At 36.4% G+C, this 72,089-nt stretch overlaps 1 protein-coding gene and 1 long non-coding RNA gene across 2 annotated transcripts; both read left to right on the forward strand.

The window, feature by feature from the left end:
* Positions 1-13,590: 13,590 nt before the first annotated feature.
* Positions 13,591-15,265, forward strand: LOC115928174. The gene is made up of 2 exons (XR_004065929.1): positions 13,591-13,697; positions 15,004-15,265. It is a non-coding gene; the product is annotated as an uncharacterized LOC115928174 (long non-coding RNA).
* A 12,971-nt stretch (positions 15,266-28,236) lies between these two features.
* Positions 28,237-47,695, forward strand: LOC105440180. The gene is made up of 13 exons (XM_030995027.1): positions 28,237-28,411; positions 28,745-28,865; positions 29,563-29,664; positions 30,386-30,450; positions 34,446-34,621; positions 35,084-35,145; positions 35,547-36,450; positions 43,469-43,579; positions 44,026-44,124; positions 44,483-44,678; positions 45,228-45,494; positions 45,845-45,973; positions 47,073-47,695. Exons 1-13 carry the CDS (start codon positions 28,354-28,356, stop codon positions 47,168-47,170), a joined length of 2,388 nt encoding a protein of 795 aa, XP_030850887.1. The 5' UTR covers positions 28,237-28,353; the 3' UTR covers positions 47,171-47,695.
* The last annotated feature ends 24,394 nt before the right edge of the window (positions 47,696-72,089 follow it).

Here is a 72,089-nt window from a genome sequence, read left to right on the forward strand (position 1 = left end):
GTGACCTCATATCATTTACTTGTTAATCAATCATGTCTGACGGGACTTGTAAACATCCATGAAGGGTGATGTCTTCATATGACCAATCAAAGAATAAAGGATAAAAGGGAAGGGAAATACATGTAGATATTTAAAGATTAAATGATATCAGAGATAGGAAATATATGGAACGAAGAGGCGACTGTAACGGAATAAAGTATACCGGTACAAGGAAATATTTAAATAGATGGGAAGAATCAGAAACTGGATAAGATTAAAGGATTCGTGGGAGAGGAATCTACATGGGAGGAAGAGGAGACTTGATATAAATAAAAGGGTAATAGGACGAACACCCCCGGCCAAGGCAGTTATCCCCTCCCCTCGGAAAATTACCCCCTTTGATTTTCACCCCCCCCCCCCGAAAAAATGCAAATTATCATCAGGGTGGACTTCCCCTTCATTGAACGGGGGGGGGGGGGGGGGGGGGCGTATATTTGTCCTTGAGGCATATTTGTCCTAGGGGAGCTAATTCTCCGTGGATATTCGTTCCGGGGGGGGGGGGAGTATTTGTCCACGGATGTTATAGCCCACGGGAGTTATCGTTCCTGGGGGGGGGGGGAGGGTGGTTGTCCGAAGGTTCGTATTTCCGAAATATGTAATAGGGTTCATAATCCGAAAATGAAATAGGGTCCATAATTCCGAAACTGGAAAAAGGTACCTAAAAAAAAACGAACATTAATGAATTCAGTAGGCCGAGACGGCCCACCCCCCCCCCCCCCCATAAGACTTAAGATATCCTAAATAACTGTAGAGAGAAAGACATAGACGGGAGAAATAGTACAATAGAATGCTATAAAGGACAAATAAAAAAAGGAAAGGAAGGAATGAAGAAGAGAGGAATATTAGAAAAGGAGGGATAAGAGCGCAATCGGTGATATAGAGTGAAAGGTAGAAGGGGGTATCATTATTGATTAATTAATAAGGTGATAATTGGAGGTCCGAGGCCATCTCACCGATTTCGTTTTATTTTCTGATTCATTTATTGTTTGTTCGTTTTGTTGCTATTTATTTATTTGTTATTGGCTCCCCCTCCTCCCTTTTTCTTGTATTTATGGGATTGACCGTCTCCCGTTATTATGGAAACAAAATGTACATCATATTACCCCCCCCCCCCCTCCCGCTGGATCCGCCAATGCTAGTGTTTACAATAAACTTGATTAATTTTAAAACAAACAAAACAAAACAGGTCAATATATTTCACGAGTTGTATACAAAAAATAGTTACAATAAAGGATCTCCTTCTTCCCCCTTTCTATTCTTCTTCCTCTTTTTTTTTTTCCCTTACCCTTATTCTCATTCTCTCTTTCTCTTTTATTTTGGCGGGGAGGGGGAGGGGGCCAAGCACACTCCTTCCCCTGGATCCGCGCCTGTATTTCAGGCTTTTCTTGAGCGTTTTTAAATAAACCACGTCCGCCTTCTAATGTCAGCTAGTATGCTTTGAATCTTACCTAAACATTGAAAATGGATAATTTTGTTAATATTTTCTCTTCATGTGTAGCCTGATAACCCAGGCAATACCTCATTTGCACTCAACCATTAGAAAGAGAAGACGATAGAAGTCAAGCAACATAACATATGGAAAGATAGAATTATCTGGCGGCCGCCAAATAATCTAGCTATATTTCCGTACGTTATGATGCAGATAGAAAGAGAAATAAAACAAAGAATAACATGAGAGATAGAAAGAGAAGATAGCGAGATAGAAAGAGAAGATAGAAAGATAAAAACAAAGAATAATGACAGGAAAGAACAGAAGATAGAAAGGAAAACAAAGAATTTCAAAATGAAAATAGGAAGAGGAAATGATAGAAGTATAAAAGCAAAGAGTAACATACGGAAAATAGAAAGAGAAGAAGGTGGAAGGATAAAAACAAAGAATAACATAAGAAAAGGTAGAAAGTGAAGAAGATAGAAGGAAAACAACATAATCATGATAAGGAAAGATAGAATTATCTGGCGGCCGCCAGACAATTATGACTTGGTTCGTAAGTATATGTAAATTGTATTGGAATGGGAACAATACAGTTCAGTTCATCTGAAGAGAGAGAGAGAGAACCCCTTACACATCAAAATGTGAGCTGAGCCTGAAAGAAACCGGACTTCAAGAAATCTTTTATGAACAAATTCTAAAGGTCCCCTTATTTCAAAGAGCCCGATGACGAGGGCGCTGGCCGGGAGATTAGAGAAACAATACACCTTTTATGAACCAATTCTAAAGGTCCCCTTAATGGTATTTACTATTTGGAAATTATTTAACGGATTAAATATTGATTGCATATAATGCTTGATAGAATCTTGGGGTTTGGGTACATTTTCTGATGCAAGTTTCACGTCAATTATAGGACAGGAAGCAATGTGTTTGGAGGTATCGTATGTTTATCATGACGCCGAGAAAATATCGATTTGGAAATTGAGAGAAAATTTCATGTACATCGTTAATTTATCCTTTGTGTTATGATGTAAATCCTACTAACATCGTTTGCCATTATGGATTATTTCGGATATGAGAGATTGTGAAAAGAGTAGAAGAAAGAATGAAGAAAACATTTTGCATGAAAAAGCGGGTGAAAATGGATGCAAAACAACTGAATCGTTTGTTCACTCGCCCCAAAGTAGTATTAGTCTGGAAACGCTTGTTGCATTATCGGCGGTATAACTTCAAGGAAACATACAACAGTCTTGCAATTTGGCATGTTTTTAAAAATGAACTGTGTTTGGATAACATTTCAGATGTTATATCAAATGACCTTCAACATTATAGCCCTTGATTTTATCTTATTGTGAAGATTTCAAGAGATGTGTAAGTTGAATGTATATTTCAGTTTGAATTATTTGTTGTAAAATGTATTTTATAACCGAATAAATACCTCTGAAGAGGAAATAAAAATAGAAAAAATCTCTGAGTAATAAAATCTGACCAATAGAATTAGGCCCACCGGGAGCTTCGAACATGACCTTGATATTGCATACCAGTGAGCAAGTTTTGTTTGTTTATTTATTTAAATACAGTGATTAAAAAACATGATTTCAGCTCTTCATAAACTGTTTTTCAGCATGTCCGTACATGGTACATTAAAATACATATGAATACACTTAATCATCAATATTCATGAGCGCATAGTCACGCGTGGTGTGAAGTTGGCAAGGCTCCAAGAAGTAAGGTCTTAGCGTGGGAACCATAACTTTCTCCCTGCCTGGGTGAGACCGTACATTGCGTAACATGCACTTTCTCTGTCATCAAGTCACTCAGCAATAGATTAAGATAAGAGTCAGTCGTTGAATGATATAATTATGTCAACAAGATAAGAGATACCTTAATTTGTTTCTCTTGAGACTTGGTGGAATGTGACAAGGGCCACGCGAGTGGAATAAATCAAGTTTAGGGTTGAACTATATTTGCGATATTTTCTTAGTCTTGCTTGCTATTATATTATTAAAAAATTTGGTCTTGCTATATATATTACTCAATCATACTCGACAGGATAATACGAAAATGATTATTAACTTGATGTCATTGCCGACAGAATGATACGAAAATGATTATTTACTTCGATGTCATTGCCGACAGAATGATACGAAAATGATTATTAACTTGATGTCATTGCCGACAGAATGATACGAAAATGATTATTTACTTGATGTCATTGCCGACAGAATGATACGAAAATGATTATATACTTGATGTCATTGCCGACAGGATGATACGAAAATGATTACTTAGTTGATTTCATTGCCGACAGAATGATACGAAAATGATTATTTACTTCGATGTCATTGCCGACAGAATGATACGAAAATGATTATTATATTGATGTCATTGCCGACAGAATGATACGAAAATGATTATTTACTTGATGTCATTGCCGACAGAATAATAAAAAAAACTAGACTTTAATTCGTCACTTAGACGAATTAGGTGATACGTATGATAATGGTTTACATAACGAATAATGCATTACACGATATATTATTTTGCTTCTCCCATTCATATGCTTCTCCCATTATGATCTATTCATATGTCAAGATTAAATTGTGTCTCCTTGATCATCATGGATCTAGGGAAGATAGATTGAAACAATATATGACCTTTGACCCTGTGCAGTAACCAGTTACACATTTGACTCTAATTTACATCATGAAGAACACCTTTTGACGATTTTATCTTATTCAAAGAAATGAAAATGTAATTGATAAATGATTAGCATCATTATGATAATGATGATCGTGATGATCATGATCATGATCATGAGCACGATCATGACATCTTATTGAAAAAATGAGGGTTGATTTAGATAGCATATAGTCTCAGCTACAACATACTCAAAAATCAACAAAATCCAAGCCGAAATAACGGCGATATTGCTCGCCAAAGACAGGAATGTAGACTCCAGATTTGAGAAAAAGTCATTTCCCATAGGGATTACACGCAAAAAGTAATGGATTAAGTGAAAATAGGGTAATAATAAAGTAAAAAGGGTTATTTATGACATTATTTGCGAATCTACGTGTTTAAATAATCAAAGGAGATGGTACAGTGAAGGTCAAAAGGAAAAAAAAGTGAAAAAAAAGTGTTGGAGACACCCGGACTCGAACCAGGGATCTCGAGGTTGGAAGTCAAGTGCGTTACCGATATACCAAAACATCTCCCATAGCGATTACACGTAAACGGGAAATGGAATTCAGAAATCCCACTTTGCAAGTGAAATATGAGCATGATCCCGGCATCTAATCGAAAAATAAAGGGCACACTTTTGATAGCTCATTGTCTCAGCTACAACATATCCGAAGCTCAGCGAAGACGAAGCTAAAACAACGGAGATTTTGATCGCGAAAGACAGGAGTGTAGAATCCAGTTTTGAGAAAAAGTCATGTCCCATAGAGAATACACGCAAAATGCGAACAATTGACATGCCTCCTTTAATTGCAAAAATACACCATGATACTTTTGTCAAAAATAAAAATTGTGAATATTACATTTGTAGAAAATTGTCTCAGCTAGAACTTATCAAAATTAAAAAAAGAAAATTAATCCATATTTACAGAAATACAATCAATTTTCCAAAAATATGCTGACGTCATAATATGCAAATTAAAAATTTGAGTTTGGAGGCCATTATGATGACGTCATGAGTTAATTGAGGATCAAATGAGACATGAAATCATATCTCCGACTCATAATCTATCCAAATATGAAAAAATATTAGGAGTTTCTATCTTTTCCAAAGAGTTACAATGACTTTTATATAGGCATGTTTTTGCCCATGTATTGTAGATAAAGATAACGCAAATCCACGCGTGCTGTCAACTTTGACGGACGCTCATTGCGTTAATAAAAGGTGAACAAGTTATCAAAATGCTTGGAAAAATGTACCAAATATAATGACAGAAAAAATTCGGCGATTCTATATTGCAAAATGCCAGTACGCGCGAAAACGCGCGCGCATGCGCGTGTGCGTAATTTTTTTATCAAATGCTCCATTTGGCCTGAAACGGATGTAAAAAAAAATTGGGATGATTTGGAGCATTTTAATTTTTTTCGCGCGCGTAAACGCGCGGACATAAGCGTACGCGCATTTTTGCGCGCATTTATTGACTTGAAATTGACCGGACGGATATTGAGTTTAATCATGATAAATATGAATGAAAAATGGCTTTCCTTTATGAAGATATGATCATAAGTTGATTTTCACAAAATGGCGCCTGGATGACGTCACGATGACCTTGACTGTCTGAAAAGTCACACAGTTCTAAGTTAGACTAAGATCTATCATCATTGAAAGTTTCATGATAATGGCTTTATTCAGTCTTGAGATATCCTGCGAACAAATTCGAGGAAGAATAATAAAAATAAATAATAATAATAATAATAATAATAAAGAAAAATCTTGACGAAATCAAAAGGTGATACGTTGACTTCGTTACGTATCACCTAATGATTATTAACTTGATGTCATTGCCGACAGAATGATACGAAAATGATTATTTACTTCGATGTCATTGCCGACAGGATGATACGAAAATGATTATTTACTTCGATGTCATTGCCGACAGGATGATACGAAAATGATTATTAACTTGATGTTATTGCCGACAGAATGATACGAAAATGATTATTTACTTCGATGTCATTGCCGACAGAATGATACGAAAATGATTATTAACTTGATGTCATTGCCGACAGAATGATACGAAAATGATTATTTACTTGATGTCATTGCCGATAGGATGATACGAAAATGATTATTAACTTCGATGTCATTGCCGACAGGATGATACGAAAATGATTATTTACTTGATGTCATTGCCGACAGAATGATACGAAAATGATTATTTACTTGATGTCATTGCCGACAGAATGATACGAAATTGATTATTTACTTGATGTCATTGCCGACAGAATGATACGAAATTGATTATTTACTTGATGTCATTGCCGACAGAATGATACGAAAATGATTATTTACTTCGATGTCATTGCCGACAGAATGATACGAAAATGATTATTTACTTCGATGTCATTGCCGACAGAATGATACGAAAATGATTATTTACTTCGATGTCATTGCCGACAGGATGATACGAAAATGATTATGTACTTCGATGTCATTGCCGACAGGATGATACGAAAATGATTATTTACTTGATGTCATTGCCGACAGAATGATACGAAAATGATTATTTACTTGATGTCATTGCCGACAGAATGATACGAAATTGATTATTTACTTGATGTCATTGCCGACAGCATGATACGAAAATGATTATTTACTTGATTTCATTGCCGACAGAATGATACGAAAATGATTATTTACTTGATGTCATTGCCGACAGAATGATACAAAAATGATTATTTACTCGATTTATTTCTTTATACATTAGCAAACGTGATTCCTAGATCTGCATGAGGCTTTATAAAATCTGTCATTGTTACGTCACAATACAGCTTTCAATGCGTGCGCGATCTTAGCTCACCACGTGCGCGCTTTTAGCTAACCGCGATTTCTCACCGTTCAGAGAAATCCGCGCGTGCGCGCTCTCTTGCTAACCGGTTGCTCACCGTATGCTCACCGTTTGCTCACCGTTTGCTCACCGTTTGCTAACCGAGACTTTGCGATGAACAACAAAATCATGGAGATTAACCTCGGAGGCTAACCGAAGGACATTGCGCACCAAACCGTTACCGAACCGATGTGCCAAAACCTTTGAGCGGTAGTGTATGTATGTGTAGGTGCTCCGACATACCAGTATGCTCCTTCAACAATTGCTCCGGGCTTTATCAAATTGAAGGTTTAGGGTTCAGGTTAGGGTTAGGTATAGTGTTTTGGTCCAAGAATGAAGTCAAAAATTCAGTTAGGGTAGGACATTGTATACCATAGAGCATTTCTGGCAGGAGGATGTGTCTTTCAACCATTCATATCTGCTACCTAACCAAAATAGCCACAATTTTAGCTGCTACTGATTTTGCAGGGGTGTGCTACCAAGGGAACAAGATAGATGTATGAATTTACGCCCACATAATGTGGTATTAACATGATTACAAACAACTTGCAAGAAACCCACTTTAGGGCGATTCCAGTACCCTATTGTATTGTCCACAGAAGTCAACTTCAGATCATGTACACTGTAATATGTCAATGTACACTGTAATGTTCAAACAGTGGTGGAAAAGGCCACTGCGATTACCTAGGGTTGATTTCTAGAAAGTCTTCGCGATCATGATCATCATGCTTTCAGCAATTTTACAGTGATTCTGTGGCTTTTTACCCTCCAGAGATCTATGAAAAACATTATTATCTAACCCACATGTTTAACTAGCATACATGTGTGAAAGGTATGAAAATAGGAGTATCATTTATGGCTTTTGCAGTTAAGAAGGCAAAGCATATCTTAAAATCTGAGACTCTGCCCTTGGCCGTAATGCATATTCCATCCTGAGTAACCACAAAGCAGTGCGAGGCGGTACGTGCAAATCACAGCGAATAATATATTACCGCTGGTGCTAGTATGAATGGGAGCACGCAAGGGATGAATATTATGGTAATGTTGCGGTATTGCCTCCAAAATATGAATGAATAGAAACCCAAGAAAATTGCTAATCAATGCATAATGGCATTATTGCAGTATTTGGAGATACATGTATGAACATGGCTAAGCAGATATGAACAGGGCCATACAGAATGACAGGCTTGTATCAGCTCATCTCTTTGGGCATTTCCAATTATTTATGTGTAAGCTTGTAAGACTAATGTAGCGTAATTCACATTTCATTGAACATTCCCTCATTCTGATGACCTTACTTCAATATACTGTATGGTGATGTTTCGTTCATTACTAAAATGCCCAGAGTATCTTTATATCAAGTATTTTATTTCTAATAAGTGCATTGTCTCTCCTTCTTTAACATTATTGATGCGAACTGCTACAAAATGTAAATTTGGCAATAAACCATTATTTGGGATGAGGGTAGACAATGCAAAGTTAAAATCATGATCAACTAAATAGCATCCACTGACAACCAGAATGGCATTAAATCTGTGATCATGGATATGAATAAACACCCTTCTTATTCTCAGCAGATAATGTACAGGGTAAAAGACCTAAATAGTATTTTGTATTAATATCTCCTAATAACAGATGTACTTTATATCAGTAGCATCACTGCATTGATACCTCAGAACAAGACAGCCAACTATCCCCAATCGTTAATAACATATCAGCTGTTTAGAGCCAAAAGACAATTAACTCTGTATAAAACAGGGAAATACCTGTAAGTTAAAGACCTTCTGTCTCTCAACTGACAATATGCACTTCCAGACATACTCAGAGATGCAAGTACCTGCACTCCACATGGCTAGATAAATCATGAACCACTCCAAACATGTGACAACTGCTGCCACTACAAACTATCATTCATGTCATGATGGGCAGGCAGTAAAAATAAGCATCATCTTTAAATAGCTGGAAATCAAAAGGGCTTCAGAGTACCTTCTTGGAGAGTACATGTATATGAATGAATGAAGCCTTGTTGAAGCTGAAGTCTTTCATTGATATCAAGATAATATAGATTCCTTGCAGCAATCGAGCTGATGGACCATTGCTTCTCAACCTTTCGAGGACAAATTTTTTTAAGGATTAAATTAAAGAAATTAAATTTCTCTAAAAATTGGCAACAATCATATAATTCTTATAATGCTACATTGTTCTAATAAAATGTAATGTCTCAGAAATATATATATATATATATATTGGGGAATAACTTTGCAGCAAAGTTGAGCAACAGACAGTTTTTAATTTTAAAAAAACCCCAGTCATTTTGAACCTCTCCATGTGTTGCCAATTTAAAGCTTATTTTCCTTTGAAAGATTTCTGGCATCAAACAAGGAATAGAATCTTAGTTGTGGCATTATCAAATGTATCATGCATTATTCAAATGTATTTGATTTTTACAAGAAGGATACCTTTAAATGTTTCTAAATATGAATCTACTAAATCTGTTCTAATCCGTATGTGCGGCATCACTCTTCTCAACAAGTTCATATCTCGACTAGATCAAGACTTTATAACAATCTTTATTCTTTTCCACCACCAAGAAATACGAGCATATTCCACACTTGAATTTTATTCTTCTGTGAGTAACATTACTGTAATATTCATTGTTTACCAATGCACATCTCGGCTGTAGCGATTGGAATATAATGGGATTCAACAGACAGTATTATGGATGAGGTACACTGCATACCTGCCTCGCTTAAGGCCTGTGTGTTAAAAGTCTTTTACAGTTTAAAGATACTGAGTAATTTTTCATTTCTGTATTCTAAGACATTATTGAGCGGTTCATTTCTATACAATAATAAGAAAAAATACTACTAAACTTTTCATTTCTAGATTTCAAAGAATATTATTGAATGTTCATTTCTATGCTTGTAGCCTACTGGACTTGAAGTTGATAATGATTACATTGAAAAGTAAAAACTGAAGTCACAAGGGATAAAAGTTATGAAGTAAACAAGAATATTATCATAGTCATTGATGCATTTCTAAAGCTCATCTGCTCTAGGGATATAAGCCCTATGAATGTACAGATGCAATCGTGGGGAAAGGCATAAAATCAATCATTGCTATTTGCCTGCGCTCACTCACATCCCAATCTATAGCCATGGCATAGATCAGTAAACTTCTCTTTGATGACTGGTGACCTTATCTTCGGGTTTCATCAGCCATTATGACCAGCATGAGGTTGGGGCCAAGAAAGGAACAGGTACCATGTCTTCTACAAGTATGATAAAACATTGCAGAGAACAGACTGTTTGTATATCATTATAGTTGCCTTCGATGCACAAGACTTTGTTTCATTTCGTTGATAAAGGATATTCCAAGGCACGTCGGTTTTGAAATCTATATACATTTAGGGCCACCATCTTCTCACAACATGATACCTAAACTTTTAATGCAAAATTTTTCTTGAGTTTTTATAGTTAAAGGCCTTCAAATACATTTCCCAGGCACCAAAGAAGATATTGAAACATCTACAGTGTAGTAAATCCTAATGTTACCTGAAAGCAAATTTTTAAAATTTCTAATGATTGTTTTTTGGTCAACATAGCCATTTTTTTTTTTCCTTCTCTCTCTCTCTCTGAACAAACTGCTTTGTTAAAAAATCTGAGAATTCTTAATACAAAATAATTTTATGAAGGGACGTACAACCTACATTTTAAAAGTACTCCTTTCATACAGCGTACCTCTACCGTGTACATGTATGCATTCAACTGAATGATAAATCAAGTTCCTACTTTACAAAACTGGAAAGTGGATGTACAGGTATGACCTTTTACATCTAAAAGTTGTCTTCTGAGAGCAAGCAGGTTGATATCTCTATGTAATAAGATATGTCTCAATGCCCTTCTACACTGTAGCTCACCGTAGATGATTATGTAGCCAATAGGAGGAAGTGCGGGAAGCTTAGAATAATGTATGTCTTGGATTGCAGTGTTATGGAAGCAGATTAGCCTACACTGCCCAGGCCACTCCAGCAATGTGACGATGTACAAGTCAATTAAAGATGCGCATTACATCTCACTCTCCTACTACAGTCCCATTCATACATATACATGTAAACCACAAGTACTGGTTCGGATGCATTTGATTCTCTTCGGATCGATGTTGCTAATTAGATTGAGTTACAGGTCTTCAGGAGATAATGATGCAATAATACATTGTAAGTGTAGTACTTCATGTCATCATGATGCTTAATTTGATTAAATACATAGAAAATAATCATGCTGCTGAAATCAGTCCATGATGACGAGACAAGAATACAGCTCCCCTTATCATGATATTCTATACCATCTGTTTCCTTACAGTGCATTTCAATCAATTTCAATATTTGTTGGAATCTTGATCTCGACTGCATCTGAACAGGGAAAAAAATATTTTAAAAATTTTGGGGGCTACTTTGCAACCTTGCTTGCATGACAGTAACTCTCTTTAATTTGCACATTTTGGGGGCTCTTTTTGGCATTTCGGGGGCTTATTTGCCCCAAGCCCCTGTGGTTTTTTTTTTACTGCTGCATCACATTACTTTAGTCATTCTTATCAGATCTACCTACATGAAGTATTATAATATTATAGGAACTCTTACTTCTACTGTAAGGGTACCTATTTAAAAATAGCCCTTCTCCTTGGATGAAGTGCTTATACATAGCAGAATAGATTTAATCACTGCCCTGCCAGATAGATCGGCACACCATATGAACTTTCACATTTCAGTAGGAGATGCTTCAACAGATTGACCTTAGCCCAAGTCAAGCATCAGTGTATTCTGGGATTCAGTTAAGTGATTCTTATCATTATCTACAGGTACATCTACAATAATACCTCAATAACAATTTTCTATAATTTGGCATTTTCTTTCTCCATATCATTAACTTAAGTTACTCAAACTATGAACCTAAATATGAGTAGATCGGACACTACATTGCCTCATTGCTAAAAGGGCAGTGCAGTCAATGACAGTACATGATGTAGCCAAGTTGGTGTCCTTTTTGCAGAGGGTAGACAATTTGCTCCAGAGACAATTGATCAAAAGTAAACGATTAAATTGCTTTAAAAAAAAACTGTTTTCCCTTCTTTTCTTTTCTGAAAATAATCTGGCATTTCTTTCTATGTTCCATTTATAAGAACAGTACTGCATTTTTTCCTCATCTTCTAAGTCTTCATCTAGAAATCAGGTATATGTAGCTTCAAAATGACAGATTGAATACAAATTTATTCTCTAAATGAATTATGACATTTAAACTATACAGCAGAGAAGCCCAACACAATAACAGGTCTTCAATTCTTCGATGTCCTCAATTAATCCGTAATCAAACATTTCAAATCTAATAAATATGAAGACAGAGGCAAAGTACAGATATCGAGAAATTAGAATACAATGTACGTATGCCAGAGTTCACCAAGAAAGTAAAGTTCAGTTTGATTTGCAACTCTCTTATCAGCATGTACTGTAATGAATGTTGGTATTAAAAAGAAAAACACATTAAGGCAACATTTTCTTCTAACATGCGCAGTAGAGAAGGAAAATTGCTAATACAAGTCATGTACATGTACAGTCATATTAGCAATCTGTCTTAATGATGTACGTGTACGTGTAGACATCTGCAGAATGCTGATGTAAATGTTCGGTGAATGAAAATATAATCCCTTCAAAATGTAAGAATGACTGCAATAACAAGAGTCTGAGGAATTTTCTTTCAATGGGTCTTTAAAGGAATTTGCATTCACCTAAAACTGTGATTTACTCTACAAAAAACCTAATTGAATTCATATTTGTGAGTGGGGAAAGTCTCTTAACCAAGAGTTTCTGGATCGTCATGTAATGACAAAGAGTGGGATAGGGAGAGAAAGAGAATGAAAGAGAGAGAGAGAGAGAGAGAGAGAGAATGAGAGAGATGACCTTAGGAATATAGAAAGAGTTGTAGGAAAGCCTCGATTTTGAATTTCTTTCTGACATTTTCGCTAAGATTCATGCAAAGTCAATTTACAGAATGTAAAACTATCTGAGAAACATACATTTGTACACCTTGTGATATGAGACTATATCAATATGGTAACTGTATTCCTCCCCCCCCCCCCAAAAAAAGAGAATCATTCAAACTACCTTTCTGCTACAAGAAATCCAAGTTTCCTTTAAAATTCTCCCCATCTACACTGTAAAAATTTGCTGTAACTCATGCAGTAAAATACTGTGATTTACAACAGTAATATGTTGTAATAACGATTTTACGATAATTAACTGTATAAGTACGTTGCTGTACAGTATATTGCTGTAAACATCAGTGTCGTAGAGCATGGGAACAAATATCTACAGTAAGCTAGTGTAAAGGAGCGTGCAAAAAGCATTGTGGGATACAGCGCACATGCGCATTAGGCGGATCGGCTGCATATGCGCGTATGCGTTGCACGTGATTGGCTCCCGCGCTAGCCCGCCACGCCGCGCCGCCATTTTTAATTTTCTGCAACTAGATTTGAGCTGAGATATATAGCTGAGCTGGCCGGCCTGATCCTGAGCTGAGCAACGAATCTGAATCTGTTCTGTTCCTGGTCCTGATCCTCGAGCTGGGATATTGATGACCAATAAGTCAATTCCAAGGGGATCCGAGGTAAGTTACAGATTGCCAATTATCAGAGTCATGATTTGATTTGTATCCCGCTGAAGTGAAGAATTGTCAGACTGTGGAAAGTATAGGGATTGTGTTTGTAATTGTTCCGTCTACGGTATATGTGTACTGTACGTGCTGTGCTGTGGTGTGTGGGACAGAGTCGGTAGTGTTAGTGCAGCACATGACACTGTACTGCAGTACCAGCGTACAGTGTCACTGTCAATGCGATGCCATTGCACATGGATATGCATGCTCACGTTAAATTGGAAATGTCTAACGTCAAGACCATCAAGACTTATAACTTATAGGACACCGCACACACTACGATCGACTACAGCATCAGTCCATCATGAGCACACTGCGTGATCAGTTGAATACGCACAAGTCTAAGCTCATGTAGTGTAGTCTACAGCACGTTACTGAAGAAATTACAGCAAAGTACTGGCAATCCTGCTGCATAGTGTAATTTTACTTAAAAGTTAAAATATGAAATAAAATTACAGTAAGTTACTGTAAAATTACTTAGTATTTTACTGTTACTTAGTAATTTACAGTAAGTTACTTTAAAATTACTGTAATTTACTGTAAAATTACTGTAATTTACTTTTTTGAAGGTCGCAGCGTTGTCATAGCAACCAAATAGGCCATTCCGTAACTGGCAGTAAGTTACTGTAAAATTACTGAGTAATTACTGTAAAATTACTGTAATTTACAGTAACTTACTGCTAGTTTACAGTAAATTACAGTAATTTTATTTCATATTAATTTTGAGTACTTGTCTACTGTAATTCACTGTAATTTTAATTTACAGTAACTGTAGGTTATATCTACAGTAAGTTACCATCAATTTTTACTCAAAGTATCTGCCTGTAAACTTTCCTACAGTAAATCACTGCATTTCTTAGAGTAAATTGCTGTTACCGTAGGTTCTTCAAATACTAACAGTAAATTACAGTAATTTTTGTCTTTAAGGATTGTAAATTTGTTTTACAGAAATCTATTGTAGTTTCATTTACCGCAAATGAATGTTAATTTCACTTATGTAGTAACATTCATAGCCGTGAAATCAAATGTTTTTTTGCTGAAGGTTTCGCATACAGTCATCATCAGGAGGCTCGTGACAACTGGTTATATTTGATGAATTTATGTTTTTCTTTCGATTTTCTTTTGTATTTTTTGTCCTTTATCTTTTTTTTAATTATTCATTTATCATTTAAATAACTTTTAATCTGTCAATGCTGTACATAAAAAGTTATGTGTACGTATGCATATTAAAGGTATTGTTTTCCGCTCTTCTTTCTTGCAGTATGCCATGGATTACTGCTGAAGTCACACAGTGTGCATGCTGAAACACTAATCAGACGGATGCTCTACATGGACATCATATACCCATGTACGTTTGTAAGCTATGTAATCATTCTTCTGGATCATTGAAGCGGTTTTCTGAACACTTTTCAGTCCATAGAAATGTGGTGAATTTCGATTTCCCGTGTGGTGTTCCTGGCTGCAATCGAACATTCAGAAATTATTCATCCTTCAAAACCCATGTGCATAGGGATCATCAACCATTTTCAAGAAAAAAAGATGCCCAGTTTTTCTGCGTTTCTACCTGGAATTGTCCACTCTGTGCTGTAAAATGTGAGGAAATCCATGACATACTTTCTCATCTTAGAGTTCATATCAAACACGGAGTTGAAATACGCTGTCCTTATGCCAATTGCAAAAAACGTTTTTCAGTGAGGTCGTCAAGTGAAATTTGAAATTTGAAATCAAATATTTTGTTAGTGAGGGAGGTTAAAAAAGTCACGTGACTTCGTGGTATTAAGGAAGCCGTGTGTTTAGCCTTGATGCAAAGAGACCAACTACAGGGAGCCCAAACTTTTTTAATAAATTGTGTCTAGCGGTCATTGAACTTCCTAGACAAAGCATTAGCACATGTATTCTGTGAGCCTGGCATGTGTGCAGCCTTGTCATCATAAGCATTGCTTGATTGTTTACTTACTGTTTTCCAAAATATGTTTTACATTACTTGCAATTTAGCATTATTTTACCTTAGTGAATTTTCATATATTTTAGTCTGTACATGCAATACACCTTTATTTTAATAAATTTAATAAGTCATGAAATAAATGAATTTGCCAAATATTAGGCCTATATTTAAGTAACCTATATTTTATTTCGACATATTTCAAGTTATATAATAATATATTTTTTTTTAAGTAACTTATATTTTATTACGATATATGTTACGTTATATGGTAATATGTTTTTTTATCATATTTAATACGTAGCAATATTGTAGCTAAACGAATTTCATAATTTTATGTTTTCATTTTACATGTACACAAATTGATCATATTTTCTATTTTCTTTGTTCATTGTGCACATTGGTAATTCTATTTCATTAATTTCTGTATATCATGTATATTTTCTTATTGTCAAGTATGTTTTACGGTTTTTGTTATTTTGCACAGCCCCTTTGTAAACCAGCCGAGTAGCTGAATAGGGCTTTTACCGTCAATAAATCAATCAATCAATCAATTGAATGACAGCTCATGAAGTTGAAACAAGTTTCTGTGCAGAATTGGCATGTAAATGAGACAAAAATACAGAAGAATATGAAACACGTATTAAAGATTACAAGTTTAATATAACAGAGCAACTCAAATTAAATGGGGTATTAGTTCAAAAGATAAATTAAACAAAAATAAAGTGAGTAATGTCTTTTGGAGAGATTCTACCAGGTATAGAGAGTTTTCCTTGATTCTGCCAGGTATATGGAGACTTTTCATTGATTGTATTCTGATAGTAGTTGTCGTTTAATAGTGGCTTTAAAGGAAGATAAAAGTGTATAAAATATGTCTTGTTTACAATTGAAGATAATTCTTTACAATAGTTTTTTACAATTCAGAATTTTAAAGTGAACATATTGTTGTCTGTTCGACAAATAATTTTTGACCCAAGAAAGTGCAGTGCCCCTAAGCCATACGTTGTGATTTAGCATATCAATGCCTTAAAGCCGCTATGTCTGCACAATTGCATGTGTTATTCTGTCGTATAATTAAATTAATGCTAGGTCGGGTGAATGATTTTTTTTTAAAGCCATATTGGTTGGGATTAAGCAAGTTATGTGTATTTCAGAATTGGTATAATCTAAACAATTTTTTCAAGAATTTTTGAGATACTGGAAGGATGACTATGGGTCTGTAGATTCTTGAGTACTTGAACTTTTGCAGTTTTTAGTGGTTTTACTTGTTTTAATGTTTTACTTGATAGTTTCTTTGCAAGCATTTTCATAATGTTACACTATTTGAGAAACTTGTTTTATGGAGCGTTGATTACCCAATAAAGACTTTAATAATGATTTTTGTGTTCAGAAAGCTTGTTTTTTCCTCAAATTAACAGGATGATGCTGCTAATGTCAAGTTAGAATACTGTACTTATTACATTAACTTAATGTAAATGAGAGAAATAGATTTAAAAAAATAACAGGATGATACTGCTAATGTCACAGTAGAATACTGTACTTAATACATTAACTTAATGTAAATGAGAGAAATAGATAACAAAATAACAGGATGATACTGCTAATGTCACAGTAGAATACTGTACTTATTACATTAACTTAATGTAAATGAGAGAAATAGATACAAAATTAACAGGATGATACTGCTAAAGTCACAGTAGAAAAGCTGTACTTATAACATTAACTTAATGTAAATGAGAGAAATAGATACAAAATTAACAGGATGATACTGCTAAAGTCACAGTAGAAAAGCTGTACTTATTACATTAACTTAATGTAAATGAGAGAAATAACATTAATTTACTGTAGAGAAAAACTTACAGTACATAACTGTAAATACATTTAAATTACTGTGAATAAAATTACATTAATTAACTGTAAGAAGAACTTACAATAAATACTGTAACCTTATACATGAAAATTTCTTTACAGTAAGCTTACAGTATTTTAATGTCTTACAGCAAGTTACTGTTGAAAAACTTACAGGAAGTTACTGTAATCTCAAAGTTACAGTAATTTACTGTGCAACAAAGTTGCCAGTAATTTACTGTAATTTCTACAGTGAAATTTTTAACAGTGTAGCCTCAGCTATAGTACAGTACCCATTTACATATATCTTTTCTCTCTTTCTCTCTCCCTCATTCTCTATTCCATTTTCTCTCTCTCTCTCTCTATGTCTGTCGCGCCATCAATCTGCAGGCTACATAGCATCTCATATCAATTCATAGCATATCTACTGCTTTCTGACAGAACCGTTCTCTACTCTTCATCATTATGACCAAAGCAACAAGACTGTTCACAGACCTTACACTGCACTTTTTGCATTTCTTGTGTGGTCATCTTCTCTTTTTGTGTTCTCTCAACCCCCCTCCCCTTGACCCTTCCCCCACTCTTCTCTCATTGTTTTCGTTTTCTCTTTCTCTTTCCCTCACTCGTTTCTTGATCCTTTCTAGCAGAAAGATTGCTTTCTTCCTTGGCCATGAAAACTGGGTTATAAATTGTTTTGTTTGATATAAGGAAACCATCCTGTTGTGGAACAGTAACACTGATTTCATCGACGTGAACATTTTACATATTATTAGCCATGACTGTGAGCTTGTCTCGAGAAATCCTTTAGAAATGCATGTACATACATGTACAATAACTTGTTGGCAGCAGAGAGGTTAAAGAATGAAAGACTGCTCATTCTCTTCCTCACAATCAATTTCTACCGGGTGTAATCTTGAGTTATTTCAAGTAAAAGGACATCTCATTCCATCAATTGAGCTTTTTCTACGATGATAATTTGAGCAGATCCTCTCAGTTTCATCTTCACTCCCCCATCCCTTTCCCTGCACCTGTTGTACGCATCATCTCTACTTAGCCATGTCAACATCGAATACAAGCTATTACGCAGCGCATCAAATACGAAATTGAATTTCCAAATCCACAAATCTATCTCTGTCGTACCACACTGAGCAGCAAACCTGCTTGCCATTTACAGATAATTTCTAGGACTGCATCGGTTACTACTGTACATGTGTAGAAAAGTACACTGCAGCTAATATGATAATATACGCTGTGAAGAGAGTTGTAAGTCACACTACATGTAGAAGTTAAAAATTATACTAGTAGTTTTTGTAAACAAAAGCAAACAAACAAACAAACAAAAAACAAATTCAGGTGAATAAATCTGCCTTCAGTACATGTAGTTTGAGTGGAGGGTGTTAAAAATGAAGGTAATGTTTAAGTGTTTGCGAAATCCATGCCATACAGTAAGATCTCAAAACTTAAGTAATACTCAGAAATCCCAAGACTATCTGAAGGACATAACACAAATGTAAGTTTGATAAATGTTATGTTTAATACGTGTACACTGTATGTTCATCAGGATCTACATGTACATGCACATGTAACCAATGTATCCAAAAGGCCAAAGTACTAACAAATTTAGTGCTGTAACATCACGGATATCTCCAATTCCGTTTAACCGCCAGTCAAAACCGGACGGTTTTCGGTTAAACGATTTAAAAAAAAAAAAAAAAAAAAAAAATCTTTTTTTTTTTTTTTTTTTTTTTTTTTTTAACCGACTCTGTCGGCAACTTTCATTTAACTGCGAGGTGCATTTAAAGGGGCCGATTTGTGCTTGTGAACTTGTCACAAATAATAGTAACAATGTTGTTTTTAGAAGAATGTGTAAGATCATTAATGTAAATTAAAAACAGTAGAGGACCTAGGACAGAACCTTGTGTAAAAGTTGGATGAATTATTATTATAAACTACATATTGAGATGATGAGATCTATTACAAAGATTACTTTCAAACCAAGATGACAGACAAATTGGAGTGTTGTTCTAGTTTTGGAGTGGTGAGTCAACACACAGATTACTGAGCTGGGAGACATTGCCAGGCATAGTGCCAGGTGGAGGGGCATAAATCGAAACTTTAAAAAAAAAAAAAAAAAAAAAAAATTATAAAAAAAAAAAAAAAAAAAAAAATCGGGAAAACGAAACCGTCCAATTGAAAACGGAATCCGCCATGGGCGGTCGGCTACCGGACGGTTAAACGTTTGACTACAGCACTAAACAAATTATTGCGCTCTGTAATATATACATGTAATAGATACACACACACATAATGCATCATTTGATGAGACCCAGATGGGCCCAGGCAATAATATTACTTGGAAACAAACCCGTTGCATACAGGAACCTAGTTGCCCCTGTACTAAGCCTATGGGATTAAGTGAATTCAGAAGTCAAGGGGTTAAGTACTTTCTGGTTCTCAACATATGATCTACAGTAGATGTGAAAGCATTGTTTTTATGTTTCAATTATTTCCACCTTTTAAAAAAATTCCATTCTTTCCCATCTCTTTTCCTCTGAATTCATGTTAAATCCCTTACTGTTCGAGTTTCTTAATTGGTTTAAAAGTTGCCAGTTGTATTTACATGAACAATGCATACTGACATAGCATTTATTCAGACTTATTTTGTTATACACTCATCTGCCGGGAGGAAAATGCAACCAATTTCATTTTAAAGAAAGAGGAAAATGATGAATGATTATTAAAGTATATAAATAAGATACAAACAATATTCAGTAATACACAACACACATGTACAGTACATGTAATTAAAATGGCAATCTATTTTTTTCATAACTTATTGGCAAGTATTTCTTTCTCTGCTATGATTAGTTACCTAATTATAAATAAGCCAACATACTGTACAAAGAAAAATTGTACACAGTCAACATGTCAAATCAATGTGCAGTCAAGCATGTCCTTTCATCACCTGAGCCTAATTAGAAACCCTGATCACTGATTAATATCAGTATGGTAACACTCCCTGGGGGTATGTACGGTAATCTCCTTGACGAGTGATGGGCGTAATTGATTCATATCATGATTTACATGCTGTTTATCAGCCTGCATAAGTGATCTCATCAATGTTTATCGGTTGTCTGCGTGTCTGCAGCCCTGCTTAATAGAATGCTAATTTTGATGACGATATGATCAGCTCATTCCTGAGTATTTAAGATTCAAGTTTTACTGTCCATATCATCTCTTGAGAGCAAGAAGGACTTGAATTCTTTGTAAAAGAAATAGGTTTAATGCCATTCTTGCTCGAAACAGACAATGCAAAATACAGAAATGAGACTCCAATTGGTGTTACATTTGTACATGTAACCTACAGTACATTGTAGTTCTATAAAATAATAATAATGTGAGCTACATGTATATGTACAAATGTATGTAGTCGCCATCTTAATGTTTTTCAACACAAGTGTTAAGCATGTTGAAAATAGAGCTACTGTACATGTACATGTATTATCATAGTGACTAGTGACTGAGTCTACAGACAATTTGACCTGTATCTGATCATTCAGCCAGTTCAAGTACAGGTACTGCACCTGAAATGAGATCTATTGATCACTTGTTGATTATTCATTGGCTTGATCCCTTGAATAATCCAACACTCATCAATTCTGACAGTTCTTGCTGAATTTCAATTTAAATGAGATTTATCTCCATAATAATGATAATAATATACCACTATTGTAAAGCGCATATCACATTATGACATAACGTCTCTATGCACTTCCAAGGACTGAATATTATTACCCCAGCTTTAGCTCTGGTGACTGTAATGCTCAATGCATTCAAGGAATGAATTCTACCAGGTACCCACTTACACTACACTTCGATTGAGTGATGCATTCACTGTATGTAGATTAATGTCTTGCCAAAGATATTAGGTAGTGCCTCGGCAGGTTTCGAACCCTGTACCTACCATGTACATGTATGGGTTCAAACAGCCTGGAGACTTATCCACTACACCACAACACCTCTACATAAAGCTATGCACATACATTGTAAAGCTACATGTATGCATTGCTCGATGCAACATGTACAATGTACACTAATTAAATTTAAAGGGCACTGGCTATCAGGAGAAAAAGACAATATATTCATTGTTATATTTTTAGATTCTTGTTATTATCATACATGTATGTCACGGTGTACATTTACTTTTAAATTGCTCTACTTTGCATTGTTATTTCAATGTCTTAAAGAGATGTTAAACAAACTGAATCGAATTGAATTCAATTATTGAGTAAATTCTGGGCAAAACTCCCAATGATCGACGCAAAATCAAGGATTGCATTCATTTACTTTAGAGGGCATTTTATGACAGCTCTTAAATTGGCTGAAGACAATTTATGCAGCCGTCAAGACTGACTAAAATTTATGTGTTATTTCCTGTCACTGTTACGACTCACAACAAATCAACTTCAGATCTTTTTCTCCTACGAGACTAGATTTCCAACAGCCACGAAAATGCCTACTCTACTGTAATTCCCAAGACATACATGTACATGTACAGTATGTATGTTCCCCTTCGGCATTTGTTCTGTCTCCTTTTCTCTCTCTTTCATTCTTGTGTTTCTTATCTCTCACCCCCTCTCCTTCTCAAATTCTAATTCTCTCCCCATCTCAACATCAAAATTCTACCCTCAATCCCACATCCGTGCATTGTGCATCATTAAGAATCTTCAGCTGAATGAATATATCTGTAGGGGCTCGCAGACGTGGAATAGCTGAATGTTTTTGTAGTTGTATTTGAAAGGTTAAAAACAAATTACAATCTAATGAATTGTGTAAACTTCTCATTTCGCCTGTAGGGATTGCAAATAACAGCACATCAACCGCAGATATACATGTAATTTAAAGATTCTCTTGATTGTGAAAGAAGTCCAACTGTTTGTAACCAATTTGAGTTAGAACTTAGAAGTCATGAAAAAAATATATACCTGGAATTCTATGATTCATGTTTTGTAAAGGAAAAATTAAGGTTCCCTTTCAAGAATGAAAACAAGAATTTAAAATCATGTATCATTTCATGATTTTTTTCTTCTTACATATAGTCTTAACAGATGAAGGTCCATTTACAGTCAACACTTTAATCACAATGTTGCAAACATTTTGATAAATTTTTGTGCAAAATAAATGCATGAGTAATAACAAATCAAGTTTTTTTGTCATTACCATCAACATGATTATCATTATATTCTTTAAAAAAATCTAAAGAAATACCTGTACATAATATCAACATTACTTTTCAATTTGTCAGCAAGTTTGCTTACACTGACTTACATTGACCCCCCCCCCCCCCCCAACCGTTCAAAAAATCTGGCTCCACTGTAGGTGACATGTACAAAATAAATCAGCGGCGCATTAAATCCTGAACAAACAACCTCTACTTCATCTAAGTGCCTTTCAATTTCCAGGTAAGCTGTTAATGACATCTTGCTAAACAAGCATTACTTCAAATGGACGTCCCTGGAGTGAACTAATTTACTGCATTAACGACTGAGATAAATCCTGTCCCATCTGCCATTGCTAAGCTCACATGGCTCTACAAATTTCAGTGTATTTCATTAAGTTCACATGTATTGGTATCTTTAAGCTCTCCCAAGTTGTTCGCTTGGTAAGACTGTAGAGTCATGCAGCTAAATCTAAATGAATGAATACATAAATATTTCAAAATTACAAATGAAAGAATCAATCAATAAATAAGAAAATAAATACGCACAAACAATAAATTAAAAAATAAATGACTTAACCGGTTATAAAGAGTTAATATTAATTGCAACTTATTTGAGACTGATATCAATCGCAACTACAATGTACATGTATGAAGATAGGAGACTGCAAACTTTCAATTGATTGGAGAACTTGCAAATGATTTGGATCAATGGCATAAGACGGGGCCCATTATGCTGATAGTTACATTACATGTAGTTCACACATGCCTCTTCTATGTTTAAATATTCCAATTTTACACAAAACTCACTTTCTAAAAAAAATGATGGAAAATGAGCACAATGAAGTGATTCAGTTTGATGAGAGCTAGAGGGGCATTAGCTCTGTTTAGAAAGTACTTTTAACCCAAGAAATAACTTTAATTATTCTGAGAGATCTGTTTTATTCTTGCCCATCAATCTCTAAGATTCCCCAACGAAGTGTACGTGTATGAAGCAAGATATTCTCTGGCTAGTAGCCAATGATATTTTAGCATGCTGGTCTGTCAACAAACATAACCTCTCTACTTTCTTATTTTATTTCTTAGAGGGCAAGTGAACTTGTAGCATTTTGCATGGTACAGCAATACAGCATACATGTACATAAATGTACATGCATGCATCGTCTCTTTGGAGCGAGAGGGGTGTTAACTCATATACTTTAACACAGAGTAAATGCTCTGCTGGCCCTGAACTGATGATGTCATGATGAATATCATTTCTGAACAGATATTCCCAAAAATGGCAATAAGCTCATTTATACTCTAGTTGTCAGAAACTTCTGCACAATGAAATTTACATGACAGTAATGAGTTGTCTCTCTAGAGCTGTATTCCAATGGTGGAACCTTAATTGACTGGGGCAGACAGTTGGCTATGAGGCTGCTGGCTTAATTAGGAATCAAGCCAGGATTATAGATTAGGACGAATGGTCCAGTGGACAAGGGAGAGCGAGGGTGGGGGAAAGGTTGAAAGTGTTGGCAGAGGGTGTATTAGCGCTGTGACGTAAGTATCTGGTGGTATGTCAGCTATCTTATGAAGACAGCAATTAGTATTGGAGACCAAGGATGCGCTTCTATGTGCTGTATACTAACAGGAGGAAAGGTGTATATGGAGTACAAAACACTACTCTCACTGGTCATTTATTTGTTCTATGTACATGTACATGAAGATTGATGGGTGGGTGGACAATCTTTAAGAAATTAAAAACAAAGTTTATGCTTGCAGAAATGCCAAAAAGAGCCCCAGAAAGTCATAAAAGAGCCCCCCAAAATTTGCATAGAGTATTAGAGTTCAATGCAAAACAATTTAAAGAGTGTTATTTTCATGCAAGCAAGGTTGAAAAGTAGCCCCCAAAATTGTTTCCCTGTACCATAGAATTTTCTGTAAGTTAGTATGAGTTGTTGTGGACTCATCTTTCGGCACTATGTACACGAAACAGTTTACCATAAAAATAGACGTGCATGTACATGTAAATATTTTTAAAAACATAACATAAGCTATGGCTCCAAAGTTAGTTTACAGAAACCCCAAATCACTCGACCCCCCCCCCCCCCCCAAAAAAAGGGCATCTTCAGGATACTGAAAATAAATAAATAGATTAATTGATAAATAAATAAATAAATAACTAAATGAGAGATGCTGATCCAGTTACACAAATAGCTAAACATCTCTTGATCTCTTAAATTTTTACCAAACTTTTGGTAGCTTTATGAGAAAAAAATTAACAATATTAAAAAACTAGAGAAAATAAAACTTTAAAAGATCTATTTAAAAAAAAATTAGGTTGCATTCTCAATCGTCAGTGAAGTCCTCAAGCCTCTGTTACATGTAAGCTGTCATGTTGTGCTTTACAAAAAATAAGCATTAAATGGCAGTGACCATCATTTGTCCTTTATAATTATGATTAATATTGTCCAACTTAAGGCTTAAAAGATTTATGAAGCATTGCTTGTAAAGTGTAAACTCCTTCAAATGAATGTTTGAAATCAACTGTCTGGATAGACCTATAACCAACCTGTAGGGACACACGGCATGTACATGTATAGTTGTATACATGTACATATGTACAAAATGAAACAGGAAAAAAAGTACAAGAGCCAACAATCAACATCCCCACAGACAGACATTCTGCTATCATGCATTTTGGGGGATGAAATAATGTGAAATATAGGCCGTTTACACTGCAAATAAATTACATGCTTCACACAGCCTACAACTTTATGTAACACTAACAATAACAGTAACACCAACACTTGACTTAACAATAACACTAACACTGAACAATAACAGTGTCGATTGAATATGTCATTGTGATAAAAACTGGTCTATTTATTTGTCCAAGCAAATGCGCCCAAAAAAATCCCTGAACCTCATTTAAACCCCTCCCGTTGTTCGAAAATTCTGCAATTTCACTTGTCTACTAAAAGTCTAAATGATCCTCTCACTCAGTCTCACTCTTACAATAAATAAGGCTAAGGATTGCACGACATTACTCATTTTGCACAAGGATATAGACTATCTCCATATTTTAAAAAGGTACGCTTTCTTGACTTTTCTTTCTCGAGTTAATCTGATTAATTATTGGTTCTTACCCATCAGGTAAAATACTCTTCGAGTCCTTTCTCTGCAGAGGTTCGTTTCCAGCAGCCGCTCCAGCTGCAGCAGCCATGATGATTTGAATAATCCGCTATGAATATTATCAGACTTTTTTTCTCAGATGAGATATGATTCTCCGAAAATGGACTTGTGTTTTGACACTGCTAACCTGCTAACTGCTGTGCTAATTGTGACAAATTCAAAGTCACACCTGTCCTGCACACTGACCGAGTCAGTGGTCGCTCTCAGTCTCAGACTCAGGAGCGCTTCCCAGCATCCAGGATAAACTATTCAATGCAGACGACGACTGTCGCGGTCAGTCGACGTCGAATCGTGAGCTTTGCGGCCTTTGCTACGACATCAACATGCCATGGATGTCAGCTGAGTTCACAGTCGAGTTGCAGAATGAGCTTATTCGAGCTCCGAGTATTACGCAGCGAGCTACTGGCTTTATTTACGGTGTTACCGAAGTAGCGCACGGGGGCGGTGCGGCCGAGTTGATGTTTGTATTAGGCGTATGGAAATTTCACCTCAACTACGTGGAACCTAGACGTTCAACAACATCACTGCTACTCAATTTATGGAGTCTTCAAAACGTCCGATACAAGAGAAAAAGTACTTGTATGATATGAGAGGGCGGAGTGCCCATAATAATAATTTACAATTTTCAAGTTTCAAGTTTTAAATTTATTTGTCTTTTTTCGAACATGAATGTAATAAAATTTGACAATTTTATAACATGTAGAGTATATAAAAGGAACACTTCTAAGGAACAAGTTTATATTATGCATTTGAGAAAGAAAGACGAGGAGAGTTTAGTTAAAAAAAGCTTTTGAAACTGAAGTTGAACATTTGTTATGCTGGTATGGGATGAAACAGGAATAGGCGGCACACCCTAAAATACTGAAAGATCTATACAAAGAAAAGTCACTATAATTATGAGAGTATGAATCGTTTTAATCTGCCAGATATTTGATAATCTGAAAACTGTATTTTTCATATTTAAAAAAAAAAAAAAAAAAAAATCTATTTTAGTCCATGCACCCCATCCCCCGCCCAAACATATATAAAAAAAAAGCAGAAACACGAAGTTGCAAACCATCCAGAGACTCCTAATGAATTTCGTTACTGACTAATTAATTATATCATTACAAATCTTTATTCTCAGTTTTTTTTTATGTACAACTAATTTTCTTATAAAACTGATATATGGCGTATATATTCAATACTAAATGGAAGCCATTAAACTATTACCAACAACAACAACAACCCAAACATAAAGATCACTACTATCGATGCGAAATTTCCATCAAAGGATCTCTTTATTGGTAAAAGGCAAAGGATATTAGATTTTTTTTGTTTTAACTAATAGAATTTTTATAATATATGAACATTTTGCACTGTTCATTTTTTTAATTCTTTATAACGAGCCCTGCAAGAATAATGTTGTATAGAGTTCATTGCTCTCATCTCCACCCGCCTGGTTCCCATAGTTAAACACTCTCTCTCTCTCTCTCTCTCTCTTTCTCTCTCTCTCTCTCTCTCTCTCTCTCTCTCTCTCTCTCTATTCCGTTATGGGGACATTTCTTGTTCTAATGAAAATTCATTCGTCCGAAGTTCCAGCAATAGTGGTGCACTTCAAAATAAAACATATATATATAGTTCAGGTTGAACAGTGTTGAATATTAGGCAAAAGCTTACTAGGGCTGTTACAAGTGTTCAAGACAGCCTATTACGGTGAAAGACGGTGATCAATCAGAAATTATATCAAAAAATGCATTGATTTTTAAAGCTGATGTCATCATGTAAGAATAAAAGTATATAGTGGCATATAAATAAATTACATGCGCTTGTTTTTTATTGTATATTTACTAATTGAATTTATATCTACCATAAAAGTACCGTAGTAATAATGATTAGAAAATGGTCATCTATTAAAGCAAATGTACTTCAGTCAGTATTAAGTGAAAAGCTTTTGTATAACAATATTTCAATATTTCATTAAAATAAATCGAGGTATAAAGTATGAATTTTAATTCATTTTGAATATTTGAGAAAACTGTTTTCTTTTTTTATAGTTTAAAATACTAGGACCTGGAACACAAAGCTTAGCAATTGTTTGTACAATGATTTTTTGTAATTGAATGCACATGGTGATCAATGCAATCAATCGCAAAAGTCAACCGTGGTATACTGGTATTGGGTCGCCAGCCTGACTGGTCATCTTTGACGGGACGGTGAAAAGTTGAAAATTCATTATGTGGTAGTGGAATCCACTGATCTCTTTTCCGTAGAGATCAGTGGTGGAATCCCATATTATTCTCTGAGAGATACCGTACCATTGTTTTTCAGAATTGATCTGCTAAAATTAATTCAAGGTGGTCAGCTTGAGTCAGCAAACGTCACTTTTGTGTTGATAAATACGCATATTTTACCTTTTTATTTCTCAGCAAAAGTATAATTGGACAATGGATGTAGAATTCAAGATTGCTTATGGAGTTGCTGGAAGAAATATATTGCATTATGGTGAGAAATACATGTATAAACCTGACCATATACAAAGGTGTAGTCCCACATGTTATAAAATTTGTCATTTAATTTGTTGCAAATCTATCTTATCATGAAAATGGTTGTCATAAAAATGTCATTGACATTTTTTTGTTTTGCTTTTGCTTTGTATTAAGTTTAAGTCCCCTGTATAAATGTTGCAATAGCCTATAGTTTAAATTATGTGACATATTTTTTTGTTTTCATTGTCAGTAAGGGAAAGAGTTAATGAATAATGTGGAGAGATGTGTGAATTTTGCAAAGATGACATTTGAATGTTTATTGCAAAGTTCCAAACTTGTTTTCTTTCAGCTGTGCATTCTGACCTTGGGTTTGTATGGACTGATGGAGAATGTGTTTATCTGAGTGCAATAACCGACAGTGGTCATACGATACCATCAATGCATAACACAAAGACACTTGGAAAATTCAGGTATTTTCAGGAATTTAAACCTACTGTAGTCAACCAATAAATCACAACTTAACTCAACTGATATCCAAATATAACAAAGGAAGAAGAACAACAAGAAATACAATTAAACGTGAATAGAGAGGAGTGCAAAAGTTTGTTTCTCCTGTAGTTCAAAATTATTGATGTGTTCATCTGAAATTAATAGCAGTATTGTGAACTTGTAACTTTTATATCAGACAAATGAATTATTGGTGTGTTCTCATTATTCTAATGATGTTTGTTATCTTATTCAGAGCTCACATATTTGGTTATACAGTTAGCTTGATATTACACTTTTACCAGTTTGAAGCATACATGTAGTTCATGCATATTTGAGAACAAGTATTAAAGCAGTAATAGTGTGATAAGGGATTTGCTTAAAGGCAATCCAACATTGTAATAAGTTCATTTGTATGAAAGCAGAAAAAACAAGATAAACAGAATGGCGAAAGTTTGAACTAAATCAGACCAATACTAAAGAAAGTTATGAATGTTTGAAATATGAGATCGCCAAGTCTATGTGAATCTCAAATTGGCAGTTTTACTTTCAAGGTTGGATTTCCCTTTATTGCATGATTAAAAACAAGTAACTATGTGATCATTCAGAGCGATGCTTTGGTTTAAGTCATTTAGAGAGATGAGTTTTAGTGACCTTTGCACTTTTGTGTGAAAATTCTAGTGAGGTGACAGGATGTTCTTGGAGTCAGTGTCAGACGTTAGGAACACACTACCTAGCTGTGCAGCACAAGACTTGTGTTGTTATCTGGACAGTAGAAACAAGGTATGCTTGTACAAGATAAAGTTGAGTTCTGGTCATGCGATTGCATTGTGAAAGAAAAAGTGTGGAAGTGATCAGAAAATTTGATCATGTAGCATGTAAGTATTGGTGTGTACTGCAAGGTTCTGGAGTCATCAAAATCATAATAGATTTGGCCCAGTCTTGGTAAAGTAACAAGCACTGTACGGTGTCGGGCCTACTTACCTTGATTACCTTATCTTTCAATGCTCATTACTCAGCCAGTATACATTTTCTACCAAAGTTTTTCGGCAAATGACATTTATTTGTAATCTTGAACATTCAGTGTAAGTTTTGTTTGATTCTGTGATAATTAATTTTCTTTTTTTTACCAGAACTCAAGTTTATCTTTAATATCTTCAGTTAGTGAATTAAGAGAAGGTTTTATGACAACCATACAAGAGGATTGAGTGGCTGGGTTGATTGTGGGGAAGAAAGCTAAATTATTTGACAATAAAATGCAGTACCTTATGTAACCATACCATTGCTAAAAGACAATCTATCCTCACCAATATCCTGAGAGGGAGAAACAGTGCTAATATCAGGATCTCGTACTGCCCTGTTTTGCATTTTAAAGCATGTAAAAAATAATTGACGAACAAAATCTTTCTCATTCATGAAATTCTCTGTGAAGTTAATATGGAACAGTATTGCAGCCAGTGAATGCATTATGGTTGATGGCTTCTTTTATTTCACCTTTGAATAGGAACTCTGCCAGTAATCGTGAGTTCAAGAAATTCTATACAGTAGAGCACAGAGAGCAAGGAAGAGGTAAGTGTAGCTCCTTTATTTCCAATATTAAGGTGGTTTAAAAAATGAAGTGACCCATGAAGAATTGCTATGAAAGAAAAGTCATAATTGTTAAAAATCATTGTTTGATGCGTAGATTAGAAGTAGGTCCATTCATTAAGATCTAGAGCAAGTATGTACTCCTACTATCCTGATTAGGCTATATTATAGTAAAAGTATAATTCAGCTCAGGTATGAGAAACCGATAGATTACAACTACTTATGTCGGGTGATGTCAGTCCCAATCCTGGACCCGTTACATCTGAGGAGTATAGACAAACACTCCCAGCTGGAAGAACTTTAGTTCATAATGTAAATGATAAATCTTACACTAGACTTGATCTTTTGCAATTAAATGCTTTGCCCATTAACCAACAATGGCATTTCCTTCATCCTGATGTTATGAGAAAAATCATTAGCCTAGGAATAAGTCGTAACCCCAAACTCAGAAAGAGAGCCAATAGGTGTAAACGGGGAGGCCGAAGAAAACAACATAAAATCCATGTGCTTGTTTCTCAGTTTGGTCTAAACGACAAAACTTCTGTTAGAGGAATCAATCACGATAACTTAATTGTTATTAATACCAATACCGAAAAGATATATGGGTCTTGTTTAAAGATGTGTTTGTGGAATGCTCACTCTATATGTAATAAGACCTTCCTACTCCATGATTACATTTCTGAACATGATATTGATATAATGTTTATAACTGAGACGTGGCTTAGAGCAGAAGATCCAGTCGTCATAGCCGAATGCTCTCCACCTGGGTACACGTTTATGAATGTTCCAAGGCCGACCGATCCTCATGGAGGCATTGCAGTCATTTTCAAGTCTCCACTTCAACTACATCTGAAGGTTTGTGAATCTGTGACTTTCTCCACTTTTGAACTCGCACACGTTGTTAGTAATACAGGTTCGATTCATTTCCTGGTAGTTTATCGACCCCCACCTTCTTCACGAAATCGGTTTCGTACTGCAGACTTTCTTCAAGAACTTGATGATCTTACCGCTGAGATATCACGGCTATCTGGACGAGTTCTTCTCCTAGGAGACTTTAACATCCATGTCGATATGCCTTCAAAGTCTGAGGTAGCCCAGTTCCTTTCCATCATAGAATCAGCAAACCTGTCTCAACACGTCCATGATGCTACCCATAACATAGGTCACACTTTGGACCTTGTCATGACCAGGAATGAGGATAATCTACAGGGACAATCCTCTACAGATATTAATTCTATCCATGACTGCGTCATAGAGGACATTGTCATACACCGCAACCTTATGTCTGATCATCACTGTATACGCTTTGTACTGAAGTGTCCCAAGCCAGTGATGTGCAAAGTAAAGCAGATTTTTCGGAACTTCAAAGAGATGGACGTCGAAGGCTTCAAAGAAGCACTGGTTGTTAGAGTCAACAACCCGCTTTCTATGACTGGAGATGTAAATTCACTTCTTGCTGCCTATACCACAGCCGTGGCAACCTGTGTCGACGAGTTTGCCCCACAGAAATCAATTCTTCGCTCCACTAGGGTTCGTAATCCTTGGTTCAATGAAGAGATCCTTGTTGCACGCCGTGTAAGAAGACGGGCTGAACGGAAATGGATCAAAAGCTCTTCTGAGACAGATCACACAGCTTTTAAGCTATCTAACAGGCATGTAAATGAGATCATTATTAAGACAAAGCAAAAATACATAATGGAATTACTCTGTAAAGCTAGTGCCAAAACTGTTTTTCAAACGGTTAATAATCTGCTCCACAAGAATGTTAAAGTTCTCCCTATGTATGAAAATCCTACTGACTTAGCAAACCGTTTTGCTTTGTTCTTTGTCAATAAAATAAGTGATATTCACAACAATGTCACAGGCATACCTCCACGAAGTAGTGAAGGCTGTAGGATGTGCAATACTGTTTATGAGAATGATTGGAATGAGTTTGAAACTGTGAGCGAAGATAATATCAAACGCATTATAATCCATATGTCTAATGCTACTTCTATGTTAGATGCTCAACCTACTTGGCTTTTGAAGAAACTTATCAATTGTAATGTTCCTGCCTTAACTTGTATTGTAAACAGTTCTTTAGCATCTGGTATTTTCCCAGAAGCTGCTCACGAGGCTGTAGTTGTACCTATCATCAAGAAACTCAACTTAGATAAGGATACTTTACGTAACTACAGGCCTGTTAGTAATCTTTCACATGTTGCCAAACTGATAGAAAAGGTAGTAACTATTCAACTCACAGACCACTTAAACGATAACAGCTTATATGATCCAATGCAATCAGCTTACAGGTCCAATTTCAGCACTGAAACAGCTCTTTTGAAGCTACAGAATGACGTTTTAACATTTTTTGATCAACGAAGGTCAGTTTTCTTAGTCTTATTAGACCTTAGTGCAGCTTTTGATACGGTCGATCATGTGATATTACTTAATCGTTTAGAGTCTCGTTTTCATATATCCGGTGTAGTTCTTAGTTGGATGAAGTCATACCTAACTGGATGGTCATCCAGGGTAAATATAGCTGGGGAATTATCTGACCCATGGGTATCTGATTTTGGAGTTCCTCAAGGGTCAGTTCTCGGACCGATCCTTTTTAGTTTATATATCACCCCAATATCTGATATTATTAATAAATATGGTTTACAGTATATTTGCTACGCTGATGATATTCAGTTATTTATTTCTTTTGACCCACGCTCTTTGGAAAACATTAACGAAACACTCCACCAAATCTCACTGTGCATTGCAGAGATCAGCACTTGGATGTCGTCGAACTATCTCCAACTTAATAATAACAAAACTGAATTCATGGCCTTCTGTTCTTCCGCTCACCATCTTCAATATATATCAGATGTACAGCTTAAAGTAAATAATCAATTCATTCCTCTCTCTCCTAAAATTACAGATCTTGGTGTATGCATCGATAATATGTTCAAATTGACCTCTCATGTAAACCAAGTAGTCCGTAATAGTAATTTTCATCTCCGCAATTTATGGAGGATTCGCAGATTTATTGATTTAAAGACATGTCACCATGCTGTCCGAGCTCTTATTATTTCTAGATTGGATTACTGCAATAGTCTTTATACTGTTTTATCTGCTAAAGATAGAAGGAAACTTGAAACTGTCCAGAATCGTGCCGCTAGATTAATTTTTGGCCTTGGGTCAAGAACTCATACTTCACCTTTACTTAAGGAGCTCCATTGGTTACCTCTTCACCAACGTGTTCTGTTTAAATTCTGTTTGTATGCTTTTAAAATACTCAATCATCTGGCACCTGAATATCTTAATGACACCCTCCAAATATATACACCAACTCGTAATCTTCGTTCAGCAACCGACACATGTAAACTTAACATTCCCAAATCTAGACTCTCAGTAGCTGAAAAACGCTTTGCAGTAGCTGCATCAAAGACATGGAACAGCATCCCTCTTTCCATAAGGAAAATTACCTGTCTTGCCACCTTCAAAAGATCCCTCAAAACTCACCTTTTCCCCCAATGATCTATGTGATATGCTTCCTGTACTGTACTTTCTTGTCCTCTTTACATATATTTGTATTTGTAAGCGCTATGGTACTTATTGTTTTTAGCGCTCCTAAATATTCGATATTATTATTATTATTAGACATTGAACCAACCTAACCAAAACTGGTACTATATTCTTTCTGGGGCTCTGGGCATGTTGTTAACTGCTTCTATAGGCACAGTTTACTCAGCTACTCTGATAATGATTGCTATAACTATACTTATGAGTAGAGTTAGGTATTACTATTACTTCCTTCTTAGTACATATAATAACCTTGTTAATGGAAGTAATTCACTTAAATTTTCCCCAAAAGATCATCCTTTGCCTCATTATAAGAGGAATTTACCTCTTTTGCATATATAAGAGGTTTTGGGTCAGTCAGGTTTTGAACAGCTCATCATTTGGATCCAATTCATACATCATACACGTCTTGTAAATACCTTTTGCAGGATGTGTATGGCACCCAAGAAAGCCACTCCTGGTGGTATTCACCAAGTCTCAAGTTGTCCTCTACAGCATTCAGAATGGTGAGACCAATGTCCTGGACAATGGACTGGACATTATCGCTGCATGCTGGACACAAGATGGACACCATCTAGCCTTAGCTGATGGCAACCAACTTCAAGTAAATATTATATCATGTCTAAACTCCTGTAAGAGCCTTATTGGATCATTTTTTGTATAGTTTAATGCTACTTACAGTTCCCTACTTTAAAGTGTACAAATTATCTAGAAAAATCATTAGTGTACTGCTGGAATGTACAAGACTAACCTTAAAAAACTTAAGGCAGCGTTCTATTGGCTAATGGATAGGGAATATGAAGAAGAAGAAAAAGATAACAAGATTATCCTATTAGAATTAAGTTATCCAATGTGCATTTGTGTTTATCTGTAGCTATGTTTAATTTAGCTATTATCAAGAATGAAATCTTACATACTGTATGGTGGTTTTTTAATTTTCAATGGTAGATGTAGATGTTCAAGTATTATTATATTGAACATGTTTTTTTGCTAAGCTGAAAGCAACAAAGAAATTGTTATATATTTCAATTTAATCCATTGCTTTCTTTACCACTATTACGTACAGATTTTTACAATGGATAAAGAGAATGAGACGACAACAGACATGCAGTCTACATTGATAGAAGGGTATGTGATCTTCAAATCATACAAATAGTGTATGTCGCATATGTGCTGTGGGAAAATATCTACATAGTTTAGAATAACGGGAAGTGAACTGAGAATGGCAATTCAATGAAATGATTTGAAAAATGTCTAACAGGTCAAAGGGCATTTCATTGAAGGAAGAAATGAATTAAGGAAACAAAGAATTGCCCCTGTCGTGTACTGGTAGGTCTTTCTTTACAGACAATATCAAAATACTGTGATCTGGAGAAAAGTTCCAATAAAAGATAATTTCAAATGCTTCCCTTACTGTTCCACCTGCCAAACATCCACATTTGTAATAATATTCTCCTCATCTCTATGACATTGTTCTAAGAAAATTATTACTTAGCAATCTATTTCTTTCTGTCTTATTTTTTTAATAGCAATCTTGGTTCTGTATGCTCCATGATACCCATCTCAAAACACACCATTGCTATAGCAACTGAGCTACCTCTGCAGAAGATTGTGACAGAGCTGTCAGCTGACCTGTTTTCACCAGAGACTTCAGTGAACGAGTGCAATAAGGAGGATGTACAGAACGGTTCCCATTCTGTGGTGCGTGAAAGCAGGGCCTGTGTGCCCGTCACTCATGACCATCCTGATGGCCATGCCTTGGTTTATGACTTGAACTTGGAAGCAAATTGTGACCTGGTGAAACTTCCCATCAAAAGGAATGTGGAAATTTGTTCATCATTCATCAAACAAAGTACAGAAGGGGACATTGGTTCATTGGAATCTGTCATCAATGGTCACCAGAACAACTCCTCTGCAAATGCTGACAAGTCTAATGCAAGCAGGATAGTTGAGGATGCATTGAAAGAGAGGAAAGGTCCGATAGACGTGATGGACATTTTATCTCGGACAAAAGAGCGTAAAAGGAGCGATCTTACCGAAACCAAAGTAAGCAATGATGAGAAACATAGTGGAAGCATCAATCCTACAGTTAACAGTACTAATGAAGGTGAAACAAAGGATTGTCCAAAACCCATGTATGCTCCATGCAGTGGGATGAATGGCCGGGAGGCAAGGACTTGCATGTACCAGGCTGAATCCATTGATGAAAAGCCACACTATCACCTAACCAAAGACTTGAAACTGGAAAGCAATAATGGATGTCATGAGGGCATACCTATAAGGGGAAAAGCCAGTATAGTAGGAAGCAAGCTTCAGACCAGGCATGATGGGAGAGAGAAATCATCAAGTGAAAGTGAAAACAAAATGGTGGACCTGACCTTCTTGAGATCACATGGTGCAAGGGGAGTTCCCCAGTTCAAGCAGACAAGAGAGGTAGGCCTAAGTACTTCTATGTCTTTTTCTGCAGAGTTGTAAATCTTGAATAAGAAAAATAAATTTGTGGAAGAGCTACCATTACTGCAAATAATAATAAATAATACATTATATTTCTATAGCGCTTATTACAATGTTTCTAAGTGCTTTACAAAGTTGGCAATACTTAGATAATAATACATTCAATATCATACTTACATACTTTATACTAATCAACCTACAATTAATTCAAAATACATAAGCACAGATACATCTAGTCAATACATATAAATACAATAGAATACAATTAATTTTAGGGCAAAACATTATAAATTCAAATTAAGGCAATTACATTACATCTACAGTGAATAACACATTCAAGCTACAGACTAACAGGGATTTACAGGGAGAATTAAAAAGGAATGTCTTTAGGGAGAATTTGAAAGAATCTAACAATTTTTTTAGCAGTTTAGCATTGAATATTTTGTTTCTCAAACCTCTGTCATACAGTTTTCAATTGTGGATTATTTTGTGGAGTATTTCATAACAAAATATTATTCTGAACCAGAAGGGTATTAACTCTGTGTTAAAGTATATAAAATTACACCCTTCTGGCTCCAAACTATCATATGTGAATGACTGACTATAACCTGACACCAGCTCTAGAAACAATACAGAAATGATATATTATGACTTCTTTTAGAAAACTAGCTTAGATAATCAATGGCACCCATAAATTGTCATGCTGAAAGAAAAACTTGAGATCAATTTATTTCAGTACATATCGTAGATAGATGATGAGACAAATAGTATAACTCTAAACTCTCTCTCTCTCTCTCTCTCTCTTTTTTTCCTTTGCTTAATGAACTTGTAATGAAGAATAAATGAATTTCCATAAGGGGAGCCTTCCAAAGTTGCGACTGTGCCCGGACGCGTCGGGGCGCGATGAATAGAACAGTCGCGTCTCAAGAGACGCATTGAGGCGCAAAGGGGCGCGAAGGGGCGCAATAGTCACCCTCATCTGATTCTTGCATATGAAAAGAAACTGTCTATTGTTGGTATAAACCCGCTCTATTCTTCTTGCGCCCTTTTGCGCCCTACCAGGCGATGGAAGATTATCTTTCGCGTCATTGTTCTCGCTCGGGATGCGCGGTACAGCTTAAACTTGATATATAGCAAGTATTTGTCGGCCAAAGCCTGTCTTCCCCTCCTCCGGTTCTCGTTCTGATAAACATTCCATTGTTTGTAAAAACTTGATGTATTCTTCTCGCGTCGCGATCTATTCTTCTCGCGCCGTTTTGCGTCGTAACGGGCGGGGTATTATCTTTCCAATCATTGTGGAAGCTTTGCGATGTAAATTGCTACAGCACAGCATGAACTTGTCTGGTGGGAGCGTCTTTGTTTCCGGGGGGGGGGGGCAATCAACACACATTTTATTTTTGTTGGGTTTAATACGCCTCCTTTTAATTTTTGTGACGACTGTATGAAATGTGAAATAAAGATGACTATGTACGATTAATGGTTGTTTAATTGCGAGCTTGATTGTCCCCAACAACAAAAAAATAAAAGGCGAATGATGTGAATGAATACATGTATGCGGTTATAGTCGGCAAATTGATTACTGTTTAGGACGCTTGTTATGTTTGTAATTTGAATGATTATCAACATATTTGTATAATTCCCACATTGCGATATTATTCTAGCGTCCTAATAATGGACAAAGGAATTATCTTTCTCTCCCGTCATTCATATTCACGCTACGCGTTGCCACAGCCTGAGCTTGGAAGAATATATATTTTGTCAGTAAAATCCTCTTTTTTTCTTCTTCTCCTCCCTTGACTTGGTGCTAATAAATTGAAGGTTTGCTTATTAGGGATAAGGAGGACAACATCAAACAAAAGATCTACTCAAGATGACGCTCTTTTCATTTCACCTCGCTGTTTGATAAAGTAGAGTTCTGTATGAAGCGAATACAAAAGAAAAGTTCGCTCTAAAGGAAAAAACATAAAATGCTGTGGCAGGATATCACGCCAGAGATTTGCCTTCGAAAATTGGCCGTCCATAATGCGTTTTGAATCATAATAATTCCATAGCTCTTTTTAAAAGTGGAATGAATAGAAAAAAGAGTCTAGGAACTATATCGAGATTATAAAACATGTGTGTCATGAAGATGTAAACAAAAAGCATAGCTTGATGGCGATAAAGTTGAGCAGCAAATGGAAATGCCATACAAAACATTAAGCAGTTCATGGTGATAATTTATCATTCGACTTCTACTTTGCGCTATATGTACTAAATGATCGCAAAACGGGCAGGGACACAAATACAAACATCGATTTCTGCTCTAAAATTCGAATCATTTATTCGTAGATTTGTATAATTAAGTGGCGAAAGTGAAATTTTGAAATCATACTGCACAGATACAAAAACATACCAAACATATTTTGATTCTAAATTTTAAAAGATCTTTTTAAAAGGAGGGAGGCGCTTTAGCCCAGTGGTAGAGCAGAGCAGCTCGTAACCGGGAGCTCCCTGGTTAGAAACCAAGTCGATATGCTAGTGCCCTTTGGTAAGGCATAACTCAACATTACATTTCGTTCGGAGAGGTCTTAAAGCCGCCGGTCCCCTGTTTGCCTAATTCAGAGCATATGCTTCATGTAGCAGCCAGGTAAAAAAAAAAAAGCAAACGGTACAGGAAGCTACCTTTTATGGATAGGCCTAAATTGACGTTTGACTTAACTAGGGAGAAGAAGGATAACATCAAACAAAAGATCTACTCATGATGACGCTCTTTTCATTTCACCTAGCTTTAAGAAAAAGTAGAGTTCTATGGAACGAATACAAAAGAAAAGTTCGAATGCTGTGGCAGGATTTCACGCGGCCGAGCAAGGCTATTGTTTGATCGCTATAATTGTCCGACTTGCTATAGATTCTTGTTTAGGTACACTATTAAGGCTGCGTATTATGTGTGTGTGTGTGTGTGTGTGTGTGTGTGTGAGGGAGGGGGGCGGCGAAGTGAACGGCCGGACGTAAATGGCAGAGGCCCATCAGGAGGGCTCCGCTCGCTAGTTATAAGGACCGCTATTCATTGGACAACTATTCATGAAGACCGCTATTTGTAATTTTAGAACATGGTCATTATGCATAAGGGTCATGAATTCGTAATACGATATCCCCCTCCCCAAAACTAAATAAATAAATAGAAAACTAATGATGCAATAACAAATAATGCCCGGTAATTGGTGATAGCCGCCTATGAGCGGAACAATGGGCGCACCAACTATTAGCTGCTCAAAGAGCTGTCTTTTGTCATTGCGTTGCAATAACAATGTCCTTGTAAAAGTTACATGTACTATAATATCCGTATGCTATATAACACCCAATGTGAACATGACGTGTTTAGGCCTTATAACTAAATACAGTGCACCAATGCAGTGCACGTTAAAACAAAAGACTTTACTAGCGCTAGCTAACAAATATGAAACGTCAAAACCTCACGAGCAATTGATGACAACAAATTGTTACGTCAAATGCCACCACCAATACAGTTTCTTCGCGAAGAAATATTCAATCAAATTTCATGTTTGGAACATATATAGGCGATTTCGAATGGTTCGAGGTGAAAATAACGAATATCGTGTCCGATAAACACTCCTTCTTTCTTCAAGGTCCCATACGATTCAAACATAATTTACAATGTTTATTTGCAAATAATAATCTCTCTGGGAGTATATCGATTTCCCCGATAATGCAGATATTCGTTTTTTTCGTAAAATTAGTTTTATAATTTTGCAGGGAGACAGTGTTCCTTATGATTCGAGCAGAATTTTGGTGAGTGCATTTCGAAAAAGAGCGTCTTCCATCTACCGAAACGTTTTGATGATGCAGGCTCCCGACAATACGATTATCATTTCTGTAATATCTTTAATTTGCAGATGTTTGTTTGTTTCGTATGACATATTTATAAACGCCCTATAATCTTATTTCAAGCAGAATCTTACAATGTCTTTGATTATAAGTATCATTTTGAAATCACGGTGTTAAAATACAATAGCTGATTTTGCGAAGATTTAGAGAACCTACGTTTCTATTCTTTAAATCGATCTTGCATGAGAAAGAACAGATTGATGATATAGATATATGACCTATTTTGATCGGATGACAGAACAAAATAATGCAATATGAAACAATAATGTGCCAAAACATACAGAAAGAATACAATTATACATATCGTTTCTGTTTTGTTCGTGAACAAATTAATATAATTGAAGTATTGAACACATTGATGAACAGAAATGAACAATCATGCCAACGTCAATGCCTAAAACACTTCGATGTTGGGAGGGAAATTAACAATCAGAATAAGAATCTAAATCAATGTCATGTACGTAAAATAATAATGAAACAAATCAGTAGCCAAAGTGAAAATTTTAGAGTCAAATCTTTCAAGACGAGAGCGGACACACACGCGGGGATTACATGAATAACTAATGCGTTGGAACGGGCGCGAAAGCTTTTCAAAGTTAAGCTCCCATTCACAAATTCACAATTCACAAAGAGCGCTTCGCCGTTAAGCGCACCGCCCCCCCCCCCCCCCACTGAGTGTTATGTAGGGTACGCATATGCATGTTCCCTCCTTTTGAAAACAGCCCCCTAAGTCCGGTGTGTAAAGTCAATACGGGCCGGACTTTTGTGTACTAGACGAGCCGGACTTTGGTGCGTGAAAAGTACCCCTTTATAACAATAAGTCTCCAAACAATAGGCAGATTTGAAATTGTGAGCATGTGCTTAAATAGTTATATCGGGATTTCCTGGTTATATTGAAGACGTGGGCTAATATTGTGTACATGTGTGCCCAGTATTTCTCCCTGATTGTTCGACCAACATTAAATTGCTATTGTCCAGCTGACTTTTCTATAGGCTTTTCTACCCTCGGCGCTGAAGGGCAGTGGCGGATCCATGGGGGGGGGGGGGGGGGGGGGGTATTTTTTTTACCTTTTCTGGGGTTTGCCCCCCCCCCCTGGCGCTCAAGGGGGGGGGCGGGTGCAAATTTTAAAATTTTCGAGGGCCAACAAAAAAAATGTGCTCACACCCCCCCCCCCCCCCCCCCACTGAGCGACTTTTCGGCCGGCGCGATTTTCAAATTTTCGGGAGCAAAAAAAAAAAAAAATTGTGCTCACTACCCCCTCCCCCCCCCCCCCCCCCCCCCCCCCCCCCCCCCCCCCCCCCCAAATAAGCGACTTTTCGGCCGGCGCGATTTTCACATTTTCAAGAGAAAAAAAAAATTGGGCGCCCTCCCCTAAGAAATCCTGGATCCGCGCCTGCTAAAGGGATTGCGGAAAATTTAAACACTATTTGTGTTTCGTGATGACCCAGTAGAAGAAGAATAAGGGCTAGCCCCCCCCCCCCCCACCCCTAAAGAAAAAATGGCCCAAAACAACGCAATCATTATAAATTCCGTCTACTACTTGATACCAAAACGCGCATGATGGATCATTATTGAGACAGCTAGTGAGACAGTTCTGTTACGAGAAGCAATTGAACGAATTGCCATGGCTTGTATTATTTGTTTTAGAACGCACTACGCTCTTTCGATACCACGTGGCCCCAATTAAGCACAATATATACGTATTTCAGTTCTTCTCAACAATGACCTAGATCTAAAACTGGCCGCGGCTGTAACCCCCCCCCCCCCCCCTTCTTCGTAAAGAAATATTCGTTAAAATTCTTTGGAATAGAATGATAAACTAATTTCTTCTTGAGATATGTTCGAGGTGAAATTTCAAACATTATTTCCTGGTAACGCTCTTCTTTTTTGATGCATGTTCTATTCTTACGATTTAGGCATAATTTACTATGTTGATTTGCAATTGATAATCTCCCTGGGAGTTTTGCGATATCCCCGATTATACGGGTACAGTGTATTTAATTTTGTTCGTAACATTAGTGTTTTGCAAAGAAAGAACATTCTGAAAATGAGCGTCTTCCTTCTAACGAAACATATTGATGATGTTCTTGACAATACGGATATCATATGCATAAACAAAAATCGTAATACAGATAAAACGCTTTTTAAATCAAATTCAAGGAGAAACTACGACATTCTTGATTAAGTATCATTTTCAACATCAAGGATTTAAAAATACGTTATCTAATTTTAAGAAGATTCAAAGGATATATGTATTGAAATAACAGACTGATGATATAATTATATGATTTATAATGATCATACGACAGAACTGTTTACAAGATGCAACGAAAATTAAAGAAAACAAAACATGCGATAACATCGCTAGAGGAAATATACACAATTTTAATGTAATATGAATCAAATAAAGTGTCAAAACATGCACGAGGAAAACAATGTCAGAGAGAGTGTGGTAAATATAAAATAAAGTTGTTTTTGTCGTGAACAAATCAATTTGTATTAAAATTAATATACTGAACACAATCATGAACAGAACAGGAGGAGATGAAATAATGAACAATCATGCCAACGTTAACGCCTACAGAACTCCGATGTTGAGAGGAAAATAAACAATCAGAACAAACATTGTAACCAATGTCATGTACGTAAAATAATATTAAAACAAATCAGTAGCCAAAGTAATGCTTTTCAGAGTCAAATCTCGCAAGACGAGAGCGACACACAAGCAGGCACTATACATGAATAACTAATGCGCCGGACCGGGCGCGAAAGGGCGCGAAAGCTATTCAAAGGTTAAGCTCACATTCACAAGTGTCAAGTGCTTCACCGGGGCGCGCCCCGGCGGGGTAATTTCGTAACAATGAGACTCCAAACAATAGCCAGATTTTAATGAGCTGGGAACCATCTGATGTCCTCTCGTATCCGACGCAAAAAGGCGCCTCCTTTGTTCTCATATCCTGCTCTGCGCCCCGACGCGTCGCGGCGCAGTCGCAACTTTGGAAGGCTCCCCTAACATTACAGCAATATCAGTACAGAAAAAGCAGAGAATGAAATGACATGAATAAAATATCTCTTTCAAATCCAATTGTTTGTTCTTCATTTATGAGCTAGCCAGGAGCAGGAAGCTGTGCTAGACTGACATTGTTTGATGTGGGAAGCAAGAAGTTTGTATCTCATAGTGATCTCCATGGCATCATTACACCTTCTATTATCCACTACCAAGTGAGTCTTTTTTAACCTCATTTCATTTTCATTTCATTTCATCTTTATTGATTCATGGTAATACATAGAAATTCTGTTTCCATTGGCTTTGTTACAAGGTACAATAATTTTGCAATTACAATGCACATAACGGTAGAACATAAAACGAATCACACTAACGTTTTACAATTGTTATATATTTGCCTACATGAATATGATTATTTACTTACATACATATCACAGGTTCTTGGCAAAAAAGAGAGTTTTTCTGTAAGAAAGAGATCCTAGTTATTCTTTGTTCAAATGTACACTATATCATTGATACTTTGAGGTGGACTTTGCTGCCCATGGACTAAAAGGGCTAAAAACTTGTATAAGCATGATCAAATGTTATTTATTAAGTACTTTTTTGTGCCATGGGCTAAACAATAATACAATATGAAAACCATTGTTATCTTTACTCACAGCCAAACAGCAGAGTAATAGCCATTGGCAGTCATAGCAGAAGAACTCTGTCTCTCTTTTCATTGAAGGAATCTTTGTTAAAGAGATTACCTCAAACAATTGTAAGTATACCTTATTAATAAAATACAAATGTAGTTATTTAAGACACCTTTATTATGACTTGGAATTATTAGGATAAATGATTTAAATCGAACTATCTAGTTCGCCTTCTGTAGAATATGCACAGATTTCATGATCTCTTATAATTCTGAATGTACTTTGAATAGGTTAATGTTGATTGATTAGAGTTCATATGCTGAAACTGTCTGTAAGTGTATATTACACATCCATGCAGCAATAGAGCGTGCACTTCCCAAGTCACTATCATTTCATTAGATTATTGTAAATGATGTAAAGTAGATACATGTCATGTATATTGCAAATACCATATAGTAAATTAATCACATATCTTGTTTCTAGGAGCTTGGCGAGACTGAGAGGCCTGTGGGAGTATGTTCTATACCTGACACGAAGGGCAGTATTCTAGTTGCTGTTACGAAGCCCGTTTCAGATGATGGCTCTTTCAGAGGTGTACTTCCATCTTCAGCTCTGGAGGCAAGGCATTTATTTCTGAAGATAGTGGATCTTCCTCTTGGACAATCAATTAGTACTAAAGGTGAACAAAATAATGATATTATGTCCACAGTATACCCATTCTTCAATCTATCAAAGGGCAGTCCAACCTTTGTAGTATAAGCTATTTATGGGAATGTTGTCCAGCACTATGTCACAGTGACATTACCGATTCAGCCAGTTTAAACATGCCCATATATATCTATTGATTAAAATTATTTTTTAATCATAAGTTTCTTATTTTTTGTCAGATTTCATTCAAACTTTCACCAGTCTCTTTTTCTGACTTTTCTGCTTTCTGGAAGGATAGTTTATTAATGATGATTCTTTCATTAATCCTCATTAGCATGTTTGTTCCTAGCTATCTGTGTGTCTTTGCATTTTGATTAAAATGAATTTATTTTGAAATGTTTCTCATTTTTAGATTTTGATAACTGTGCATGATGTGTTCAAAACAAAAGAAAATACATAACATGTGTCAGTAATCAAAATTCCTTCCTTTCAATCATTAGAGACATGAATAAATCCATAACACTCAAGGACAAAATGTGCATGTTTTCATCACCTATTATATCTGATTACATTTTTACAGAGGTTACTGACAGTAGGTCCTTCCATCGTGATGGGGCAACCTCCGCTCCAGGAGATGATGATGACGATGGTCTCCAAACACTGCTTCTACCTGGAGGAGTGGCATTCAATGCAAATGGAGAATCAATGGGGAGGAGGTTGGGAATTGAAGTTCTAGAAGAGGATGAGGAACATGATGCTGCCTCAGTAGACCCGTTAATAGGACACACATTAGATGTGCAACCACAATCTAGTCAGAGTGGCTTGTATCCTACTCCTGAAAATGCTGGTATGTTTTCAGGATTATGTTTAGTACTTTTTCTGCCTCCTCTTTTTCTTGATATTGCTTGCTTCTTATTACCTATACATGTGCTTTTCTTGCAAATTTCTTTCCTTCCCCTTCTTTGGCTTTTTCTTCTTCTTTTCTTCCTCCTTCTTCTACTTCTTCTTCTCTGTCTTTGTCATCTTCTCATTCTTCATCATCATCATCATCATCAAACTTTTTACTGGTGTTTTGCTAAATGATTATACTCCTAGTTATATTTTAACCCATGCAGAATACTTTGGTGTTTGGTGGTTTACCTCATCATATGTGAACAAGTCTCTCTTAAGCTCTGATTATTTTCTTTTCTCTCACAGCATATGTCAATCTCAGGTTATTAAACGATGGACAAGTCTTCCAGAAATGCTTCCTACTTCAGTCAGGCTTGCTTCCCCTTCAAACCATTCTAGATGTCTTCCACCTGTCGCAGGTTGAGATGCAAGTTGGTATGTAGTGTTCGATATGAGGTTTTCTTCATTTTTATTTTTTATTTCATATCGTCTTTTTTCACAAACCATTATAAAAACACTGTGTAAATGAAATATACATGCATAAGAGTTATAAGAGCAATACAAGATGTACATGATGATTGTACATGATGATAGAAATGATAACAACAGAAATATTGTGAGGTAAATGATATTGAGTTGCAAGTTGGTATGTAGTGTTGGATATGAAGTTTTCACCATTTGTATTTTCATTTATATTGTCTTTTTTCACAAATGATGATCAAAAACACTGCATAAATAAAATGAAATATACAAATCTCATGGAAAAAAAGAGGCATAAGAGCAATAAAAGCAATAAAAGCAATACATGATGATAGTAATGATACCAATAGAACTATTGTGGAGTAAATGAGTTCAGCCATAAAAACTGTTTGTGATGCAAGCCTGAATGGGTCTAGAGGCAAGGTCCCCTATGTTAGAGCAGATTATAGTTTACAAAATGAACACAAGTAGAACTGGATTGATGAAATAAGAAAAAAGTCCATGCTCATCTTGATCACAAAAATTGTTTGATAAAAAAAATCCTGCAAGCTTCTATTTTTAAGACAGTTGTTCAAAGGCATCGTTTAACAATGTTAAATCTGAGATGCATGGCCCTACGTGTTATAAGTGTCTGTGATATGGTATAATATTGAAGCCCTAAAAAAATTGCGCTTCAAAAAGATCATGAAGTGCCTCAAAAAAGTAAAATCTTTGAGTGACCAGTTTTACCATACTCATTTCCCCCAATAGACTGTAGTGTTATAAAAACTGTTAGGAAAACCAATTTTTCAATTTCGATTTCCTATCATAAATACCTTGATAATCAGACAGGAGATCGGCTTTTAAAATTCATGGGTCCCTGACTGACCTAAAGGTTTATAATTATCATTGCAGCATGAGCTATATCCAGAATTTTGTTTCAGAATCTGAAACAAAGCTACCCAATCCCTTTAACAATAACATTCTGCAGTACATGTGTCATAATCTTTGTGTTCAGAGGGAATTAGTGCTCTAAGTTTGATTAATTTACCAACCTATTTTCTCTTGACCACAGGGCCTCGCTGGATTGTTCTCACTTCAGACGATGAGGGGGTAGTTCCACTTAGATTCAGCGCAGGATCATCCTATGATATTCGCGAAGCTACTGTCTAGAACCCTTCAAGATAATCTCATATTTATAGCCCCCTTCCAAGATGATCTATAGTCAGCAGCCCCATCAAACTGCATTCCTGTCATCAACATTTTATAATTGTCAGTCATTTGTGAGGATTCAATGTCATGTACATGTACATGTTAATACATTATTAGACTGCAATGTAAGGTTCTGATTAAGATCTATGAAATTTACTGGACCCCCTAATAGGATATTCCTAAGCATTGACCAAACTGTTTAGTTTGTGTCCTTTTCATAAGGTGAGGGACTGGCTACAAGAAGCTTTTCAAGCCAATTTAAAAGATGTTTTTGGACTAAACAGATTGATAACTCACAAATCATCTCCAGTAGGTTAAAGTGTACCAATCACCAATACATGTTTTGCTCTTGATGTAAGGGGTTCCATATGGCTATACTGCAATCAAAATATGAGCTTCTAATATTACTTCTACCAAGTGATATTGCAATTATATACATTCTCAGTGAACAGTTGAACCTTTGATGTGTAGACTAGTTAACGCACAGGACCTATACTAAAATAATAAATAATGTCAAGAATTGACTGAATTAAAGGTACATGTATACTTTTCAGTTCATGTTGTGTTCATTGTATCAAGATTAAGGGTGAGGAGAAGTATTTGAGAGGGAGACTTCAATGGATGAGCAAAGAAATGTTAAAAAGAGGAGAAATAAAGAGAGAGAGAAAAAGAGGGGGAAAGAGGGATAGAGATAGGGAGAGAAGGATAGAGATAGGGAGAGAGAAAGAGAGATGGAGAGTAGAAGAGGGAGACAGAGAAAGGGAGGGAGAGAGAGAATTTTAACTTATATTGTAAATGAACACAAAACTGTCAGGAATATAACATGTGCCATCTATCAATTTAATAATTTGGGCGGCAGAAAAAAAGGCAAAACAAAAGAAATCTCCAGATTAGTTCAAAATGACTCAACATCTTTTCTGATAAATTTATTTAAGGCTATGGAGAAAATAATTCTGAAAATCTGTTGGAAGAGTAGCTATAATTATATGAGAGAAGTCTGGGAAATAAATATAATGGAATTTATTTTCATAATTGAGTGAGTTGGCAATGAAAATTAAACGGAATTCCTGCAATATACGATATACTCTTCCTACTCCCCCTCTCCCACCATAAATTGTGGGCTCGCCCTCTCTCTCTATTTCTGTCTCTCTTGCCCTATTTATTATCAATCTAAGTCACTGGTGTTAGCTCATACTATCTCCGCAAAAAGTTCTGCCTAGCTTGTATAAGCATTCGTATTAAAAAAGTATTGAATGATATACATGTATATGTTTGATGGATACAAAACATTGTAGTCCTTTGTGTAATAGGTTCACTCTACTCGTAAGTTCATTATAGGTTCATTGTATCAATAAATTGAAACAATTACATTAAAATGTATACTCTTAGTGAGATAAAAGGGGGTGAACATATCAAAGTCTATTATTAAATAAAAAGAAGAAAAAAAAAAACACTAGCTGAGTATCGAACCCGATACCCTCCAATTATCGCCTATCCACAAGTCTAATGTGACTCTGCTAATCGCTTGTTTTCTTTATATTAAAACTCTGTTTTGTTGATGGAGTCGGAAATGAGTATCCTCCAGACAGTCGCTCGCTAAAGAAAGATGATAAATATTACCTGTTTACTTTTCTTTTCATTTTTTTTTAGGGGGGAGGGCGGGGCCCCTTTATTAAAAAAATATATTTTGACAAGTCAATATTATGGACTAAAAAAATAACAAAAAGATAAAGCAAAATAAAACTACAGAGGGTAAATGATTAGCTGGGAATCGAACCCATTATCCGACTGTGATGCGTTCGTCGTGCAGTCAGGGGCTCTCTGTATTGTCAAAACGTATTACCCCCTATCCCATCCTCTTTTTCTTTTGTCTGACCAAAGAATATTAATTGATTGAATGCACTTTAATTTAAGTCGGCGACGTTGATATTTATATGTATATATTTATGGAAAAAAATCAGAAGTTTACCGTAGATTATTTCATTTGAGCACATCTCATGCTTTTAAAGTTCAGTTCATAGCTTGATTATCGATGATATTCAGTGGTAGATGTGGACCTGGGGGCGTTTCATGAAACAATCAGTCGGTGGTTTTCACCGACTAATATCATGTTCACCGCCAATTCTTTTGTCACCGACTATTTTCCAGGCCTGTGATTGGTCAAATTTAGTCAGCGCTGACTAAATTGTTGGTGAACATGATATTAGTCGGTGAAAACCACCGACTAATTGTTTCATGAAATGCCCCCCAGTTACAAAGACTGCAACAGTGGGTACGGTTAAAAGCAGATGAGATCTCGTCGAGCGAATTATGATTTTCATTTCGCCGATGCCACCAATACAAGAAATGACTGCGTTTCTTATGAGCTGGCACGGCTGACTTACTTTGCCTATACACTATTATGTAATACCACCTCTGTGTTCGTGTTCCTCTCTTTCTCTCTCTCTTCCTCTCTGTCTCTGCCTCTCTCTCATTCTCTCTGTCTCTCTCCACTTTCTCCCCCTTCTCTCTCCACTCTCGCGCTCTCTCTCTCTCTCTCTCTCCACTCTCTCCCTTTCTCCCTCAACGTTCCTTCCATTTTCTCTTTATTTCCTGCTCCCCATTCTCCTTTACTTCCTTTACTCTCTGCGTTTTACATTTGCCTGGTATTCACCAATTTGTTTTCTTATCCACATGTTCCTAATGTTTTTTATAATCTTGAATTATTGTTAAATAACGAATTGTAAATGCGTTTTTAATCAAATATTTGTAAATCATGCATGCAATTCAGCCTTTGGCTGCGATATGTTGATGAATAAATACCTTACCTTATCTTACTTTAATTAAATGGAATCCTGTACATTGACCTTTGCTGCATTCTAATTCTAAAATTCTCCATTCTAAATAAAAAAGACTAAATAAATGCCTGGTTTAGGAATATCAATTTAGAATTTGAATGTGGAAGTTAACCAATGTTGATTTTTAAAGAGGAGGGGGGGGGGGGGGGGGGACCTACTTGGAAAAAACACTTGTATCGAAGTGGATCCATCGAATGTACAAACACATTCGATCACTTAGAAGCCTAACGAAACCAAAATTGTATGCAAAGAAAGTATCTTGTCAGCATTCTATAGGAAGATGATTGGTTATATTATGAACAAAATTCTCTCAGAAAGTAGGTATGGCAAAGATACTTTCAGTATCGCACAGAAAACGAAGTGTGTTTCCGTAAGTACTTCCTTATATGTACCACGTCCAATATGCAGGCCACATGAATGAAAAGGTTAATTCCAATGGCATTCGAAAGATAATACTAATTTAGAACTTCCCTCAAATGCGCCTTGAGCATTTAATTAAAATGGATAATGGCGCTATATAAATCTCATGTATTATTATTATTATTATTATTATTAAAACGAAAGGGTGGAAAATGTATCATTGTGGGAAAATAACGACGGTTAATTGAAGACTCGGTTTTAAGGATTGCAGTTGTTTTATTAAAAAGTCTGATTTTCAGACCCTTGTACCGAATGGTCGTAAGTTTTGTGCTGCGCAAAGATTTAATAAGTTTAATTTTGGCCATTACAAGAAGTGGGTTGTTAATTTGTAAAAATGCATCAAAAATAATTTTTGCCTAGTGCACATATTTACAATATTTTTTACAACATGAAACATTTCTATAATCCAAAGACTGAGTATTTGAAAGCTTAATGGTTACAAATATTATATGATGAAAAAGTATGGTAAAAATGTTAATAGGCCCAACTAAAACAGTACCAGTATTGAGTGACAGGTACTTAAAGAGAGTAAAGATATATATATATATATATATATATATATATATATATATATATATCGTTTCTGATTATGAAATCGTTATTTTTATCTTGTGAATGATGACTTAGCGCGTACTCAATAACTCTGCGTATTTTACAAATACAGATTATACTGTTTCGAAAGATAAATAAATCGTCATTAGATCTGAATATTGAGAAGCGAAATAAAAAGAAAGTAAAATGATGTACCATATGTAGAACACCGTGACATAAGAACACATACACAATCATAGCCATGATAGAGAAACTCGTTATTTAAGGTCCTAAGTACGTAATTATGCTTGGATGTTATCGATGTTATATTATTTTATGTTGATATTACGGTCGGTGAGAAAGTAGAGATACTTATTTTCTAGATTATAAAAGTGAAAATCATATTTTGGTCTTTGTTCTCGTACGGACGAAGACAAAGCAGTTTAAATGGTGCCAGGTAAACATGTCAGAAGTAAAAATGTCAGAGGTAAAAATGTCAGAGGTAATAATGTCAGAGGTATAAATGTCAGAGGTACAAACAAAAAATGTCAAAAAATGACATGACATTTTTACATTTGACGTGTTTACCTCTGACATTTTTACACCGAGCCGTTTCAAGCAATGACGATAACTTTAAAAGTAAGCAGAGGCAATTCACCTCCTTCTCTCTTGCATAAATATAGGAATAAAACCATGTCATCTGATCACACCTTTTTTAAAACAATTAATTTTCTAAAACAGAATCTTAAGTGCACGACATTCAAAGACATCGGCTCATGATAAGACTTTTTTGTATACAAAAAGAAGTGTAATTAGAGTTCAAATCAGTTTTTATCTTAATTCCCTTTCTATCTTCAGTGGATAGTAAAGTTTGAGCTTCCATTAGAAGCAACAATTCACATCACGGTAAAGACTTCAGAAAATAGTAGTATATTGTTTGTACACTCCAAATGATGGTATTATCTAGAGCCATTAAAACATTCCTGAACTTGCCACACCAGCATATAGTTTTAAGGTGTTCTATAGGAAATATACCAGGCAATATACCTTTGAAACACATATTAATTGGAATCCGAAAAGTTTCATACAAACTAATTATAAAGAGAAAAATTTAATTAATCATTTATATGTTCTTAGTCTAATAAATATCAAGATACAACGGATCTACACAGACTCCCTCATCCGTAGGCAAGATTGATGTCTGTCCTGCTTCTGGAGTGGCCTTCAATGTATTCCTCGTGGGTCGTTCATCTGGCATGTCATAGAGTGGAAACTCTTCAGCATCATCTCCTGATCCTGGCATCTTGACATTCTCATACTGGTCCTCTTGCTGAAGGGTATCCCTGATCTGCTCGTGTTGAGTGATGATGACACTGTTGCCATAGCCATGATCTGAATTGCAAGATCTACCAGCTTTTGATGTTGAATTTGACTCACGATTGGTTCCCCTCAATTCCTTAATGGAAGTAGCATACTCTGGACCCTTCCGAGATCCATCTTCAACTGATTTGTAACAAACTTCAGGATCCTCCTTTTTATCTGCATGATCTGCACTTCGTTGATCCAAACTTGTTCTCCTTAATTCCTCAATGGAAGTAGCATACTCTGGACCGTTCTGAGATCCATCTTCAACCGATTCGTAACAAACTTCAGGAGTCTCCTTTTTAATCGTCGCATTGCCAGTGTGTTTATCTTCTTGTCGATCTTTCGTTTTCTTACATCGCAGAACAATGACTACAATCAGTATCAGAATGAAGACAGATCCAAGAATGACGATAATCAGGGTTATATTGCCATCCCTCTTGTTTTTGCCCGAGCCGGCATTCTTGTTCTTTGGTGTGTGATGTTTTGTTGTAGATATTGATGTAGATCTACCGGCCGGCAATCTTTTTGAAGCTGCATATGATAATGTCAATGGTGTATTTTGCGTCGTTTGTTTCAAAGAAGTCGTTGGTAGCGAAGTCGTGGGAAAGGAGGATGGCGTTGGCAGAGTTGGTATCATGCATATGATACCCGTCTCCGCCTCAATTTGCAGATAGAATGCTGAAGGAAGCATGTTTAATTCAGTCGTTGTAATCGAAAAAGAAAAGATGTTTCCTTCAATAAACGCAGCCTTCCAAAATGTGCTCCCATTTAAAGTTATGTATTTAGGCAGCACCTGGCTTGTCCAATAGTTATCCAGAGTACAATTCACTTTGATTTCATCTGGATTTGAATAAGTTGATATAATGCAATTAGAACATCTAATGATACGTAAGTCATACGAAATAATGTCTCGGTCATAAAAGTCACGACATTGGAAGGTAGCTGAATCATTTATTCTGATGTTAGAAATGTGTATATTGTTAGAATCACGAAATCTATCGTTGTTAACACCTTGTGTAAAACGAGGATCATTGATCACAACACTGACATATTTGGCAATTAATGTTCCACTTCTATACCAATTCTTGTAGTTATCATAAGCAAGATCAGATCGATAACAGCTTAGTGTTATATCATCTCCGATGTTAGCTAGTCTTAGTATTACATCACCTTCCACTCTATATGCAAGATCCACACAGAAAAGTACAACAAACACAGCAACAAAAACCAAAAACAGCTGCGATCGAATGAACGTCATCTTGGAACCAAGCTCAGTGAACAATAAAGAAAAATCCAATACTAAAACAACAATATTGGAAGAGTTTTCATCGCTACGGAACAATGTAAATGAGGTTTTTCTCTCGAGGCGTCAGTCTAGGAAACTGATAGTATCGCTTTAATTTGTTAAAGACGGTGAAGTATCACAAGTGCCGTTTGACCATTGTCTGCATTCGATGAGCTCGGTGATGGAAATGGCATTTTGAAGCATGCAGGTCGTGATGAAAAGCGCGTGCGCAGGATTGGGCCGATTTGAAGAAAGGAACTTCTTTTGTTCTTCTTAAACTTTTGTCATAAAACCTCATCACGATTTATCATCGAAATATGCATTTTCCATCATGTTTTGTCATATAGTGGCGTAGTATTACATAAATTTCGTGTGTTAGGTTCACGATATATTGTAAAATAAATAAATTTGTCATTTGTCACATTGCTTGATCCGTACCTCCAGATATCAATCATCGGTGATATCAATTATCTTTTGTCAAGATCATGGCGATTTTAATGTCGAATCTATTTTTACGATGACCCCGATACGAATCACAGTCATGATCCTCTATTACTTGTATTGTTGATGAGTCGCATGTTCATTAGTTTAAACTCATTTCTTGAATGATCATGAACATCACGTCACGTCATGCTTGAAGTGCCGCGACCGAGCCAGGGTTCAAAAAGATTTCAAAGCTGGAAAAAAAATAACCCAAATGTTGGAAGCTAAAACTTCATATTACATGTAGGCTATCTGATTATTTTTTGTTTTAATTTATTAAACTGCAACTTAATTGTATTCTACCCTCTTGAGTCTAGATGTGTTAAGATGCAACCTACTTGACAAGGAAATAGCACTTGTATTGAAGTTGATCCATCGACTGCCAAAATAATTTGATCACTAGAAGCCTATCGAAACCAAAATTGAATACATAGAAAGTATTTTTTGTCAGCATCGTAATATTTTTTTGGAAGATGATTGGTTACATTATGACCAACATTGACACTTTCTCTCAGAAAGTAGGCGTGGCACGGATATTTTCAATATCGCACAAAACATGAAGTGTTTTTTCCGTTAAGGTAAATAAAATGATGTCATTAACAACGTTGAAGTTAGCTCATTAGAAGTACCTCTTACCCAACTATATACAATGAAGAATACGGTTTATATGTAAATATTCTTTGCCATAAGAGCGGCACTAATTACTACTACTATCTACTATACTACTACTACTAACAATAATAATATACATGTATCTCGATCTATTTAGCACTTTAAAGATTATTTTTACCCAGGTCATGTTATTCAGTCATACACCTAGTGTGCATTATCTTCACTCGGGGGGGGGGGGGATGTATTCGTACCACATTGTGACTATGCGGGCAACTATTACCACATGTTCCCAATTTAATTCAAACAGTATTTTTCCTTTTTTATAATTATTCGGAAGTTTAGAAAAAAATTAATTTTGTGTTTGAAGCTTATTTATTTGCAACTTTAATCATTTACCTTGGATTTTAATCTACAGGTTGCGCGGAGATAAAAATGTTTTGATGATAAGCTTACTTTATTGAAATATCATTCATCTGAGTACAAATGCGTATACACGTTTTATCAACCAATATAATGGACACATGCCATGTTGAAGATAATACAAAGTAGTCTCACTTTTCTGTTATGAAATGTCCAAGAAGGTAGGCCCTTTTTGAATAAACCTACTTCTCATAATTTTTATTAGTGATCAGGACTGAGGATTCATAGATGCCTTCTTTAAAATTTTCTCACTTGCCTCGTTTTTTGCAAGGTCGCAAAAGACATAAAACCATAAAATTACGTTTTCGATTCAAATGTCATGATTATAGGCCGATTTAGAAAATCCTGATTAAGACGGATTTCTTCCATTCTTGACGAAAGAACCAAAGTAACTTATTATTTTTACCTAGAGCACACATTTACAATACTTTTATGTACAACATGAAACATTTCTATAATCCAAAGACTGAGTAAAAGCTTAAAGTTTAAAATATTACATGATGACAACGCATGGTAAAAATTTTATTAATTAAACGAGTTCCAGTATTTGGTGAGTGGTGACAGGTACTTTAAGAGAATAAACATTTTTGTTGGTAAACAAATACCGTGTTTCTTATACACGTACTCAATAGCTCTGCGTACAAATACATATACTGTTTCGAATTTTTCATTGGATATGAACATTGAGAACGTTCTTGCGAAATCAAAAGTAAGGCACGGGATGTAGATGTTTATAGAAAAGCGTGGTATATGAACACCTATACAATCATAGCAATGATAGAGAAGATTTGAGGTCCAAACGTAATTACTCTTAGATGGTATTGTTATATTTCTGTAGGTAAACGATAGGCTACTGAAGTGACCCTTAAGTTTATTTCTTGAAAGTCTCTACAATCCTGTTGTACGTGAATATATTTAAGGTCACCAGCAAGCAAGCAATGACTATGACTTTAAAAGTATAAGCAGAAGCTTAATCCACTTCCCTTTACTTTGCAGAAATATAGAAATAAAAACATTTCGTCTTATTACACCTTTTTGTATACTGAGTCTTAAGTACACGGCATTCATGATAAGACATTACACCATTTTTTGACTAGAATTCAATCAGTTTTATCATAATTCTCTTTTAAACTTCGATACATACATGTCCAGTTTAGTTTGAGTTTCCATTTGAACCAACATAAAGACCGTAAAGACTAAAGAAAATAATCGTTCTGTTTGTACGCTCCAAACGATGGTATTATCTACACACATTAAAAGATTACTGAACTTCTTACACCAGCATATTAGATTTTACATCTCTTTTTAAGGTGTCAGTGAAAGCATTTATAATTCAAAACGATGCTTAACACTGTAATAGGAGCCGATGGTGTGACAAGATATAAACACATTTTCTGAACCCATTTTTCCTATCATGTTGCACAAGAATTATTTATTGCTACACATTCATGGCTTTAATGTTCAGGTTAGAGCCTTCACCAATAATCATCTTCAAGTAAATCTTTTGTCAAAATGTAACCAAACATAGTTCAGTATTGGCTCGAAAATCGGCGGCTTGCCTTTAGGTGACAAATCTTAAAGATTTTGATTCGATAAAATTAAAGTAAAAAGCAATCCACCCTTGAACAACAAATCATTTCGAATTTGAAAGTTTTAAAGAAAATAATTATTAGGAAAAAAACACGAAGGTATTCGTTTGTTATTTTCTTAGTCTAATCAATCTCGGCATTCAATGCATCTACACTGACTTCCTCATCCTTAGACGAGGTTGATGTCTGTCCTGCTTTTGGAGTGGCCTTCAATGTATTCCTCGTGGGTCCTTCATCGGGCATGTCATAGAGCGGAATCTCCTCTGCATCATCTCCTGATCCTGGCATCTTGACATTCTCGTACTGGTCCCCTGGCTGAAGGGTAGCCCTGTTCTGCTCGTGTTGAGTGATGATGGCACTGTTGCCATAGAGATGGCCTGAATTGGAAGATCTATCAGTAACGTTTGATGTTGATTTTGACTCGAGATTGATGGTTGCCCTTTTGTCCGGCATGGCATAGAGCGCGTTATCGAACGGACCTTCCATTCGTGAGATGGAGCTATCAGCGTTCTCGTCTCTTGAATCGTAAAGAATATTGTCAATCATTTCACAATTTTCAGGATGATCTGCACTTCGTTGATCCAAGCTGGTTTCCCTCAATTCCATAATGGAAGTAGCATACCCTGGACCCTTCCGAGATCCATCTTCAATCGATTCGTAACAACATTCAGGAGTCTTCTTTTCAATCGACGCATTGCCAATGTGTTTATTTTCTTGTCGATCTTTCGTTTTCTTACATCGCAGAACAATGATTACAATCAGAATCAGAATGAAAACAGAACCAAGAATGACGATAATCAGGGTCATATTGCCATCACTTGCGTTTTTGTCCGAGCTGGCATTCTTGTTCTTTGGTGTTTGATGTTTTGTTGTAAAAATTGATGTAGATCTACCGGCCGGCAAATTTGTTGAAGCTGTATATGATAATGTCAATGGTGTATTTTGCGTCGTTTGTTTCAAAGAAGTCGTTGATAGCATAGTCGTGATAATGGATCGTGGCGAGGGCTGTGTTCGTAGCATGCATGTGGCCCTCATCTCCGCCTCAATTTGCAGATAGAATTCTGAAGAAAGCCTGTTAAATTCAGTCACATTAATACAAAAAGAAAAGGCGTTTTGTTCAATTTCAGCCTTCCGAAATGTGTTCCCGTTTAAAATGATAGATCGAGAAATTTTCTGGCTTGTCCAATAACTATCTAGGGTACAAGTCACTTTTATTTCAGCTGGATTGGAATAAGTGGCTTTTATGCAATTAGAACATCTAATGACACGTAAATCATACGTAATAATTTCTTCGTCATCAAAGTTTTGACATTGGAAGGTAGCTGAATCATTCGTTCTGATGTTAGAAATGTGTATTTTCTTAGAATCACGAAATCCATCGTTGTTATAAACGCCTTGTGTAAAACGAGGATCATTGATAACAACACGGTGATGGTTGGCAATCAATGTTCCATTTCTAAACCAACTCATGTAGTTATCAGGTCCATAGCAGCTTAGTGTGATATCATCTCCGATGTTAGCTAGTCTTAGTATTATATCAACTTCTACTCTATATGCAAGATCCACACAGGAAAGTACAACAAACACAGCAACAAAAACACAAAACACCTGCGATCGAATAAACGCCATATTGGAACCAATGAACAATGAAGACAAAATCCAATACTAAGAAAGCAATATTAATTGAGAGTGTTTTCATCGCTACGGAACAATTAAAGTGAAGTTTTTCTCTCGCGGCGTCAATCTAGTATCTGAAAGCATCGCTTTGATTTGTTAAAGACGGTGAAGTATTACAAGGGCTTTTTAACCATTTTCTGCATTCGATGATGTAGTTCCTGAACTCAATGGTATATGGCGGAAATTGTTTTGAAGCAGGTTGTAATGAAGAGCGCGTGCGCAGGATTGGGCCGATTTGAAGAAGAGAACTTTTGTTGATGTTCTGAAACTTTTGTCATAAAACCTCATCACGACAAATCATCATAATATTTATTTCCCATCATGTTTTGTCACTATAGTGGCGTATTATTACATTAATTTCGTGTGTTAGGTTCACGCTATATTGTAAAATGAATAAATTTGTCACATTGCTTGATCCGTACCTCCATATATCAATGATCAGTGTTTAGCAATGATCTTTTGTCAAGATCATGGTGATTTTAATGTCGAATTTTTTTCTGACGATGATCTCGATACGAATCCCAATCATGATCCTCTTTTACTCGTATTGGTGATGAGTCTCGTATTTATTAGTTTAAAAACATATCTTTAATGATCATCACAATCACGTTTCGTCATGTCTGAAGTGCCGCGCCAGAGCCAGGTTCCAAAAGATTTCAGCCTGGAAAAAAGATACCCCAAATGCTGGAAGCTAGAACTTTACAGTATCCTTTTTTTCATATTGCAACCGGTAAATTGGATTCTGCCCTCTTGAGTCTAGATGTGTTGAGATTTCAACATTGCTTAACAAGGAAATGACACTTGTATTCAATTCAATAGTATTAAAAGTGGATCCATCGACTGTCCAAACATAATATACAACCACTAATAGAAGCCTATAACGAAACCAAAACTGTTTGCATATAAAGTATCTTGTCAGCATTCTAGTTTGTTTTCAAGATGATTGGTTATATTGTGACCAACATTGACACTTTCTCTCAGAAAGTAGGCGTGACATAAATATTTTCAGTATCGCACGGAACATAAATTGTCTATCTGTAAGTACTTCCTTAAAAGTACCTTAAAATGTCCCATTTGTAGGCTAAACAAAACGAAAAGGTTAAATTCTAACGACATTTGAAAGACATTACTAATTTAGAACTTCCCTGAAAACGAAAGGGCTTGAAAGTGGCTTTTAGTGGAAAAATAACGACCATTAGTTGTCGAATCGACTTTTAATAGTCTGGTTTTCAGACCCGAATGATCGTACGTTTTGTGCTGCACTAAGACTAAATCAGTTTAATTTGGGCCATTACAAGCGGTGGGTTATTGATGTAGACAAATGATCACGTACCTGTTACAGCTCATTTGTATGTATGTTAGTACCAAAGAAAAAAGATGTCAGTCAGTCACTCAATAGTGTCTAATTACAGTGAAGTCCAGAAGGTAAATGGGTTTCCTTGTATAATTTGAAAACTAGGACACTGCTAACGTTTAAATTTCACAGACAAACGTGACATATTCATAATTCATGCAAAGTTCTACATAATTTGATGTTGGCTGCAAAAGAGATACACTACACACTAATAAATAGGGGTACATTTGGGGTGCAGAGATTACGCGTAGTTGGCCGAGGGTACTAATCTGCTCCATATAGGGCGCATATCTGACATTCAACGTAAAATGTGCACCCTAATGCCTAGGTCACATATAAACCGGGCCCCGTACGATTTTCCCTACCCGGCGGCTTGCCGTGGATTTAGAGACCGTACGGGAACCGTCCGATTTTCATTTCTACGTCATGTGTGGTCACATATTCTGCGGCGCCCGGGGGGTGCCCGGACAAAATTGGTCGGGTGAAATGCAAGGCGCCCGTAAGGATGCCGGCCGGTAAGCTTACGTGCTCCGTCCGATGAGCAGGTGCACCCGTGGCTCACGGAAGGTGCCCTGCCGGGGGCCGGCCGGGGTCCTCAAGGTGCCCTGTCGGGGCCCGGCCGGGGTCCTCAAGGCGCCCGGCCGGGTCCCGTGCGGTGCATTGAACTATGTGTCCTCTGACATCCGCACCTCCTGTATTTAAAGCTGCGATGTACATTTTGAGATGCCGCCGTGAGGGGCCCGCACGGGCAATATTCATTTCAAATTGCCCACGGACAGCAGACGCCCGGTGTTATGCATATTACCCGGGGCTCTTAGGGGGCCGTGAGGGAGCCGTAGAGTACACGTACGGCACCCTTTAGCACCGCAAGGTGCCCGTAAAGATTTTTCATGAGAATTGACCCCAAAATATCGTGAGGGGCCCGTCCGGACACCTACCGGAGCACGCACGGGACCCGTAAGGTGCCCTGCGGGCCCTTCACGGGCTCTCTACGGCCTAACGGTTAGATAAAAATGCCGGGATGAATTGGGAGCAGCCGACTCAGCACCACGGCGCCCGTACGGCTTCAAAAACTGTCCCGGCGCCCGTAGGATCTTTACGGTAGCCGGCCGGACACCGACCGAAAATTCCCAAAATGTCTGTTTTTACTCGCCGTACGGGCCCCGGAGTGTATATGTGAAAGCCCCATTAGGGGTGCAAGCATTTGGAGGGTGCAGAATGTGCACCCCACTAGTCTTTATCAAAGCATTATGAGTTTTTTTTTACATCATGACATCATTCCTTTTCCACAAATCATCTTGAGCAGGTAACTGGATATATTTTCCTTCTTTTCCTTTTGTTTTGTACGTCGTCAGCAAATGATTTAGTACTTTTCTTCTTTGCAAGTCGGCAGTTGCCTCCACAGAGGCGAAAGTATGCCGTGTCCTGACTGTTGCCCCATACAGTATATTTTGTGTAAGCTGTCTGCTTCGCATGGCAATCGTTAAAAAAAGGTCGTGATTCTGACTTTAAAATTTAATAACCGGTGTTAAGAATAACTGTTAGTTCAGCCTGTATATCACTTAAAATAATTATGGTCTACATGATCTAAACTTACCTGCTTACGCATATTTTGTTTGTTATTTTGCCTGATCAAGTTGATTGAACTGAAGTGAAGAAAAAGAGTGACTAAATTCAGACTAGATCTAGATCCCTAGTCTATGTAATCGAAACAAAAGACAACAATGAGACCAATTTGTATTTTTTTTAAATGTATACAAACCGTATAACAAGGAATAGACTTCTAGTTATGCCTATCCATGGACTAAAATAAGTAGTTTCACTTCACTTCCTGTTACAATTCTTTCAATCAATGACAATGAATGCTGCCACTGTGCCAGCTGTAAATTCACCTTCATTGTCCTGCTTGCCCAGTGACATCATCAGCAGTGCTGATGTCCTCTTGGCAATGCCAATGGGCTGTTTATTCTATTACAGCTAACATGTGTTATAGGGAACAAGGCAGATTTATTTGGTAAATTTGTATGATCATTGAGACTGTCAGCTGTGATTTTTTTCTCCCAAGAAAGAAGAAATATTTTCCTGCCCAAAAAGAAACCATTATAATTTGTGTTAACATGAAATATTTTTCTCTCTTTTTACAATCAGACTATCATCATGGGGTGAATATGTGCTGTTATTGGGTGCTCGAACAGTACATTCAAGCTTGATAAATGGTATTCACAATAATTGTGTGACAGACTTAGCCTGAAATATGGGGCCTGCGTATGCACACCACCCTTTGTACCATTCCCTTTTCCTTTGCAAAATAAAGATGCAGACGGCCGTCGACGATGTATAAAGGCGATAAATCGAAAACGTCCAAATGGCAAAAACTGGGAACCAACGTATGGAGATAGGGTTTGCTCATATCACTTTCGAGATGGACAACCTAGTGCAGCGTGGCCAGACCCAACAATAAATCTGGGATACAGCTCAGCACACCAGTCTTCATATAAATCTCCTCGTCTGCCTCCAAGAGAAAGACCTCAGTGCCCAGAAAAGAAGAAATCAACAAGTAAACGGAAGAGAAAGAAAGTCGACTTGACAGGAGATCCTGACTCACATGAAACCTCTACGGCTGAGGAGCACCTAGAAGTTTTTGAGACATCTTCAAGTGAAGAAGAGAGGAAATCAACATGTAAACGGAAGAGAAAGGATGTCGACCTGACAGGAGATCCAGACTTTCATGGATCCTCTACTTTTGATAAGCACCGAGAAATTGATGAGACAGCTTCAAGTAATAAGGAGAAAAGATCTGATCATAGTATTGTTGGTGCACATCTCACTGATCACAATTATGGGCTACATTGTGATAACAGATTATGCACCTGCCTTGGATGTGATGCAAAGCAAAAACAAATTTAAGATCTACAACAGAGAAATAGTCATTTACAGGCAAAGCTGAAAGCTACATAGAAACAGCATGGTAAGAAAGGTGATTTTGATATGACTACTGTTGTCACAAGAACTGATAAAACTGTCAGATTGTACACTGGATTTGAATCCAAAAAGTCACGAGTAATATGTCCTTTCCTTTTATTCGTCTGGTGAAAGGGACATAATGTTTCTGGTGATTTGTTGAACTATTTGATTGGAGCCAAGGAGCCCTATGTCTATATTAATTAAGAGAAGCAAACATAGGCTGTGCAGGAATACAGTAATTGTGCTAGTCAAAATCACGGGTATGAACTGGTTAGTGTTTATTTCTGTCTTGAGGCTAGCTTAACTTGATACATTTATTAGAATATCATATATTGAATGTACCTCTTTATATCTTGTATCAGGGCTGAACATTTATGAAATAAATAAAACATGGACATGTGAAATTGACTAACTACATGTATGTATGTCGGGTTCCAAAGTATTACAAATTTACTGTTTTTCGATTCACATTTACAGGTGTATTTTCTTGGGCTATAGGAATACATTTTTTTTGTTGAATAATTGAAGTGTGCTACTTACCACAGTATTGTATGTTTTGTGTGTGCTTATATTTTTATCAAGACAGAAAATAGGATTTTTGTATCGTTATGCAATAATTAAGCAGCTAACTATTATGATATGCAGCTCAAAGAGATATCTTGATCATGAGAATAGTTACATTTCTCATCTTATATTTCTGTTGTAAATAGTGACAGAGAGAGGTTTTCAATTAGAATAGTGCAATATAGTGCAATTAGAACATTTAATGACACGTAAGTCATACGAAAGAATTTCACGGTCATGAAAGTTACGACATTGGAAGGTAGCTGAATCGTTAATTCTGATGTTAGCAATGTTTATGTTGTTAGAATCAGGATCTTCATTGAAGATAACACCTTGTGTAAAACGAGTATCATTGATTACGACGCCGTGATAGTTGGCAATCAATGTTCCATTTCTAAACCAACTCATGTAGTTATCATAAACAAGACCAGGTCGATAGCAGCTTAGTGTGACATCATCTCCGATGTTAGCTAGTCTTTGAATTATATCACCTTCCACTCTATATGCAAGATCCACACAGAAAAGTACAACAAACACAGTAACAAAAACACAAAACACCTGCGATCGAATGAACGCCATCTTGGAACCAAGTTTAGTGAACAACGATGAAAAATTCATTACTAAGAAAACAGTAAAATATGTGTTTTCATCGCTACGGAACGATGAAAGTGAAGTTTTTCTCTCGCGGCGTCAATCTCGTAACTAATAGTATTAACTTGATTTGTTAAAGACGGTGAAGTATCACAATGATTGTATGACCATTGTCTGCATTCGATGATATAGTCCCTGAACTCGATGGTGTATAAGGGAAATAACGGTTTGCAGCAGGTTGTGATGAAAAGCGCGTGCGCAGGATTTATATGCCTATTTTAACAAGGGAACTTTTTTTTCTTCTTAAAATGTTGTTATAAAACCTAATCACGACAAATCATCGAAATATGTATTTCCGGCCCATCAAATTTTGTCACCATATAGTGGCGTAGTATTACATGTATTTCGTGTGTTAGGTTCACGATATATTTCAAAATGGAAAAAAAAAATCCTTTTTTTACACTGCTTGATCCGTACCTCCAGATATCAATCATCGGTGATATCAATGATCTTTTGTGAAGATTATGGCGATTTTAATGCCAAATCTGTTTTTACGATGACCCCGATACGAATCACAGTCATGATCCTCTATTACTTGTATTGTTGATGAGTCGCATGTTCATTAGTTTAAACTCATTTCTTGAATGATCATGAAAATCACGTTTCGTCATGCCTGAAGTGCCGCGACAGAGCCAGGGTTCAAAACTATTTCAAAGCTGGAAAAAAGATAACTCAAATGTTGGAAGCTTAAACTTCATTTTACATGTAGGCTATCTGATTATTTTTTGTTTTTATTTATTATACTGCAACTGGTAATTGTGTTCTGCTCTCTTGAGTATAGATGTGTTAAGACTGCAACCTACTTGACAAGGACATAACACTTGTATTGAAGTTGATCCATCGACTGCCAAAATACATTCGATCACAATAGAAGCCTAACGAAACCAAAATTAAATACATAGAAAGTATTTTGTGTCAACGTTGTAATATTTGTTTGGAAGATGATTGGTTACAATATGACCAACATTGACACTTTCTCTCGGAAAGTAGGCGTGGCATAGATATTTTCAGTTTCGCACAGAACATGAATTATTTTTCTGTAAGTATTTCCTTATTAGGTGAATGTAAGTGATTTAATTTACAAAGTTGAAGTTAGCTCATTAAAAGAACCTCTCACCCAACCAAATATGGAAATTACTGTTTATGTTAATATTCTTTGCCATAAGAGCGGCACTATTGTGCTACTACTACTACTACTACTACTACTACTTCTACAAATAATAATAATATATCTTGATCTATTTAGCGCTTTACAGATTATTTTTACCATGGTCATGTGATTTAGTCACGCAAACAGTTTACACCATCTCCACTCGGGCATGTAGGGTATGTGTAGGGAATTGGAGACCACCAAGCTTGAACCCATCACTGTCTGTCTGTGTTCGAGTTACAACGAATCAGCGAACATTTTGAACATGTTCACAATTTTCACTGATTCGTTGTTACTTCAAAAGATCCCTCAAAACTCACCCTTTTCCCCAATGATCTATGTGATATACTTCCTGTACTGTACTTTCTTGTCCTCTTTACATATATTTATATATGTATTTGTAAGCGCTATGATACTTATTGTTTTTAGCACTCCTAAATATTCGATATTATTATTATTATTATTATTATTACTCGAGGTGAACTCGCTTACACTCGTTTGTTAATCAAATACTGTATTGCAACCGGAAATGCATTCCGCCATCTTGAGATGTGTTGAGAAATGACACTTGAATTCAATACAACAGTATAACAAGTGGATCCATCTACAACTGTCCAAACGATTACTATTGCATAGAAGACTTACGAAACCAAAATTGTATACACAAAGTATTGTCAGCATTCTAGTTTGTATTTTGGAAGATGATTGGTTTTATTATGACAAACATTGACACTTTCTCTCTGTAATTATTTCCTTATTAGGTAAATGAAAGTAATGTCATTAACAACGTCGAAGTTAGCTCATTAGGAGAACCTCTTACCCAACTACAATATACACAATTATGGAGAATACTGTTTATGTTGATATTCTTTGCCATAAGAGCGGCAATAAGTATTACTACTATTACTACTTCTACTACTACAACAAACAAAAATAATATATCTCGATCTATTTAGCTCTTTACATGTTATTTTTTACACTGGTCAAGTGATTCAGTCACGCTCACAGTGTGCACCATCTCCAACCGGGGGATGTTTTAGTACCACATTGTGACCATGCAGGCAAGTTTGATCACAATGTTACCCAATTTATTTCAACAAATATTTGTCCTTCTCCATATTAAAAAGTTTTTTCAAAAACATGAATTTTGTGTTTTATGCTTATTTGAAACTGTAATTAATTACCTTGGATTTTAATCTACAGGTTACGCCGGAATAAAACGGATTTTTTGTCCCCCCTTTCTATTCTTGGCGAAAGAACCAAATTAACTTAATATTTTAACCTACGGCACACATTTACAATTTGTGTTACAACTTAAAACATTTTATGATCCAAAGACTGAGTAGTAACTGGTTAAACTGTGTTTTCATGATGACAAAGCATGGTAAAAATGGTACTAATTAGAATAGTACAGTAATTGGTGACAGGTACTTAAAGAGATTAAACATATATTTTATATACATATATTTTTTTAAACATTTTGTACAACTTCTTTGTTTCTGATAAAGAAATCGTTGGTATATTTATCCTGTGAATGACGACTCAATGCGTACTCAATAGCTCTGCGTACAAAATACAGATTGTACTGTTTAGATAAATAAATCGTCATTGGATATGAATATTTAGAAGCGAAATACAAAGAAAGTAAAAGGATGTACCATATATAGAACAGCGTGACATAAGAACACATATAAAATCATAGCCATGATAGAGAAACTCGTTATTTAAGGTCCTTACGTAATTTTTCTTAGATGTTATCGATGTTATATTATTTTATGTTAATATCACGGTCGGTGAGAAAGTAGAGATACTTATTTTCTACATTATAAAAGTGAACATCGTATTTTAGTCATCTTTTTTTTCTCGTACGAATCTACTGAGATCAGTTTTAATAGCCGTGTGCATCTTCATTTGCATTGAGCGAAAATTACACTGACATGTTAAATTATTCTAACAAGTAGGCAAACGATTGGCTACTGCAGTTACCAAGTAGTTGATTTCTTGAAAGTCTCTACAATCATGTTATATATATACGTACAGCTTTCAGGTCACCAACAAGCAATCAATGACGATGACTTTAAAAGTATAAGCAGAAGCTTAATCCACTTCCTTTTACTTTGAACTAATATAGAAATAAAACCATTGCATCTTATTACACCTTTTTTATATCTTAAGTAAACGGCATTCTAAGATTTCGGCTCATGATAAGACATTATGAAAAGAAATTTGATTAGAATCAAATCAGTTTTTATCTTAATTCGCTTTCTAACTTCGATACATAATTTAGTTTGAGTTTTCATTAGACCAACATAATCATATCACCGTAAAGACTAAAGAAAACAGTCGTTCTGTTTGTACGCTCCAAACGATTATCTAGAGCCATTAAAAAGATTCCTGAACGTGTCACACCAGCATATATACAATTTTACATCGCTTTTTAAGGTGTCAGTGAAAACATTTACAATTAAAAAAAGATGCTTAATAGCAGCCGATGGTGTGACAAGATATGAACACATTTTCTGAACCCATTTTTCCTATCATGTTGTATATAAGAATGTCATGCCACACAATCATGGCTTTAATGTTCAGGTTAGAGCCTTCCCCAATAATCATCTTCAAGTAAATCTTTTGTCAAAATGTAACCAAACATAGTTCAGTATTGGCTCGAAAATCGGCGGCTTGCCTTTAGGTGACAAATCTTTAAGATTTTGATTCGATAAAATTAAAGTAAAAAGCAATGCACCCTTGAAAAACAAGTAAATTCGAATTAAAAAAGTTTTAAGCAAGATAATTATCAAGAAAGAAAAACAAAAACGAATGTTACTATTCTCTTGGTCTAATCAACCTCGGCATACAACGCATCTATGACTACGTCATCTTTAGGCAAGGTTGGTGTCTGTCCTGCTTCTGGAGTGGCCTTCAAGGCATTCCTCGTGGGTCCTTCATCTGGCATGTCATAGAGCGGAATCTCCTCTGCATCATCTCCTGATCTTGGCATCTTGACATTCTCATACTGGTCCCCTAGCTGAAGGGTATCCCTGTTCTGCTCGTGTCGAGTGATGGTGGAATTGGAAGATCTATCAGTAACGATTGGTGTTGATTTTGACTCACGATTGATGGATGCCCTTTTGTCCGGCATGGCATAGATCGCGTTGTCGAGCGGACCTTCTATTCTTGAGATGGAGCTATCAGCGATCTTGTCTCTAGATTCGTAAAGAATATTGTCAATCATTTTACCATTTTCAGGATGATCTGCATTTCGTTGATCCAAGCTGGTTTCCCTCAACTCTTTAGTGGAAGCAGCATACACTGGACGCTTCAGAGATCCATCTCCAGCCGATTCGTAACAAACTTCAGGAGTCTTCTTTTCAATTGACGCATTGCCAATGTGATTATTTTCTTGTCGATCTTTCGTTTTCTTACATCGCAGAACAATGATTACAATCAGTATCAGAATGAAAACAGAACCAGGAATGATGAGAATCAGGGTTATATTACCATTTCCCGTGTTTTTGTCCGAGCTGGCATTCTTGTTCATTGGTGTTTGATGTTTTGTTGTAAAAATTGATGTAGATCTACTGGCCGGCAAATTTGTTGAAGCTGTATATGATAATGTCAATGGTTCATTTTGTGTCGTTTGTTTCAAAGAAGTCGTTGATAGCGTAGTCGTGGTAAAGGATAGTGGCGAGGGCTGTGTTCGTAGCATGCATGTGGCATTAATCTCCGCCTCAATTCGCAGATAGAATTCTGAAGAAAGCCTGTTTAATTCAGTCACATTAATACAAAAAGAAAAGGCATTTTGTTCAATTTCAGCCTTCCGAAATGTGTTCCCGTTTAAAATGATAGATCGAGAAATTTTCTGGCTTGTCCAATAATTATCTAGGGTACAAGTCACTTTTATTTTAGCTGGATTAGAATAAGTGGCTTTTATGCAATTAGAACATCTAATGACACGTAAGTCATACGTATTAATTTCTTCGTCTTCAAAGTTTCGACATTGGAAGGTAGCTGAATCATTCATTCTGATGTTAGAAATGTGTATTTTGTTAGAATCACGAAATCCATCGTTGTTAACGCCTTGTGTAAAACGAGGATCATTGATAACAACACGGTGGTGGTTGGCAATCAATGTTCCATTTCTAAACCAACTCATGTACTTTTTACTAGGTCGATAGCAGCTTAGTGTGATATCATCTCCGATGTTAGCGAGTCTTAGTATTATATCACCTTCCACTCTATATGCAAGATCCACACAGAAAAGTACAACAAACACAGTCACAAAAACACAAAACACCTGCGATCGAATGAACGCCATCTTGGAACCAAGTTTACGAACAATGATGAAAAATCCAATACTAAGAAGACAATGCTGGATATGCTTTTTAGTTTTTCTCTCGCAACGTCAATCTAGTAACAGATAATTTTGCTTTGATTTGTTAAAGACGATGAAGTATCACAAGGACTATTGACCATTGTCTGCATTTGATGATAATTTCTTAAAAGCGATTGTGTAAACACATACGACCACTTAGAAACCGAACGAAACTGAAATTGTATACAGTCATAGAAAGTATCTTGTTAGCATTTTATTGTGCATTTTAGAAGATGATTGGTTATGATTATATTATAACCAACATTGACACTTTCTCTCAGAAATTAGGCGTGACATAGATATTTTCAGTTTCGCACAGAACATGAAGTGTTTTTCTGTAGGTATTTCCTTATAGGTATTGAAAATGATGTCTTTAACAACGTGGAAGTAAGATCCTCTTACCCAACTATATACAATGGAGAATACTGTTCATGTTAATATTCTTTGCCATCAAAACGGCACTATTGTCCATATATCTATATAAGTAATACGCTAAGGCTCCGCGGGGGGCGCGACGTCTCGGCGAGCCTTTGTATTCTATTGTTTTTTAATGAGATCGCCGACCTAAGTTGGTGCGGCTATCTCCTCCTGAACCCTCCCCTCGAGGTACCCGTGCCCGGTGCCATCGTCCGCGGGAGAGTCTACTCTGTGGAATTGGCTATACTCCGCCCGAGGTCCTCCTCCGTGTCGACGTCCAGGGCGAAAACAGACGCGATATGCATAATGCAGGATATGCGTGACGACAGAGATACCTCATGGATATTCAACATTACATCCGTAGACACACGACCGATGACCATCCACTCACATTAAGTTGCGTATTAAATGCACTATGCACAGGGTCGGGCTTACCCGAGTAAAGCATCTTTCTATAGGATATCCTTTGTAGTAGCTGCACAAGCCACAGAGATACACACGAAGCTTCCCGTCCACGTCCAAACTTAGAGACCTATTTCCATCATTATTGCCGCGATTTGTATATAGTTTTCGTGAATGGAGGTATGAAATGAAAGCTTATTTTGTGATTATTACGGCAATGTATACTAAAATTAGATTTTCATTTTCTAAAGGAAAGTTTTCACAAGAAAACCATTGGACTGACAGTTAAATCGCAAGCTGCCTTCAGTCTACACACACATACATACAGTACACAGTGCTGCTGCGCTGTGTTGGCCGTGGGTAACGTACGAAGGTGCGAAGTAACGCTAGGCTAGCGGCCTCATGAATAAACATGATACTTTGGCTGAGTGAGGTAGAGTCGAAGAGTATGGGGGCCAAGCAGGCCAATAATCGTACAACTATACAATAACACATACGTACGTCTATCCATCCATCGAAGAACCCGTCAACGCAACAGCGTGCGGGCCAAAGTGCCATAATTTTGTACACCTATACAGCTATACAACTATACGACTCTCAGCTATACAACTACGTCTACTAGCCATCGGAGACTAATATTGTCTTATATCTACAGTAAATTAAAAGAAAATTTAAACAAGGTTATGAATTGTATATTTACATATTAATAGTTCAATATCAACCAGACAGAAGTATGTGACTTCATGCATTGCAAAACAGTCAGTTGCGTAATGAGTAAAATCGTTTGAGTGGGGGGGGGGGGGGGAGTGCTGAAAAAAAAATCTGCATCACCTTGCACCATTCTTACATGTTACATGCAGACTCCAAGAAACGTTTTTCAAAGTGGGGGGGGGGGGGAGTCAGTTAGATCGCAGCGAGTTGAGAGTGTTTATAGGTGTGGGGTCTACGGGTTTCAAGGGGCCATAAACCCCCGAAAGCTCACGGGTTTTAGGCATTTAATTAGGGTTAGGTCGCAGCGAGTTGAGTGTTTAAAGGCGTGGGTCCACGGGTTTCAAGGGGCCATAAATCCCCGAAAGCTCACAGCTAGGTTTTAGGCATTTAATTAGGGTCAGACGGGCATATTTTTAATACTTTATTTGTGACACTGGCAGGTCACTAATTGGCGTGGTGTCCATACGTAGATTTGCGTAGTGTTGCGTACCAACTACGCTGGCCTACGTTACTACATGCTGATGGACGCAAACAATTCAACATGCTTAATTTTTTCCGCCTACATTCGGCGTAGAAAATTGACGCAGAAAGTACGCCTTTTCACGCAACACTACGCTACTGTACGCCATGCCTACGCAACAGTACGCTACCCTACGCCAGATCGACAAAGCAGTAAAAGCTTTCCACACAGTAAGCAACCGTATAAGCAACCATATTAGCAAACATGTACACTAGCCTACGCATAATGCAAGGACTACAGGGAAGCAACATTTTTATCATTAATACGCAGCCTAATTTCTGCGTAGTCGGTACGCCACACTACGCAACTCTACGCAGTTCAAGTGTGAAAGAGGCTTAAAGAATAACTACCGGTAGAGTTGGATCGTTTTTTTTTTCTTCTTAATAAATGGCAAATAAAGTTCTTGGTGGTTTTAATTTAGAGAGTCTCTATTATGGGCGTCAATCCTTACGTGATACCTATTGTTCAGGGGAGATGATCTATACGTAATACCTATTGTTCAGGGGGATGATAGATCATCCCCCCTGAACAATAGGTATTGCGTAAGGATTGACGC

Source organism: Strongylocentrotus purpuratus, unplaced genomic scaffold, assembly GCF_000002235.5.
Source record: "Strongylocentrotus purpuratus isolate Spur 01 unplaced genomic scaffold, Spur_5.0 spur5_scaffold_21, whole genome shotgun sequence".
NCBI classification, from domain to species: Eukaryota; Metazoa; Echinodermata; class Echinoidea; order Camarodonta; family Strongylocentrotidae; genus Strongylocentrotus; species Strongylocentrotus purpuratus.

Coding starts and splice junctions, on each gene's coding strand:
- LOC105440180 (XM_030995027.1), top strand. CDS start 28,354: ATGGATGTAGAATTCAAGATTGCTTATGGAGTTGCTGGAAGAAATATA. Junction 45,495..45,844: donor TCCTACTCCTGAAAATGCTG/GTATGTTTTCAG, acceptor TTTCTCTCACAG/CATATGTCAATCTCAGGTTA. Junction 45,974..47,072: donor GCAGGTTGAGATGCAAGTTG/GTATGTAGTGTT, acceptor TCTTGACCACAG/GGCCTCGCTGGATTGTTCTC.